General features: G+C 31.6%; 5 protein-coding genes and 1 long non-coding RNA gene across 7 annotated transcripts; 5 read left to right on the top strand and 1 right to left on the bottom strand.

Annotated features, from left to right (window-relative positions):
• Nucleotides 1-7,547: 7,547 nt before the first annotated feature.
• LOC122586871 (NAC domain-containing protein 2-like) lies at nucleotides 7,548-9,625 on the top strand. The gene is made up of 3 exons (XM_043758884.1): nucleotides 7,548-7,804; nucleotides 8,218-8,495; nucleotides 8,872-9,625. The coding sequence occupies exons 1-3, from the start codon at nucleotides 7,651-7,653 to the stop codon at nucleotides 9,295-9,297; spliced, it is 858 nt and encodes a 285-aa protein (XP_043614819.1). The 5' UTR covers nucleotides 7,548-7,650; the 3' UTR covers nucleotides 9,298-9,625.
• A 13,274-nt stretch (nucleotides 9,626-22,899) lies between these two features.
• LOC122586976 (hypersensitive-induced response protein 1-like) lies at nucleotides 22,900-25,177 on the top strand. Its single transcript, XM_043759026.1, has 6 exons — nucleotides 22,900-23,019; nucleotides 23,526-23,723; nucleotides 23,831-23,951; nucleotides 24,033-24,124; nucleotides 24,244-24,340; nucleotides 24,666-25,177. Exons 2-6 carry the CDS (start codon nucleotides 23,535-23,537, stop codon nucleotides 25,025-25,027), a joined length of 861 nt encoding a protein of 286 aa, XP_043614961.1. The 5' UTR covers nucleotides 22,900-23,019; nucleotides 23,526-23,534; the 3' UTR covers nucleotides 25,028-25,177.
• A 732-nt stretch (nucleotides 25,178-25,909) lies between these two features.
• Nucleotides 25,910-29,854, bottom strand: LOC122588813 (mitochondrial outer membrane protein porin of 34 kDa). The gene is made up of 6 exons (XM_043761020.1): nucleotides 29,705-29,854; nucleotides 29,495-29,562; nucleotides 28,327-28,437; nucleotides 27,061-27,147; nucleotides 26,710-26,918; nucleotides 25,910-26,436 (listed from the first exon to the last, which is right to left on the bottom strand). Exons 1-6 carry the CDS (start codon nucleotides 29,751-29,753, stop codon nucleotides 26,130-26,132), a joined length of 831 nt encoding a protein of 276 aa, XP_043616955.1. The 5' UTR covers nucleotides 29,754-29,854; the 3' UTR covers nucleotides 25,910-26,129.
• A 10,299-nt stretch (nucleotides 29,855-40,153) lies between these two features.
• Nucleotides 40,154-47,637, top strand: LOC122590166. The gene is made up of 4 exons (XR_006322411.1): nucleotides 40,154-40,277; nucleotides 40,373-40,425; nucleotides 40,520-40,653; nucleotides 47,595-47,637. It is a non-coding gene; the product is annotated as an uncharacterized LOC122590166 (long non-coding RNA).
• A 1,105-nt stretch (nucleotides 47,638-48,742) lies between these two features.
• LOC122590165 (cyclin-K-like) lies at nucleotides 48,743-51,181 on the top strand. 2 transcript variants are annotated; one of them, XR_006322410.1, is made up of 2 exons: nucleotides 48,743-48,815; nucleotides 49,518-49,537. XR_006322410.1 is itself a non-coding variant. In XM_043762499.1 (2 exons), exon 2 carries the CDS (start codon nucleotides 50,448-50,450, stop codon nucleotides 50,952-50,954), a length of 507 nt encoding a protein of 168 aa, XP_043618434.1. In that variant the 5' UTR covers nucleotides 48,744-48,815; nucleotides 50,440-50,447; the 3' UTR covers nucleotides 50,955-51,181. The 2 variants fall into 2 exon arrangements, 1 of the variants encoding a protein (XP_043618434.1); XM_043762499.1 differs by lacking the exon at nucleotides 49,518-49,537 and adding an exon at nucleotides 50,440-51,181 and having other exon boundaries at nucleotides 48,744-48,815.
• Nucleotides 51,182-57,930: 6,749 nt separating this feature from the next.
• On the top strand, nucleotides 57,931-59,130 carry LOC122590071 (leucine-rich repeat extensin-like protein 3). The gene is made up of 2 exons (XM_043762404.1): nucleotides 57,931-58,058; nucleotides 58,808-59,130. The coding sequence occupies exons 1-2, from the start codon at nucleotides 57,944-57,946 to the stop codon at nucleotides 59,014-59,016; spliced, it is 324 nt and encodes a 107-aa protein (XP_043618339.1). The 5' UTR covers nucleotides 57,931-57,943; the 3' UTR covers nucleotides 59,017-59,130.
• Nucleotides 59,131-72,089: the final 12,959 nt, after the last annotated feature.

Below are 72,089 nucleotides of genomic sequence, written 5' to 3'. Positions count from 1 at the left end.
TTGCTATTCCCCACCCCCAAAACCCCCCAGACACCCCATTAGTGGTGTAATTCTTTTACTTTTTACCACGATCATGGTTTATAAGACCATTTCTAATCATATCTTTATCCTTAAAAATAGAAGAGAAAGAATATGTCTACTTGCTACTATTTTTTGCCATAAATAAATAATTGAAAAGTAGTTTTGTAATGAGATAACAATTAGACCCATTGAAGTTTGTCGTCCTATATATTTGTGTTTAGAGGTTAATACAATTGGTAGAGGCTTGGGTTGAACTGAATCTTTGAATTAAAAATGAGAATTACCTAAATTACTTGGACCATTGTATTGATGTTTTGGGCCAACAGTTTAATGTTACTTGAAAATCAACAACATGCTATCTTAAATATTTTGCGTCAGGACTCAAGGTATTTATATTTGTAGTAAAAAGCAGAGGATTTGGAAATCTTATGGTCATAATATTTTTGTTACGTTATACATTTTTCCTTAATAGATAATGGTTAGGCGTGCTTCTTAGAAGTTGAATTTGGAGATGCAATAAAATAATTATTGCATATGAACTAAATGATAAGATGACTATATGAAATATGATTCAATATTTTATGGCACTTGACCAGAATAGCTGAAAATTTGATTCGTATGTACTAATACATGTTGATCGGTTGTGTACCTTTCACCTCACCTCGACGGCCAAGACCGATAAATAGTTGATTTGTCAGGATGAGCTCCTCACTATAAAAAGGATGATCATTCAATCCAAGTTCTATTCTCACATCCAAAGTACCCTCTAATCCACAACTCCACAAATCACCACTGACCCCTTTCATTGATTTTTATCTATTCTTGTGGGTTTGCTTTCTAACTTAAGGAGACAATAAGTTGATTTGAATCTAACCCTTGACAAAGTAAATTCTTTGCATAAACTAAAGTCAAATAATATTAACATTCAATTTCTTTTAAAGTGCATTTTGACCATAAATCAATGCAGAACATATAAGTCTAGAACAGTAGTTTGGTAAATATGAAGTCTTGTGAAAATAATTTCAGTATTTGGGCTTGATCTTGTTTCAAAAGGTGCGGTCTATGTTCTCTTTTGCAATTCTCTTAATCTTTATTACGATACTAACATGAGGACCACAATGTTTTAGTCATTCAAAGCAATCATGTTTTATATGGTTGTATAATATAGGTGTTCGGTTGCGTAGAATATAATGAAAATGTGAGAAAATGGATGAGGCGGACTTCTTTCGTTATGTTAGCACTTGATAATGGAAATAGGAAAAAAGTTATGTGATTGATTTTCAATCTCTCTGCTCTCTATAAATTGTATTCTTATTATTACATTTTTGCATAGGGTTTTATATATTAATTTTAATTATTTATTTTAGGATAAAGTAAAATTTTGTTTACTTTCTGCATTTCTTTTATGATTTGTCTGTATCAAAACAACGAACATATCCTCTTAACTAAATGTTTTTCCCCCACTATTTTCATTTTTAGTTATGTTTTTATTATTTATGCTCCCTCCTACCAAATACCCCTAAAAGATTCAAATTATAGAAATCCGGATTTTACCTTAATAATAAACAAAATAACCAACATGCCATTGATTTTCCTACTTAATAAACAAACAAAAAAAGTATATATAGAAAACTAAAGTTGTTCCATAAAAAATATTTAAATAAATTTTGATAATCAATAAATCAAATACACGTGAACACGTTTTACTTTTACTTTTGAAAATAAATTTATACGAAACAAAATTGTTCGCGACTGTTAACATATACATTGTTAACGGTAAAAAAACTTATCATCTTTAAAATTTTAAATAGAATAAATTAAACATAAATTGTTTAATAGTTTTTGAACAAAACTTTCATCTGAAAATATAACATACATTAAAAAGTGTTTTCATGTTATTAGTTTAAACTCGTGTGTCACAAATTTTAGTCTAGTATTTTAATAGTCTAAATTTATTTATTTGGGTCATACTTGGGTGATCAAAGATTTGGTAGTTGGTCCCTTTCAACCTTTGTTCTGAACCAGTTCGAAACTTTGACATTATTCTAGATATGCCAGCTTGAATCATTCTATGTAAAAAGGTATTCTATTCGAGTGATACTGATGGCAGGTAAAACGTTTAGTGCATCAAGAGTGAGCAAGTGAGCCTTATGGCGTTGACACCATTTTCAATTTCAATTAATACCTCAAGTGAGCACATAAAATTGGCATGAGTCTCCCGATAATAGTTTGAGCTTTGAGTAGACATAAGTTCAATTCTGAAATAACACCAAATTTTACTATTAAATGTGTCGTCGTGGTTATTGGTTGACAAATTGATGGAGTTTTTTTCTGAGTCGTGAGACTAAGAGGCATAAATCCAAAAGCGGATCTACTCTTTCTAAAAATTGTACGAATATAAAATAAAAATAAGAAGATATGTTTTTTCACATGTGTGATTTCATCCATAACTTACTAATTTAAAAGACATTTGATGGTTATTTAGTCATAATTTATCTTTTTCCAACGTTAAAAGATGCAAAAATAGTTGGCATATCGAAAGAATGTCATTCATTGTGTTGTAGATCCATAAACGACAAAAAGGGAACAACTTGTGGTAGAGTTAAGTTTATTTTTCAATGAACATGTTCACATGTCATTCAAAGGACAACATAAATGCACTAAATAATAACTTTGAACAATCGGAAAGTCACATGACGATGATAAAAATATTATTGATATCTAATAACTTTGTCTTGAAGCATCGTGATATTTGAATATTATATTGTTGAAGAGGTAGACAATAAAAATAATAAGCTAAAATCAAATAATCAATAGAAAAAACCAATCGTAGTGGTTTGGCGTCTAGGAAGCTTCGGTGGCGATGATTTATGTGTCATGTTAAGACACATATTTAAGTAGAGTCTTATGAGCAGTCACAGTACGAAGCGATAAGACAAATTTGAAAAATCGTGAAGTGAAACGAAAATTAAGAGGAAAACAAAAGAATAAAATTTTTGGAAATTTAATTTGTTTGATTAATTTATCCCCACAAAAAAAATATATTATCAAAATGTCATTTTCTTAAGTTATATCAAAATGGTATGTAATTTTATGGCTTCACTTAATATGCATAAAAAATTTATACGTTTTTATATCAAAAAGTTCACCCCTGAATATTATGGTAAATACAAATATACAATTATTTAATGCACCTTAACAACAGCCTTTAGGGCTTCATTTAACAAAACCCTAAAAAAACGGTTTTTTTTTAATCGGGAACCACGATATCCGGGGACCCATCATATGTATTTTTTTTATTTTAAAAAAAAGGTGAATTTCGTTTGAAACTTCATGTCGCGATTTGAGAGCAAGAGTTCTAGCATATGTTGTCTTAACCGGGTCCGCGTTAGAAAGCTCTCTCGATGTAACCCCTACTAATGCGCATGAAGGCACGACGATTAATAAGGGTAATCCTATCACTCAGATTTGAAACTGATTATACCCATGTCAAGCTCTTATCAAATAAACTTTCTATATTCACCCTAAGGCAACTTTTTGAATGAAAAAATGTCCTTTCAACCAAAAAAAACAATAAACTAATGCTCATAAATCATATTTATAACACTATTCTACAAAATTAATATATACGCAAAAGCTATAATTTGAATTATGACAAATATTTCAATATCCAAAATCATTTGATTAGTTGTTTTTGACTGTGATCATTCATGAGTCGTGACAAAACTGAAAATGATGGCTAGTCTGTATCATGTACCTGATACATGGGATGATATTGTAATGTATGTAATTAGGGCGGCTAAGACTAAAAGGTATTCTGCATTTTGGGACGAGGGATTTACGTCATATGATACTTCAAGTTATATCATCATAATAAAGGTATGGTGCATCTAACATCCTTAATGGTGTAGGAACTTTGACATATGACGACCGATTTATTAATTTTAACTAATTAAGTTATTAAATGACAAAATAAAATGCTACATTATTTTATCTTAAAATAATATGGTTTTATATAACATTTCATATATGGATACCTTAAATAAATTAAAAAAGAAAAAAAAAAAAAAGTTTTACAAAGATACACAACGAATTGCCACCCCCCTCCTTACCCCACCCCACTCACCCGGCAACCCTACTTACCGAACGTTGGTTGGCGGATGGATGGTGTTGCCAACTCTATGACTGTGTTTTAGGCTCAATCCACCTCCTTAACTGTTTCACTATCTTATAAAAACCTAAACTCGATCAAAGAAGTAGTCAATATGAAATGACGACTGTCCAAATCCTAATTATCAAACTCAATGAGTCAAAACAAATAAAGTGAAAATGAAGCGACTTGATAGATGCCTCAACTTTCCGAGTCAATGCAAGTCACGTTTCGAGTCGGTGCGAGTCACATTTTGAGTCGCAATTAAAAAAGATTAAAATTTTTTATAAATTTTTTTTATACAATATGCTTCTAAATTTGATTTTATTTCAATATTAGTTTTTTGCTTTTAGCTTAATATATAAATATCATTTTATGTTGATATATTATTTGACATTCTGATTCTTACAATTTTATTTACGTTTCAAATTAAGATTAAAAATTTACCGATTTTCCTTTTCGGCTACATACTTATGCTGATTTTGCATTGCCAATGTCGCATCCCAATCTTTCCCAACATATAAAGAAAAGGTTTTTTGATATATCAAAAATCGATATTGAAGAATATGCCGCACACCTTCTTCACGTTACAAGTAAAAAGATTCCAGCACTTATTCCAAAGATTCTACCGCTTGATAATTGCAATGTCGACCAAATGACTAATTAACGTTTCCATGAAGCTATTAATGTGAACGGATCTCGCCATGTACACTAAAGTTACGATTATTTAATGAATATATTTTACTGTACTAAATAAAAAAAGCAGCCTAGTCAAATGGATTGAATCGGCTTAAAATAATAAGTTGATTACATCAATGGTCCTTGACTTCTTGTGTTTATCTATATTTCTCCGATCCAATCTATGAGTTGTTCTTTTCACATTTTTTGATTTTATGAGCCATTTTTTTGTTTACAAAAATTTTATGAGCCACATAAACAATTTTCAGTTCATATAATTTCTGGTGTGAAAATACTTACTAGCTTTATCCATATTTATTGTAAATTTTAATACATATATACATTGAAAAGGCAAAAGAAAATTACTCTATAGGTACGCTATAAAATTTAATGAGATTGGGCTTTTGGTAATAAGCTTACGAAGTTTTTACTTTTAACATGTGATTTTTTTTTTTAATTAAATTTTTTTTTTTATTAATATTTTTTTTTTGAGTAACATCATTTTGATGCATTAAAAGTCTATAAAACTAACATAGTGCATAACTATATTTAATTATTTAAGTGTTTAACAACACATTGGCCTGTCAAAATCAAGAAAATCATGTTTTTTGTTTTGTGCATCCATCTTGGATGCATATTTTTCAAAACGATGCATCCACCAAAAAATGTGTTTTTTTCGATTTTGACGGATCAATGTGTTGTTAAACACTTAAATAATGAAAATTAGTTATGCACTACGTTAGTTTTATGGACTTTTAATGCATCAAAATGATGTTTTTTAAGTGTTCTCACCGTTCTTATTTTAAAATTGTTCTTATTTGATTGTTCCCCTATATATATATATATATATATATCCCCTATATATATATATATCCCCTATATATATATATATATATATTGGTAATCAAATGAGAACCAACTTAAAATGAGAACAAATGAGAACACTTAAAAACTACATTTTGATGCATTAAAAATCCATAAAACAAACATAGTACATAACTAATTACCATTATTTAAGTGTTTAACAACACATGAATCACTCAAAATCGAAAAAAGTCACCTTTTTTGTTGGATGCATCATTTTGATAATATGCATCTAAGATGGATGCACAAAACAAAAAAGTTATTTTTTCGATTTTGAATGATCAATGTGTTGTTAAACACTTAAATAATGATAATTAGTTATGCACTATGTTAGTTTTATGGACTTTTAATGCATCAAAATGATATTTTTAAGTGTTCTCATCGTTCTCATTTTACCATTATATGCTCCAAGTCACATTTAATCAAACATATTAACACAAATATATATATATATATATATATATATATATATATATATAGGGTGACAATAAAATGAGAACCAACTTAAAATGAGAACAAATAAGAACAGTTAAAAACTACATTTTAAAAGTCCATAAAACTGACATAGTGCATAACTAATTATCATTATTTAAGTGTTTAACAACACATGGATCCGTCAAAATCGGAAAAAATATTGTTTTTTGTTGGATGCATCATTTTGATAATATGCATCCAAGATGGATACACAAAACAAAAAATGTGATTTTTTTAATTTTGAAGAATCAATGTGTTGTTAAACACTTAAATAATGATAATTAGTTATGCACTATGTTAGTTTTATGGACTTTTAATGCATCAAAATGATGTTTTTAAGTGTTTTCACCGTTCTTATATTAAAAGTGTTCTCACCAGAGTGTTATCATATATATATATATATATATATATATATATATATTACCTAAAGGATTTGATATTTGAGATGCATCATGAACTAACACGTTATGGATTTTAGCTTAATGATGAATTATCTAAAGATTTCATGTGAATGAGTAAAATACTCGTCTTTTTTAAAGTATTAAATAGAGAAGTTAGTACTACATTTTTTTTTATATATTACTAGTTACGGTAGTTTAACATAGGTATTTCTAATTTGTGCACTTCAGTGTATAACTTAGTTTGCCATCAACGAACACATTGTTTCTCAAAAGTACTCAATTAAAGTATTTTTAACATATATTGATACGGGTTCTAAAAATTAATAAATTTACATACCAATCCTGGCCTATATAGTATTTTTCGGTGTTTGTGGAATTTTCACGATATTATATCCGAAAATTAAATAAAGTAGGTATCGGTCCCGATCCATGAAAGATTAGATAACACTTGGTTTTGTATCAAAATCAAAATGATATCGAGATGACGGATCAAAATTTAACTTAACATACGCTAACTATTCTTATTATCACACTGATCTTAAGTTCATTCACACACTAGACAGAGAAGAAAAAAAAAAAAAAAAAAGGAAAAGTGAAAACTTGGGCCGCAAATCCCACCAGTCGACTTAACACAAGAAGACATGAGTCAATGAGCCGACTTTTCTTTTACTACAGTCCAAACCAAATGACGTATTCCATGACACAATACTAATCTACCCCGCACGTGGGGTCAACCCAACCACACGTGTCATACTCTCATTCATCAGTCGACTCTCTTTACTTCCCCTAACCTTTTTTATTTGATATCAAAAAAAAAATGAAAGGCTGCGTCAATAACAACAACCCTTCTTAGCCAAGCAAATATCAACATTTTTCCGCTATTTCCTGGAAGCATCTCACGTTTTCATCCAGATTCAACCCCCCACGTGCCATATCGACCTCTATATATACTCTTCTTAATTCCCATTTTCTTAGTGTCGAAAACACAAATTCACAAACACAACAAGTATTTGATCCTGAGATATATATTTACATATATTTGAAGGAAGGAAAGAAAGAAAGATGAGTTTGGAGATGCCACCAGGGTTTAGGTTTCACCCAACCGATGAGGAATTGGTGATGCATTATCTTTGTAGGAAATGTGCTTCTCAAACCATTTCTGTTCCTATTATTGCTGAGATCGATTTGTACAAATTTGATCCATGGCAGCTTCCTGGTATGTCCTATATATATGATTTGTATATATCTAAGTTTCTAACAAAATAATATAGTTCTGTTTAGATTAGATCAATATAAGTCTTAGATCTTGTTGTTCTGTTTTACTGTTGCCAATTTTTTATCCGATCATCTTGAATTTTCGAGTTATGTTTAATTTTCCTAATTCCTATATTGTAACTTTTTTCCCCAAGAATTTGTCCGGTTAATCAATTATTCACATTTTTACTACTCTAGGGTAAAAAACAAAATTAACTTTTTACTTGTTATTAGCTTCACTTAATCTTAATTTGTAACTTTTTTTTTTTGGTCCGTGGGCAATCTTTTCGGGACAGGGTCCTGGACAATTGATGTACATATAAATTTATCAAAAGTTGAGATATTGATTTTCTTTTTGATTTGATATTGATATAGATATGGCTTTATATGGGGAAAAAGAGTGGTACTTTTTTTCACCAAGAGATAGAAAGTATCCGAATGGGTCAAGGCCGAACAGGGCAGCTGGAACAGGGTATTGGAAGGCTACAGGGGCAGATAAGCCCATAGGAAAGCCCAAAGCAGTTGGAATAAAAAAGGCTTTGGTGTTTTATGCCGGTAAAGCTCCAAGAGGGGTGAAAACCAACTGGATTATGCACGAATATCGGCTCGCTAACGTCGATAGATCCGCCGGAAAACGTAACAATAATCTTAGGGTAAATTTCCCTATCTTTCATTTGGTTTTTCACTTATACTTAATGAAGTTCCTAAATTAGTAAATTTATATAACAAAGCGCACTTTTATTTGCATTATATAGTTGTACACTTTATCATAAAATTCAGAATTTGTTCAGAATTGGTTTGATATGAAAAGTATAAATTTTTTATACACGTTATTGTGACACATTGCATATGTTGTAAAACAAATTTTCTAACACATTGCATATGTTGTAAAACAAATTTTCTTTATATAATACAACTATATCGTTAAATGTGAAAAATAAAGAGTGAAGTCTAAGAATAGATTAATTTTATTACTTATTTTATTTTATGAGCTTAATGGCTAATTTTTTTTTGTTGTATTTTATGCAGTTAGATGACTGGGTATTATGTCGAATATACAACAAGAAAGGTGTACTCGAGAAACACTTGAACTGCGATACAAAATCGACACCATTTTCTGAGATGGAAATCGATACAAAACCAAATATCACATCATATGCTCCAATGAGTCAAAAACCGTCTCTAAATCCACCATCATCGATACCACATCACGTAATCAACGATATATTCACATCGGACACATCAGATTCAGTACCAACGTTACACACGGATTCAAGTTCAGAACACGAAAAAGAAGTCCAAAGTAAAGTTACGAAAGACGAGTACCAGTTCAATTACATGGACCCTTTCCCGGACGACGCTTTTACGCCTCAAAGCGGCCAATACTACAATGACTTCCAACTCTCGCCATTACAAGATATATTTATGTTCATGCCAAAATCATTTCAAATGTAATACATTTCTTGTTGCAAACAAATGTGTACATGAAATGGGGTTTTTGTCCGAAGTACCATAAATGAAGCATGGCGTACAAGCTTGAAGTGCCGCATAAGTTGAAAGGAGTTTTAGGTTGGCCCATAAGCAAGTGGGCTTTACTGACTTTGAGCCGCCCATTAAGAAAAAAAAATGAGAAAGAAACTGATGGCTGCAAATAGATAGTGGACAAAATTGACAAAAACAATTTTGTATCCTAGGTTCATCCCATGTTAATATATCCATTTGGTCCCATGTAGCATCAATTCTTTTAGTAAAAGCATATTTATTACACATTCTTTTTCTCTCATTTGTTGTTATTCTATTCTCAAAAAAAATTACTAGTTGTGGTATCTTGGTTTACATAATCCATGAATATATGCTCTTAAAAAAGTGTCAAAATTGGTAGTATTATATTATGCCAAGAATAACAAAGAATAAATATATATGGAGCGTTTAGTTCGAAAAAATGTTTTTTCAGAAAATGAAAAAGTTTTTCATTTTTAAAAAACCCTTAGAAAATTTTAGAAACGCATTCAAAATAAAAGATGAAGTTTTTATTTTTTTCATTTTAAAAAACTAGAAAACATGTTTAAATTCACTTGTTTTCTAATTTTAGGTGTATAAAAGGTTTGGAAAATAGAAAAGTGAAAACAAAAACTGAAAAAAAAGTTTTCTAATTTTAGTGCAAAAGTTGGAAAAGGGATTTTTATTTTCTAGGAAAACTTTTCTAAAAAAATATAATTTGAACGCGTTTTTTGTTTTCCATGTTTTCTTGAAAAATGAAAATGGAAAACATGAGAGTTTTCTTGAACTAAACGCACCCATAGTTTTTCACTCGTGGTGGTTGCTTGATTATGTTTATCTTTTACCACTTTTATGCGGAGTTGAATACTCATAGGAATCAATAAAACAATATAAGTCTCTTGTTACCAAAAAATGTACTTTTGATATTAAGATTTTCTAAAAGCTATCTTGGTTTACATAATCCATGAATATATATGAATATGAATATATATATATATATATATATATATATATATATGCGGGTGGCTATCAAATGAGAACCAAAATGAGAACAAATGAGAACACTTAAAACCTACATTTTGATGCGTTAAAAGTCCATAAAACTGACATAGTGCATAACTAATTAACATTAAGTGTTTAACAACACACTGATGCGTCAAAATCGAAAAAATCACGTTTTTTGTTGGATGTATAATTTTGATGAATATGCATCCAAGATGGATGCACAAAACAAAAAACATAATTTTTTCGATTTTGACAAATCAATGTGTTGTTAAACACTTAAATAATGATAATTAGTTATGCACTATGTTAGTTTTATAGACTTTTAATACAACAAAATGATGTTTTTAAGTGTTCTCACCGTTCTTATTTTAAAAGTGTTTTAATTGGAGTGTTACCCTATGCACTAAAATGTGTCAAAAATGATAGTGTTATATTATGCCAAGCAATAAAAAAATATATATATATCACTCTTGGTGGTTGCTTGATTATGTTTATGTTTGTCATAAGTTCAAAATTATAAGTTTTATTTAATAAAATAGCTTTTACCACTTTTATGTGGAGTTGAATACCCATAGGAATCAATAAAACAATATAAATCTTTTAATACTAAAAAACATACTTTTGATATTAAGATTTTCTAAAAGCCATCTTTTCTACTCTCGATTAAAAATGTCTATATATCACCTCTTTTATATCCAAACCCTTATGAAATTGGATGCTATTGTTGTTTATTATGTACTCTTGATATATAATAGAGTATCAAACTTACCACATCGTTTTCAAAAGATAGTTGTACAATACTACAATGAATTGTGACATTGTGATATTGTGATGGGCTTTCATCCTTATCTCCTTTATGGCACTTGTTTTTCTCCATATATAAAAGTTGATGTTATGTTTATCTCATTATCCATAGTCGTCAACGATACTTAATTTAGATGTAGATTATTTGCCCTGAATTGCTAAATTTATGTATCAACTTTTTCTGCGTCAGCTAATAAATAAAATGGGTGTTATGCTAGAGAATTTTAGCATATGACAATATACCAGGATTTATCATTATCTTTTTGCAATATATTATCAAAAAATGAGATCGATGGTTCTAGCAACAAAGTAAACGTTAATTTCATGGTTTAGTTATAGACTGGTTATATATTTTATATATTTTCCAATTATAAACTTTTAAAATTACCAATTATTGTAATTTACCTTCTGAATTTGTTACAATTTTGTCAACAAAAAATGCTTATGTAGACTAATTATTTACCATTATGTCACGACTCACGAGTATTGTGTGTTGATATTGAAATTTTTTTGAAAATATGTTACGATATTATTGGTTTGTTATAAGAATTTACAAAATATATGTTACGGTATATATTTGTGTTTGTTAATCCTGCTACTCGATGCAAAAAAAATTATAACAACAAACATAAATAGAGTTTTGAATTCTTTACGGGTTTCAACCTCTAGCTATTGTCCGTTTAGATGTCAATGTTAGGGTTCAAATCACTGACAAACATGCCGTTTTTATAAAAAAAAAATAATAAAAATAGAGTTTTAATTTGTAATGTTAGACAAAAAAAAAAAAAAAAAGAGTTTTTTAATGACTTACATGGAGATAACTTTGTTTGAAAGATGAAAATCAAAACATGTTTCTTATGATAATGGAAAATGTTTTTAAATAATGGGAACGCTATATAGATCATGCTTATCAAACAATGCTTTTTTTTTTTTTACCAAACAAGGGCAAAATTGAAAACTAAATTAGTTTCACAAATTGATAATAAGAGTAATATGTGTCTTGAAGTTATCTGAAGTCTGCTTTCATTTTTTTGTTCAAAGGATTTCATTTAGTCTACTTCGATGCTGACTTTTAGTTTAAGAAAGTTTCACATATAGCAATAGTGTGATTCAAATTAGTGGTTTGGTCAAGACCATTTGGTTTCACTTTCTTTTTTATTGTTGATTTGATCCAACCATTGGTAAGCATGTCAAGGATGGTACCATCTTGCCCGATCTTACACTAGCGGTTTGAAGGTTTAAACCAATCCAGTGGATAATAGGACCGTCTCCAGTTGCATGTTGCGGTCGATAGTTATAAAAATTTTCATTTTCCAAGGGTTAGGGTTTTTGTCGGAGTTTTTGAGCATTAGGGCATTGGCATCAGTTGGAAAGTGGATGTGTGGTGGGTGCGGCACCACGACGGAACACCGTTGCCAACCCCAGACCACGCGTGGTGAGGTGAAACTGCATGGTCAGACCACACATTTGATAATCCACTTTGCGTATGAGTCGAGGTGCCAACGGTTACTTTTTGTGCCGTTTGAAATTTACTTCTTTTTTATTTTTTATTTTTATCTTTTCACCTTCCCTATATATACTACACACAACACATATCTCATTTTACACAAACAAACCTCAAATTTTATACATTTTACCTTCAAATACAAAAATATTTCTTATATTTTATACACTTTTTCACCATGGATGTGAACCTTTGGGATTGTAAAATGGCAATGCAAGTCCACCTAAATAACAATTCCATACACCGTTCTGAAGTAAACAACGTCATTCAGAGTGTAGCTGACAACAAGGCGGCTTACCAAGCCGAAATCAACCGAATTGAAGCTCCCAACGAGGTTCGTAGCGCCGCAGAAAATGAGTATGTGGTATATCTTTGACGGGAAGATCGATTGGCTGAATCGACTTATTTTCCAGCTTACCAGCGCCTCCTCGACATTGACAGCCACGCTATACCACAGGTTGTTCTGGCAAGGCAATGTCAGTGGTGTTCGCTATGTAGATTACCGTACTAACCCAGGGGAGGAGTACGTATCTCCTCCACCGGGAGACGTTGTCGGGTCTCCTGAACCATACTGATACATTCATCGAAACGACGACGACAGTACTGTGGACTCGGAATATTCCAAGTTTTAGTATTTATGTATTTTAATATCATTATGTGTGTTTTAGTTTTCTTTATTATGTAATGTTTTAGTATTATGTGTTTTTTAATTATTATGCATGTTTTTTATTTATATATTACGTAATGTTTTAATTTAATGAAGTTTTAATGTTTAAATAAAATGAAAATTGAAGTGAGTGGTGAAGTGAATGACCGGATGCCAACAAAAATTTGGATGAATGGTGAGTGAGTGGTAAGTGAGTGATGAAGTTGAGGTGACATAAGGTTTTAAAAAAGGTTGTGAAACATGGGATGTCATGTCTCTTAGATTGTTTTAGGTCAAATGGTCCAATTTATTTTGTTTGTAATTTTTTTTTATATGACATTTTATTCCGTTATTACTTTTAAACATCTGAGTTGATATAACATTGTCAAAAGTTTTTTTATTTATTCAAAATAATAAAAATTTGATCATTATTTTCCCTAATAAGAGAATAGGATGTGAATAATGTTTTTTTGTCTTTTTGTGCCACCAATCAACACATACCATATATATTTAATGAACAGAAAAATAAAATAAAACTTTAGATAGATTGAGTGGTAAGCATCCTTCCCATAGTCACCTGATTTGCGAATCGTTCCGGTTCGGGTTCATGCTTCGGGATCGCAATTCGATAAATAAAAAAAAACAAGATTTTTTTTTTACAGTATATACCCACTGCGCCGCAGTGGGAGCAAAACACAATTCTGATCTGAGGATACCCATTCCACCCTCAAAACCAAACTTCAAAATCATCATTTCTAAGATATCATCTAGTATTGACACATTTCCAACCATGGTTACAACATCCGTTTGACTTAACGTTCATGTGCACAACCATATGGGTCGTTTACCCAATTTGACACTTTTTAAACCAAAATACAAACTTTGCTAAACCAAAAGACCTACACCTGATCATTTACAGAAATGTACCAAAAGCATGACCATCAAAAATCTAAACATGTACCAAGAGCCATATCTTGGAGGGATATCGAAGTCTCTAATCACTGGAATACCATTCTTCCGTGAATGGCCAAATACCTTCAAAATCAACTAGCAACTCTAAATCAACGCTTCAAATCAACCAAACTTAGTTCCTTCTTCCGGAACTACCTATAAAATGGTGAACAACAGGAAGGTAAGCGAATGCTTAGTGAATATGCTTGCATATAATCATATAAACGAAGGAGGGCAATACACAAAGGACTGTCGCATATAGACTATGACACCGTCGTGTCATATCTATAATACTCACATTTGTGTCAACGCATTACATGGATCCATATAAGCAAATGATTACAATCACAAAACAATGCTCCACATGAGCTATGACCACCAATTAGGCCTGTAATCAAAGAAAGCCACTACTTAGGCTTAACGCCAAATCAATCACCACACATGGAAACTGCTCACCATCGTATGGTAATTGACCCGACGAATGTACAAAGATATGAAAGTATAATCACCTTTTTCGCAACACAACAAACAAATCAAGATAACCGCAATAGCAACAAATCAAGATTTCAACCTATCAAGATATCATAATATGCATATAAGGCGATATTCACATTCCTAGCTATTTCAACATAGCCAAACTAGCCATTCACTAGCATTCCTAACCTCTAATCACCCCATCAAGTCATTGAGTTGCTTACTTACAAAAATTCTCATATTAATTCAAGAAATCATCATCATTATCAACATTACTTCACTTAACTAGCAAAATCACCATTGTCATAGTTGGAATTTCACCTCCATTATTCTCATTATTATAAATTTCAATAAGCAACTCAATAACTAACTCATAATATGGGAAATATCATATAAAAACCCATTACTAGCAAAATCCCCTAAATTCCACCTTTCAAGAACCCTAATTCTTAGAAAGGAGAAGAAATTAGGTTAAGAATCAATACCTCAAAGGATTCAAGAACTTAATTTAAGACTTTAGGTCATAAATTTCTCTTCCCCTCTTTTTCCTCTTGGATTTTCGGCCACCACCACCACTCCAACTCAAACCCTAACTTTTAATTTCTTAACTTCAAGAGAATGATTATTATTATGCTTGATAGATGAATCTTTAATTTGATATTAGAAGTCTCAATTGCATGGATTAAAGTTGGATTGGATAATTAAGAAAGATGAAGAATGTAATGGAAGAAGTTGAGTATAGGAAATAAGGTGGGAATGTGACTGGCAGCTCATACATATGCCACGACCCCCTTTTAAATTTTTAATGGGTATAATATCCGCTATCCGCTAAGGTTCCAACTAAATTAACCCCATATTCAAAAATAAAATACTAGGAACTTATTTTAATGTCAAAAATATAAAAATGGTTGATTTATTACCTTAAAATTATTGGGGTGTTACATTTAGTTAGGAGGGGTAGACTCATTTCGATTCGTTTTAGTTTATTCCGGTTCGGTGAACCCGAATTTAAAAATACATTAGTATATTCAGATATTTTAATACTCCAAAGTTCAAACATTTTCAATACTTCAAAAGTTCTTAAACTTAAAATTTTAAAATCAACTACATAAAATAAAACAAATACTTAAAAACTACTCAACCTTTTGTTTTAATAATTAATCATTTCTTTGGATTTACATTTAATGTATTTATTTTGATAATTGCAAAGTTCAACTACTAGTTAATCCAAAACTTTTTGACCTAAAACACAATTAACCGAACCTAATTCATCACCCTCTACCAATTCGGTGTTTTTTGTTTTTGGTTTGTGAATCGGTACACGAATCATATCACGAATTGGATCGCCGAACCAAAAATGAAATTCGCGGGGTCTTTAGTGAATCTGGTTACTATGATCCTTCCCTTCCCCTTGATTCAAAAGGTCCTTGGTTCAAATCTTTGCTGCACCCACTTTATATTTTTTCTCTTCTTGCTTTTTGAGATATAAAGCCCCTGGAATTTTGAGGGTTGTTTACTTCAACCCCTTATTTAATTTTTTTCTTTTTCCTTTATAGACCTTTAAAGTTTGTATTTCATGAAATGACATATGTTTGTAACTTTTTCGTTTTTATATAAATTTTTGTAAATTTTTCACCTTAAATTTTATACTTTATAAAAATGACATATGAGTTGTTTTTTTTAAACATTTTTCTTTATGCATTTAGGGTTTTTTTTTTACACTTTTGTTTAATTTATTGCTTTTTGGCTTTGTATTTTGTAAAAAAAAAAAATTTATACTTTGTAATATCATAATTTTTGTAGCATTTTTTTACAACATTATGTTTTATTTAATATCTCATTTGTAGTTTTAAAATTTTTTGGTTTTCTATAATGTTTTTTAAAAAAACTTTAGCTATTTATTGTAAAATTTTGTTTTATATATATGTTATTCGATTTTTTTTGTTGTAATTTTTTTGTTCTCTCTTGACTTTTGAGTTTTTTTTGTAAAGTTATTTACAAATGAATAGTATTTTATATGTGACAACTTGTTTTTAAAAAAAATAAAAATAAACACGCTTCTAAAAGCCAATGCTGCCCATCGGACGCCCGAGCTACCTAGTTATATATATATACTCAAAAGCAATATGCATTGTACAAGTTCATTAGCAAAAAGTACAACACTTACTTACTTTTACTATTTTTTTTTTTACTTTTACCCCTTAAAATGTTTATGTTTTAGCTTTTAACCCCTAGTAATCTTGGATTTTCGTTTTACCCTCTCAAGTTTTTATGTTTTTACTTTTGTCTTCATCTTTTGAGTGTCTTTTTTTAACCCTTTTAAAGTTTTTATCTATTCACTTTTACATCCTATCAAAAATTTAACTTCTATTTTTTTGACACCAAAGTTTTTGGCTCTCAAGTTTCTATTAAACAACTTTTATACGTTAGCATTTTTTAAGTAATTTTTGCATAGGTTTTCACACATCATGCACAAAGGATATGAAACGGTATAATATATATACAAACAAAAATGATATTTTGACGCAACGGGCGGGTGATAATACTAGTTTTAAACTAAATTGTGATACAATCATACAAATTAATTGTCACATGCGTTTCAGACTTAGTGATTTAGTTGGTCAAAAGTTAAACCATGATTATCTTAATGACCGAACTTAAAATGGTTGGTTTAAGCCAACTTATTTTGGAATTAGAGTACCAATTTTATTTAACGAAAATTTAACCATAACTTTTGGATTGAAGTCAAAGTAAAATAATCAACGTTGACGCGTTAATATTTGATTGAAATCAACCCTTCATTGGAAATTAATAGAATGGTTACTAGCAAAAGACTCTCGTAGATAAGAAAAGTTAGATATTAATGGTATGGTAATCGCTCAATGTGATAATCAGTAGTAGACGAAGTTAACTATCAGACCCTACCCTCAGCGCCAAATTTCTCTTTGATTTTTTCTTTTTTGTGTTAAGCTTCAACCCAAAATACTAGTCCCAACGGTCACCATCGAGTCTATAAACGGTAACCATATCATATTTCATGTTGTAGATTACAAGCAAAAGAAAGACCCAATTATCGTGCTACATCAGGGTAAGAAAATGAATCGTCATACTTGGTAATCCTTAATTACGGAAAAACTCTTTTAAAAATCTATAGGATGGATTATTGAGAAGGTTTCGAGTGTCTAGAATTTTCATCTCAGACATACGTGTAATTTAGCAGAAGAATTAAGACATGATGACGTTTTAAAACAGATAATTTGGTCAAACAATATTTGCAAACCAAAAGGAAAAATATATATCATGATAGTTAACCGATGATTTATGAAGTTCTTTTAGTATAATAAAACCTATTAAAAAAATTGGTGCCCTGAAAAAAATAAACGTAGAGATTTTCTTTTTCTAAAAACATCTATGCATTTTGCCTATAATTTCTTATATATGAATTAGATAAAGTTTTTTTTTATAGTCAATATTCTAAGCATGATTCGTTATATATAATATATATATATATATATATATATATATATATATATTCAATTAACCCCTTGATGCGTTTCCAAATACGACTCTTTTACTCTTGTCTTTCTCTGGCCGTATGTTCATTGACTCACATTGTTTTATCCACCTTATAGGCATAAAACATTTAAAAGAATATCTATATACATGTTTGTTCTATGTATACGAGACATAATAATGTAAAAGAAAAGAATTTATATATTATATGGATATATTAGTTTTAATACCCGTACGATGTACGGATGATTTATATTGTGTAATCGTGAGTATTATTCTTTTTAATTTGATTTAGTTTATAGTGTTACATATAATAAAAAGTTTATATTATAATTATGTTACCTCTTCATTTCCTATTAGTGGGCAATATATATTTTGGTGTTTGTTGCTCAAAGAAGCACCAAGTAAATAAATATAATAATGCTATATTATTAGATTAATGTAATAAATAAAAAGTTGGATAATTTTCATGCATGTCTCGTTTATAACCATGTTTTTAAGATTACAGTAATAGAATAGATATAGAACTAGATTTTAGACCCGTGTTCAACACTGGACACGAGGCTTACGATATTATCAATATTAGATATTCATACATTTAAGTCATAAAAGCTTATAATTTTGAATATATACGGCTCCAAGTGTTATACTTTGCAAGTTGTAGGACGATAACCACGTGTTCGTCACTATAATTATTAGCTGAGACATATTGAAGATATTGTTTGTCGTAGTCATTCCACAAGGAACATGCTACAATACTTCATCCATTATATATATATATTTTTTAAACCAGTTATACTTATAATGGTTATATTATTATGAAAGATAACTAAGAACTAATATATAAACATACTTGTTATATGTACTTGACATTCAAATAAAGTCTTTGATCATGATGCGGACCCATTACACGAATAGGTTTATTTTAATCACCTGTCCCTTGATAATTAGATAAAAATTAGGATTGTTTTATATTTTCTGATAACAATTAGGATTCTTGATTTGAGTGATAATTATAACTTTAAACATTAATACGCAAAACTAATATATAAAAAAGAAGAAAATTTTGTACCCTTTCGAGTGAGATAAAGTATGAATCTTGAATAGAGTTTATATTGTACACGGATTGTTTATAAAATTTTTAAGGATAAGATATAGTATTAAATATAAAAATTTTAATGTAAAAAATGTATGTAAAAATAAATTTAAAAGGATCTATGAATATCAGTTAATTTTATAGTCATGTTCGTAGGGAATTGACTTTAATGGGTTTATACATTCATGACATGCAATAGGAACAACTTTATTTTATTGTTTTTGTTTGTTGTACTTGAAAAAAATTCGTTAAGCGTTAAATATAGTTATATTAAAAGTTTCCTCTCTTCAATTCTGTTTATGTTAAGTTGCAATTGAGCCGAAAATTGTAGCTTTATGTATATAGATTTTACTAGATTTTAGACCCGTGTCCAACACTGGACACGAGGTTTACGATATTATCAATATTAGATGTTCATACATTTAAGTCATAAAAGCTTATAATTTTGAAAAATACGGTTCTAAGTGTTATATTTTGCAAGTGGTAGTACAATAATCATATGTTTGTCACTGTCATTATTAGCCTCGACATATTCATGGAATTATTTGTCGTAGTCATTACACAAGCCACATGCTATGTATAATAAATTCTCCATTATAGAATATTTTGAAACCAGTTGTACTCATAATGTGATATTATTATGAAAGATAATTAAGAATAAAAGATATAAACATATTTGTGATCCTGTACTTGACATTCACGTATATGTATTTAATCATGTTGCGCGTCTATAACACGCATAGGTTTATTTTCAATCACTTATTCTATGATAATATGATAACAATTAGGATTGTTTTTATATTATTTGATAACAATTAGGATTCTTGATTTGAATGACAACTATAACTTTAAAGATTAATATGCAAAACTAATATATAAAAAAGGAGAAAATTATGCACCTTTTTGATTGAGGGATAGAATGAATCTTGAATGGAGTTTATATTGATTTGGATTTAGGATTTAAGTAACCCGTTGTTGTAAATCGTGTTTGGGATATGTATATAGAGCTCACATTGTATTTATATCAAATAATAAACTAAATATTAATATTTATTATTATAAAAATCTAATCTAATATTTGTTAATAAGTTATTAGGTTTTTGAAATAATTTTTTGTAGAAAATATTTCATATGTTGAAAAACATTTTATTTAATTAAATGATTGTAAGTTTTAAAAAAAATTCTCAAGTTGATGGTTAAAAATAAATATAAATTAAGTATTCAGGGCTAAAAAATGTAAATAATTGATGAAAACAAAAATGTGTAAATTAATGAGACTTTTTTTACATATTAATATAAATAATAATAAAATAATATATTTGGATAATGATTATTAGGATTTTTTATTTGTAGTTTATCTAAATGATGACATCATCAAAAGTCAATTTGATGAAATCGAGCAATGTGATTGGTTAATAAGTCATTAGTTCAACTGTCTTATAGTATATATTAAGATTTGGAAAGAAAAGTTCAAAAACTTTTTAGGTTAGGTACATCTTGAGCCATTTTAATTATATTATCCTCATTTATTATCCGTTAGATATTTTACATTCATTCATGTATCTATATTTTTTTTTTCATGAACTTATTTAAGTTTTATTTACCTTAAGAACTTTTATATACTCCCGTATATTTATACGAGTCTAAAATTTAGTATACTTCTATAACATTGAATACATATATTGGAAATAATATTTTATCTTTACATGAAAGATATATCTATATGATAGAACATATTATTGGATATATATTAGTTATTATTCTGTTTGATTTTTATTAGATAAATATTAGTTATTATTCTATCGGATATATATTAGCTATTATTATTATTTATATTTATTTATTATATTAAAACTATTCGGTTAAATGTGTAAATTTGTGATGAAAAACAAAAAAATGTAAATTAAAATCAAAATTGAAAACAAAAGTCAATTTTGAAAATCGAGAGTTATGATTGGTTGATAAGTTATTAGAGCAACTGTATTTAAGTATAATAAAAAAATAATAAAAGATATAAATATGTTTCCCAAGATTTAGATAACCCTCTTTGATAGCTATAAGAAAACAAATATTACGAATTATAATAAATATTATAATTTACTTATCTACCAATATTACGAATATGGATATGTTGTGAGTTTATGCCATTCTTTTTAATCCAAATTTTATAAAAATCATCAACATATTTAGAAATAAATTTATAGATAAATAACAAAAAGAAATATACATTAGATGAAAATCCATAAAATATAATGTCAAAAACATTATCTATAACTATATTATAAAGCAAAAAGTCCATGTCTAAATTTTAAGTTTCAACATTTACTTTTCTAAAATGTCTTCTTATCAAGTCTATATATACCTAAAATAACTATATTACTATTTTTTTCTCCTTAAATCTAACCAATTATTTTTTTTCCATCTCCTTCGTAAATCATTTATTCTTCCAATTCATTCAAAATCTTTTATCTTAAAAACCGTACATCGATAAATTATAAAAATTATATGGGTATTCTTAAAATTTCATGCTCTTTCATTAGAGATGTCATTCGATATACTTTCGACGAATTTTTAAATCCGAGGGTGGATGGTTAAGGCATATGGCTATCACATTCTATGACCAATCACACTCTATGACCTATCACCCCACCATCTCACCGCCACTCGACAGCCGCCGCAACACACGAGTACCATTTTTGTTAAATTAAACGTATGTCTTATATGAAACTTTTCAAAAATTTTATTAAAAATAGAGGACGTCGATAGTTATAATTAGTGTTAACATTATCCAACTATTTTATGGAAACAAATACAATTATGATTGTATAACAACATCAATAACATAGATAAATATATGACATATTTATAAAATTTAAAGATTAGTATTTGATAACTATTAGGTTATTTTTAAATTAATTTTTTTTAAAAAACTGGACTAAAAGTGATACGTGTTATGTAAAAAATGTGACAAGTGTTGGTTAGAAAAAGCCTTAATCTTGTTTTAGTATATTAGTAGATTATTACATTAAGTAAAACTATTTGTTGATATTATCAAACTAATCTTCACTTAAAAATACATCGATAGTTTGATATTTGGATAGACTTTGAACTTAAAAAGTTTGGACTCAAATCATAATGTAAACAAGTTGTTGGTTTTTGGCGATGCTATTGTGATCAAAATTTCTTGTTAAAAAAAAGTAACTAATATTACTAATTTTTTCACGACTAAATTATGAAGAAGAAAAAAAAAACTATTTGGTATTACAAATTTTTTACCCTTAAAAATATATAAATAATGAAGAAAAATAATAAATCCTTTTAAAAATTCTTCTAAAACTATAAGAATGTGATATGTGATGTTGATTATCTCTCTTTTTTAGATCATTTTCTTTTTAGAAGGATTATTAATCGTTTCCAAATAAAAGAATTAACATGTTTCTAAACACTCGAGACTTGAGAGGCTAGTTTAGTCATTCAATAGAAAACGTGAAGTCATGGTGCACGCGAAAACGATTCCAAGTTTCCAACCAAAACAAAAACAAAAACAAAACAAAAGAGTACTGTATTTATCTTTTTGATATGAAAGAAAGACCTACTAAAGCAAGTCTACACTACACAAAAATATAATCCCTCTTATTATTTCCTACTTTCATCTCCAAACTCCCCCTTTTGATTTATTCAAAGGTAAATCTTAATTTTAATTTCTTTAAATATATATTAATATTAATATTGTTTCGTTCTTGAATCATTATTATTATTATTATTCAATTTTTAATATCTAGGGTTTTTATTTTCCTGTTTATACTATTGTTATTATAGATACAATATTCCCTATATATTATTTCATTCAGTATAAAAGAAGATGCAACAAATATTATGATAACGATAGGTTGGTATATTAATTAGCCCTTTTTTTATGTTTATAATTTTAAGGTTATGAAATTTTAATGAAATATGTATAGAAAATAATATGTGAATTTTGTTTCTAGCTACGCCTATACGAATGCTCTTGAAATACGCCCAGAGGCAGGATATGTGTTTTTAATATTTATGTGCATTACGTTGCGGATCTTGTATGAAGTTGCGACTCTACGACGCTTCATACGTGCAATGTGTGTTTGTGTGATATAATGTAGCTTAATTAAGTCAATCGTTTTATTATTTAATGATCCTGACGATATCTTTTCTAGATTTGAACCATGGGTCAGTCACTCGGGTGTGTTCAAGTGGAACAGTCTAGTGTAGCCGTGAAAGAACATTTTGGCAAGTTTGATAAAGTACTTCAGCCTGGTTGTCATTGTTTGCCTTGGTGCTTGGGGTATAGGTTGGCTGGTAAATTGTCGTTACGTGTCAATCAGCTTGATGTTCGTTGTGAGACTAAGACAAAGGTCTTTTTCTCTTTTTTTTAAACCTTTTCTTGACACAACTTTGATATTATGTTTATCTAGTGCTTAGTTTTTTGAAGCTTGATCCAATTGTTATTGTTTCGTTTTAGGATAATGTGTTTGTGACCATGGTCGCGTCTGTCCAATACCGTGCCTTATCTGAAAAGGCTTCTGATGCTTTTTATAAACTCTCAAATACAAAGCAACAAATTCAAGCTTATGTTTTCGATGGTGAGTTGCAGATATCTTATGCTCTTTTCTTATTTTTGTCTTATCTGTTCTGAAAGCCTGATTGTTCGTTAATGTGTTTAGTGATTAGGGCTAGTGTGCCGAAGTTGCTATTGGATGATGTTTTTCTGCAGAAAAATGAGATAGCTAGAGGTGTGGAAGAAGAGCTTGAGAAGGTAATATTTTGTTTCCTATGATAGTTAGTTATATTTCCGCCTTTAAAGAATACAAACATAACTTGTGGTCTTGTAACTGTGTGATGCCTCTTGACCTTATTGTTCTTATTATGCTTTAGGCCATGTCTGGTTATGGTTTCGAGATTGTACAGACTTTGATCGTTGATATAGAACCCGATCAACATGTGAAGAGATCCATGAATGAGATAAATGCAGGTAAATAAAATGTTATCTCTGTTACATTAGTAGAGGTGGTTAGTTCTTCCCATTTTTAGGAGAATGTGTTAATCCGGCTTACTATTGTTAACGGGTCAAATATGTAACAATAAAATTGTTGGCCAGAGAGTAGCCATGTCAAATGGGTTAAACAGTTTAAAAACCCCTCAAAGGAAAATATGTGCTAAAAAATGGATATAACAAGCTTTTGTCATAATCTCTTATATATCAGCTTTTTATAAACTTGACACTATCTTTGTGGTATTATGGTTTTTTATACACCTTTAAATTTATTTCTTTTCAATAATACAAATAATCGTAACAGCTGCTAGAATGAGAGTTGCTGCAAATGAAAAGGCAGAAGCTGAAAAGATTCTGCAAATCAAGCGAGCAGAAGGGGAAGCAGAATCCAAATACCTATCTGGGCTTGGTATCGCCAGACAACGCCAAGCTATAGTGGACGGTCTTAGGGACAGTGTGCTTGCGTTTTCTGAAAACGTGCCAGGAACATCAGCCAAGGAGGTCATGGACATGGTGTTGATCACTCAATACTTTGATACTATGAAAGATATAGGGGCTTCAACAAAGTCAAATGCTGTATTTCTTCCCCATGGACCTGGTGCAGTCAAAGATATCGCGTCACAAATCCGCGATGGTCTCCTTCAAGCTGAAAATGGCAAAGCTTAGTTTACATGTTGGTCATTGAAATGCCTGAATACATGACGACTCAAGTTCTCTATGAACATATAGGACTTTTTACGATTAAAGATGCATATATTGGTATGATATGGGTGTGTATATAACTGTTACTATTGTCTATGGATATCTGTTTGCTCATTTTGATTTGAGTTGGTAAGCGTATCTCTAGGTACGGCTAGTGTGTATGTAATTGTTTTTTCATATTATTTTATGTTGGTTAATGAAAACTTAGAGGTTCCGAGTTTAAAATTACATTTACGTTAAGTTACCAAGGTACACAGATAGGTCTACTCTTTACAAGAACCGTGAGAAACAAAAGAAGGATATGTGCAGTTTTGCTTGCTTGGCATAAAATAATCTTCTCATGGAAAAGTATAATTGACTAACACCATATACAAAATAACCTTCTCAAGGAAATATATATTTAGAAACTAATTAGCCCCAATGGCACGTTACAATAATTGTTTCATGAAATAAAAAACTAAAAGCATCAACCTCGACCACGACACCTGAAAGTCGTTACATTGCCAGCCAATTGGATAAGTGATACCTTTGAATCGGATTAGAAATTTCCTAAACTGGTATTTCAGTTCAAGATATAATAATTGGTCAGGGTTATATTTTGATGGTTGGGTCCACTAATCAATTTATGTATGTGAAATAATTGCTCAACTCTACTTTGATAACCTGAAAATGTTCATAAGCACAAGATTTGAAAACAGCGTCCAAGCTTCAATTAGGTCAAGACGTCAAGTAGCTTTGACACCCAAACAGGCAAATATGCAAACGTTTAAGCATCAACCATCAACGAACAGGACAGATTAAAACAAAAGCAATCTAACTGGTAAATGCATCCGCACCACATCGATATAAGCAAAAAACACTTTTTTGCATGAACAGTACTCAATATTCGATCAAAAGAAAATTCCAAAATTAACTTCCGCAAATATATCTACTACCCATGGATAAGTAGAGAAACTAAGGCTCCTTAAAACTGTTAAGAAATTATTTCTACGTCCAAGAGAACCGACAAAAGTTTGAACAGAGAAAACCTTTCGGTTTCAGAGCCGGTTAAAAAAAACAAAACATCTCATGGCTTAAGGGCCAAAGCAAGACCAAACTTGGCACTCTTGTCAATGGCTCTGGTATCAACTTCTCCTGAAATGGTAAATAGAGATTTGGGGCGCCACTCATGCTGGATAAGAGCATTAACTTTGCCTTGGTTGTTGATGCGAGCCTTGACTGTGGTCAATGGGTCCAAAGCATGTTGAGTCCCAACTGTGATTGTGTTTTCATTGCTTGAGAAGCAGTGGTTCACTTCTGCACCCACTGCTGTGTTGGTCAAAGGCTTCACGGTATGGTAATATGATGCATTGAGAGAATCACCCTTGTCATTCCTGTATTATATAATTATGCGTAAATAACAAATGCTAATGAAGCAAATCCATTAAGTTTAGCTAGAGTTGATACAGTTCAAACTCAAAAGGTTCAATGCAAAAGTTAACAAAACTAAAAAATGGACTCCAAAAGTCAAAGTGCCAACCAAATGACTGCAATGTTTTGTATTCACGATAAAAGAATTGGAAGGTAGTGGATTTGATTTTGTTATAAGATTCACAATAATCGTTGATATAAAACATAGTCATTAAGAACGAATTAGAATTACTCACAGGGTCAAAGCAGCAATAAGGTCAGCATTGGTGAAGCTAATCCCAGCATTGTACTTGGTAAAGTTTCCAGTTTTGGTGTCGAAAGATACATCAGTTCCGATAGCAGTAGCATTTGTTCCCACCACACCAGAGAAGTTGACAATAGGGTTGGCAGTCAACCCAATACTTGTGGAGATTCCAGCATAGTCGTGCAAATATTGAAGTTCCAACTACCAGTAGACAATCAGATATTCTAAGTATTACCATTTAACTCCCGTGAAATAAAGAATGCAATTTAAAATGTGCATTTATTCCTGCATTCGGGTTGATTCAAAAATAACAGTCTTCAAACCAGAATAAGTCACAACATACCTTTCCAGATCTTTGATCGGGAACTTTGAAGCTAAGGATCGCCTTCAACCCAGGAGCAGGTTCATCGACCGCAATGGTTGTAGAGAGCTACAAAGTAATGTTGCAATGAATCAGCAGATTTATAAATGATAGTCAAACAAGCTATCCAAGAACCAAAGGATAACCACAAAGATAAGATTCAGATAACTTGCTGAAAGCAATACAACATGGAGCAATAAAAATTAATAGCACCAAGGAAAACAAACAATAAACATCATCAGCTGGGAGGGCTAATCCATCTCAGAGAGCTTCCTGCGCACTTAATGCTGAATGTAAAATACATTAGCTAAAAGTTTAAAACATAGAACCCAAGAGTAGATACCATGATGCTTAACCTCAGGTAAAGTACACATATAAAGGTAATCATGGACAATGTGGTATACATGAAGCCAAATTTTCATCCAAAGAAAAAAAAAACTGACACGGTCCAGACACTAGGCGATCAATAAAACAGTTTCATTCTTCCAACTTTATTTTTCAAATTTTTTGAACATAGCTCCTTTCATATAAACTTGCCACATGTCCAAAAGAAGAGATAAGAGAAGCTAACACTTACAAAAAATTTTTCCTATTTAGTCATAAGTTTCTTACTACCTATAATGATTAGTAAGAATTGATAGTAGCCGATTAAAATATGCCAAGTATAGCTCTACATACAAAAGAGATAGCGTGTTACTCCGTGTAAGTAAAATGTACAGCTCGATCGTAAATTGCTTATGTAACAATACTATAGACCAACAATTATTTCTTTGAGATAAATCCAATGAGTATGAAAGACCACTATTATGAATCCAATATCTATAAAAAAGAAAACAGTATTTTTCAAAAAAATTTTAAAAAAAAACTGATAAACATGTGAGGCCATATAAGTTTTGTCACATACAATTTGGAGAAGAGCATCAAGCAACCCAGGTATCTTTGCTAATAATGATATTGTCAATGGAGCATCCAATTATTATTCCAATCTTTGGGATTCTCGCATCCCCTTAGTTTACACATAACATATTCAACTTGATAAATTCAAAAGTTTCAATAACATAATACTTCGAATAGAGTCAAAACAACCTTGATATCAAAAACATATCAATACCTAAAACAATATCACTAAAGCATTAAGACTATGATATATACATAATATATAATATAATAAGATATAAACAAGAATTAAGAAAGATTATAAAGCAAAAAGAAAATTATAACTAACGAGCAGTAGATTGATTGTCATACGTTAGAGTTTGTGTCCACTTTGATATCAGTAGTGACATTGTTCCTCTTCAATTGGGTGTTGACATCTGCAAGAAACAATTCTCCTTTCTTTGTCCCAGATGATGTGATTGCCTGCATATTGTGAAATAAGTAAAGTTATTCTAGTGGAATAATAAGCTCTGACAAAATCAAAAAACAATTGTACATAGCTTAAACATGACTTCAGAATGCGTATTCCATGACACTATATAAAGAGATATGCACGATATCCAAAGCTAAAAGACACAAATGCAGCAATCGAACTGAGAACATATGGGGAAAATCTATAGATCAAATACTCCCAAATATGACTACATCCATACATACGAAAGGATAGTTCAATTTAATCGAAATTTCAGCAAATATGTTATTCAGATTTCCACATTGAAATTTTAATTTCATCATACATGTCAACAAAAATACAGTAACACACACTTGAAAATGCAGACAGCGAATATAGTCAAATCTTTAAATCATTACATTAAAGCCTTGAGATTAATATATCCACTCTAAACATCAACCATAACCCAAAAAGGAACACTAAAAAAACGATATTAAACCACGAATACCCATTGAAGAGAGTGGGGACTAACACCAACTTTTCAACAGACATCTTTAACTTTATTTGTCAAAAGAATCAGATACTCCAACTAGATATATAGAATATATATATAAATAAAGCAACTACACAATTTAACAATTTCTCATGTCTAGCTTATGTGATGCACACACTTCTTATTAAAAATCAGGCCCAAAAAAACAAAACAAAAAAAATATTATAAATCTATAGAGTTAAACTTAAATAATAACTATTTTAACACATTCAGTTACACCATAAAAATATCTTTTATCAAAGTTATTAGTACAAAATCTACATTTACCTATTCCACAATGCATGTCAAGCTATTCTATTCTAATAATTTTTATCTAACTCTTGATATATACAACAAATATATGTGTGTGTACATATAGAGAATATAAAAGCATAATCAATGACACAGTAAAATGCTAATATAAATCTAAAATTATCAAAATCACAGCTAATCAAACAGATCAACAAATACAATATTATATATGTATTTATGTATATATACACACATATAGACACATATAGAATAATAAATAAAAAAAATAAAAAATAAGCACTTACAACACCAGTAGGTGAGAAAGTGGTGATGGTGAACTTATGGTCAGCCTGATAATCCCTGTTTAGAAGATCTTCATTCACAAATTCAAAAAAAAATCATCAATAAATATAGATCTATTTAATTAATTATAGATACATCAATCTATATATATATATATATAAATATATACATATTATAAATTATTATAGAGATAAAAATGAAAGAAAAATAACCTCTGGTTTTTTTGCCAATGTCAGTGTATAGACCTGGACCTTTAACCATTTTTGAAAAAAATTAAGAGATTTTAAAAGAAAATTAAAAGAGATTTTGTGTGTGTGTGTGAATGTTGAGAGCTAATGATGAAAGAATGAGATATTTAGTAAGATTTATAGGTGGGATGGGTTAAATAAAATAAAAATGGATGAAAGAATTGGGGAAAAAGAAAGAATGAAGCCCTAACTTTCTGGATCGTTGGATTGAGATGAAGCGGTAGTTTGTTGGATTTCTGGCCGTTAGATTTTAAGGACTTAGGTTTTGGGTGTGGAACTGATTTTTCTATTCTAATGTTTTCTTGAAGAAAAAGATAGGATTGGTATTTTTTTTTTTAATTATCATGTGTGTGATTTCAAGATTGTTTGTTTATCTATATACTTTTTGATTGACTAGCACGTTACCCGCGCAATGTGACGGTGGTCGTGACAATGCCGTTGTAGTGGGGGGCCGGGTGTTGGTGGTGGAGACGGCGTCAAGTGATGTGGATAATTGATGTAAATGGTTAATGAAAATATATTAAAGAATAAAGGATTGGTAGTGTAAATTAATCATTAATGTTATAGGGTAGTGTATGTTGAAATATTTTAAGGGGTGCTAAGTGAAAATATTACATATTTTCAACACTTTCATAAATAAAATGGGCTATTTCTTTTATAATATAGTATAGATTAATACTAGTTTAATACCAGTGTTATTACTTGTGTAGCAAAAGTATAAATCTACCCATAAACTAAAACATGATTGATATGTTCTTAAAACAATACGTGTTATAATTTGTGATCGACATGTGTCGTTTTATTTTATTTATTTAATTAAATTAGTTTTTTTAGTTGTATATAAATTCAATTTTCTTATTATACTCAAATTTAAACTCTAACTATTGGCTTGACATGTGTCGTTTTAATTTATTTATTTAATTGAATTAGCTTTTTTAGTTGTATATAGATTCAATTTCCTTATTAGACTTATAATTAAACTTTAACTCTTGACTTATGGATACAAAACACATTATAACCTTGTTTTATTGATCGTTTTCTCGTTAATAAAAATATTTCTTTTTTTTTTCTCAATTCTTCAACTCCTATTGTTTATATTATTTATAATAGTATGTTATTAACATGAAGACCTAACAAATTTGACTTTACGGTTCGAAATCACCAGACTATTTACCGTCATTCAGTATGCTTACAAGATCCGATTTTGATGTGATTATAAAAATTTAAGGTAAATCCAAAACTCTAACTAAACATATATTATATCTATCATTACTATTTATTATTATTTTGTTTCGATGATCGGTTTACTTTAACCGCAATTTATTTCATACCCACAAATCATATATGTGACATATTCGAATTTCTTTGTGATATAATCAATATAACTACCGTACATAATACAGGTATTAGGAATAGTATAATACGTTTAGCGATTATTCGAATGACATAATTTTGTGATTGTTACACAATATTTTGAATTAAAAGAGATATCATGGATTCTTATATTATCTTTAAAAAGACTAAATTTAAGCTTTAATTTTTCAAGATAGATTAACATATAATTAGTTGATAACTAGATTTCAGACCCGTGTCAAATACACGATTTTTACAACTTTATCAAGTATCAATATAAGAATTTGTATATTGAATAAAAAAATTATTTATATGTTAAATATAAAAATATACTTAAAAATATTAAAATGTTCAAATCTTAATACTGAATGCTAAATCATATCAATGCTAAAGTCTAGAGGTGTGGTAGAGTTTCTTTTGTTCAAACCCTTCCAGATAAACAATATCTTAACTTTGATTACATAATTGACCGAGTTCTCATTAATATTTTGCTAAAAAGTAATTTTGTTTTCGTTAGCCATGACTGTTAAGAAAAATAATATTAGCAGCTGGTTCATGGGGTTTTTAATGATTTTGTATGTTGTTATGTTATTTGTAGGGTTCAGTTTATATAAGAAGATTATGTATCCTACATATAGTTTAATTCCAATTACTGATAACAACAATGATTATCCTAATTATAATCTGATTTCATTTACTAATAATTAACAATAATTATCCTAAATATAGTCTGATTATAATTACTAATCCAAATGTGCTATATTTTACTATTTAGATAAACATTATGCAATAAAGTATTAATTTTTAAATAAAGGGTTGAAAGTGTAAATTGGTGATAAAAACCAAAAAGTCTAAATTAATTTAGACATGTGTTGAATTAATCAATTTGAATAAATTGAGAGCTGTGATTGATCAATTGATGTTAGATCAGTTGCCTTTTAGTATATATTGATGTTATCAGTTGCCTTTTAGTATACATTAAGATAAGATATTATATTATGTAACGCTGGATTAAACCCGGACGTTGTCCGGGCCTAACTAAAAACGTATATAAAAAAATATATAAAAACACTTACAACATTATTCATAGTTTATGGTATTATAAAAACTATCAGCTTACAACTTATGTAAATAATAAGATTATGATCTATGAATAATAAATAATCACTTTCTCTGTCTCATGTTAAGTTTCTTAGTTTGACTTTTTGAGTATTTTCTCTAAACTTTTACCGTAATTATTTTTCTTTGTGTTATATAACACTTGATATAACATATATGAATTTTTTTTGAACGACGTGCTTGTTGGTTAGTGGTTCGAGCCCCTAGTAGTGACATCTAAGTGGACAGTATGCTAGCGGTTGGAGCCCAAAGACACCCTTGGAGACCACGGGTGTGATAACATGACCAACACGCGTCTGAAGAGGTAAATGCCAAAAACCATGGAGAATTGAGATTCGATTTCTGGTCTTCAAGCCAACATCTCTTCCCCCAGAACCCCAAAGAGGGCCCAGGTGGCCACTTGATCTAAGCCCAAGTAATCTATAACCTATGATAACATATTGAGTTTTAAATATATTTTTCATTGATATAACTTTCATTAACAAATATATAATTTACAATTAAAGCCTGAAGAAAAAGACTTGACTAGTTAAAATAGGACAATTAAAATGAAACAAAAGGAATATTATTATTATAAAAATAATTATAAACATTACTTGAAATACACACTATGACATAAGTAGTATATTATCTTAAATTAATTATGTATATTAGTACTTTTTGGTTTAATTTTATTTTTTCTTTCTTGAAAAATAGCAAATGTATGAGATCGGGAAAGTTGAATATAAAAGTGACAAGTTTTGAAAAAATAATAATAAAGACGAAAAGTTCTAAAAAACAATTATATAGACAATATAGATTTGGATGACATTTACTTGACAATAACTAAATCAAAATAATATGTAGAAGTGACAAGTAAGTAAAAGCATTAGTCGTCAAATAAAAAGTTATGTCACATAAGTAAAAATTATCATCTCTTAGTTATATAGAGATGCTTGAGATTTTGATAATTAATATTAATAAATATAATTAAAAATAAACCATATTATTTAATTATAGAAGCAAAAAAGTTTGATTAAAGTGTTAATTAATTATTAAGTAAAGTTAAGAAAGGGGATTCGCAGCATGTGACCGTAGTTCTCGAGCGAACAACCGAAAAGATTCTGGAGCATTCTCAGGAGTCGGTATTCTTCGTCCAAAGATTATAGTACCAAGTACCTCTTGGCCACATTCCAAGTTAAAATGGAGGAGGGGAGCAACTTATACGGATGGAGGACTTCTAAAAGGTAGCAATAATTAGTTAAAAATTTAAAATGGGGAAAGGTGAGGGAAAAAAAATAAAATAAAAGTGGCTGGTTACTTGTACTAAACGCCCAAAGCAAAAATGAACCCTAGCAGAAAACCCCCTAAGTCGCCTATGGGGTCCGGCGTTGGTAGTAACCCGGTAGCAACTTAGATGTGGTTCGCTTCATTCGACTTTATCTATATCTATACTCACTTAATAAACAAACTACATCACCCCTCTTTTAACACCTCTACCTTTAAAATGTCTTTTATGCCCTCCTAATTTACACTACCCTATTTTTTCTCCATCACGCTCATTACACACACATACGTTCATCCGATTTTCGATTTTCTCTCCCTCCCCCCTTCTCTGATTTTCTCCCCCATAAACACCATCCACCACCGCCCCAAATACCACCATCCACCGCCGCAATCGACCTTCTATGTACGCTATCCCCCCATAAACACCATCCACCACCGCCCCAAAAACCACCATCAAACCACCATCCACCGCCGCCGACTTATTTTTTTTTCTTTTTCATCGCCGTCGCCCCACAAACCACCATCAAACCACCGACGTTTTTTTTTTATTCCACGCTTCATCGTGCGGGTACAACGCTAGTCTAAAGATGTATATTTAAAATTTATGTGTTTCAACAAATATTTATGAGGGGTATAGATTAAACTACAAACTCATTTTGTAGTTGCGGAACCATTTATAAGCAAAAGGAAAAATTACTTAAATGGTTCAATATAGAAGTATTTATCTAGATTTAGAAATCTATAAAAAAATTTTAGTTAGTCAATTGTTTCTTACCACCTAAAAATAAAATCAAATAAATAAATTATAAAAATATCAATTGTTGGTTCATAAAGTTGTACTTGTTATTTTTATGTTGATTTCATTTTTTTCTCCAAAACTACAATTGCAGTAAAAACATATGTTATCCCTTCTTGATTTGGGTATCTCGTTTGCTGATCGTGGTGGTAATGTGAGTTAGAAACTTAGAATGTAGGAAATATGCAGTGATTTCATTGCTAGTCGGTGCAAGTTAGACACATCATACTCTCAATAATTACCATTACATTGTTTCTTTTAAATTTAAGTGTTCAAATATTATTGTTTTCTAGACTGCGATAGTTATCATGTAAATGTTGTCTTAAGATTCTTTGATCGTCTCTATTCTCTACTATACTAGTTTTTCGGTTGTATAATGTAGACCCATTTACGAATGAATGGGTTGCACATATGGGTAAATCTATCAAACATGTAATTTAAAAAGTAACGTCAAATGGACCAACAAGTCGATATTTCAACCGAGGTGCATTTAATCATTTATAGTATTAAAAACTCTCCAAGTCATCTTCATCTTACTAATAAAGAGTATGATTATTGTAATAATGTTAGTTATATAAAGAAATTCGAAGAACTATATAATTAGGTGTTTTGGGGACGCTCAACATGGCATTTGCAATTCAAGAAGATTTATACATGTAGTTTTTACAAAGTTTAAGTCAATATTTTAATATTGACATTATTTAATTGGATGATTTTTTACTTACTAAAAAAGTTATTAAAAAAGTTAATGTGGTAAGAATCAACTAACCAAATGGATAAAAATAACTTTTAGTGTCTAAATATAAACATAATGCATGATGAAAAAGATTTGCATTTATAATCGTGTTTGTTAGACATGGGTTTAACAAGGTGGCATATTTATCTTGGGTAGGCATTCAAACTTCAAAGTCGATTGTTTATGTATTCTACATGTTGATAGACGACGTGGTTTGTAAAAAGTGAATAAAGGAGGACAGAGAAAAGACTTAGAATTTGTCAAACCCAAGTACCCAACTATGTAAAAAACAAGTCTAAGTAAAAGTTATTTGGAAAAAATCATTGCTCAGCAAAAACAAGTCAAGTAAAAAACTCAAAAGCCAACTTATCATGACTTCTTGAAAAATGCTTTTTAAAAAGACTATTAAGCATAACATTTTTGGATAAAAAAAGGCTTAATAGCCTTAACTAAGCACAATAAACTAGAAACCAAAACATGGATGAGCAAAATTTCTCATGTTCCGGTCCCATTCCGATAACATCCTAATACTGGTACCGAAAAGTGGTACCGAATTTTAGGTGGAACTGGGACCAATATCCATTTTTTATGATTTCCGGACATAAGACCATGTTTTGATGATTTTTGGGATTGGTATTTATTGCCGGTAACCTAAACCGGTACGGGACGATACCTATCTCATGACCATCCTTAAGCAAATGAAAAAGCTATGCCAAACATCCCTCAAATAAATTTGTACATTTATAATCGTTAGCCTATTATGTACAAGTATTAATTTCTGATGAACTTGCAAGAAAATCAATTGCTAAACTATTTTAAAGTTCAATGCTCGCCCATAAGCATATGTTTGAAGACACTACTACACTACATGATCATATATCAAGATGTGAAACAGAAACTTTTCATATATAACTGAACAGTATCTATTTTCAGATAATAATGGCCTATTAAGTAAACCCCAAACCCAAAATCTGAAAACAAGAATGCTTAATGGATTTAATGAACGTCTTCAGTCTTCACATTAGAGTTCCATACCTTCAAAGTATAAGCAGTATATATAGTTACATAAAGTTTGCTAATATACTAGACTGTTATCAATGTATAAAGAAGCAAGCTAGAAATAAATATGTAGATTTCTACTTCTGATGCTGCTTCAAATGCTTCTAATAATTAAATACTTATGTTAAATGAGTAACACTTAATTACTTTCTAAGAATGTAGAAAATGCACCTGCCCGAAATCACACTCAGAACAACCCATTACAAACACTCTTTGAAGAATAGAAGAATAACATTCTGTTATATGTCAATTATATTCGAGACAATCGTTCCTATGGAAGAAATACCTCTCAGATGGGACTGTTAGAAAATTCTTGCTGGGAAACTGTTTGGGCACTTTTGATGTACATAAATATTGCATAATGCACGTGCGCCAGGCCAATTCAACATAAAAAACTCGTCCATGTTGTAGGACTTCATGATTGCGAATGAAGATCAATGGGTGGTACCATAAAGATATCCAAGAGGGGGCACAACTAAATAAATCCATGGATAAAAAAAGTATTCAGCTGGGGCAAAATTTAATGATCCATAAAAATAATCTAAAGGGCACATTGTCCCCCTCCCCCCTTCTTTCTTTGGTACCGCCTCTGAAGATCATGGTTCCCTTTTGTTCTTGAAGTTGAAGATATACGTGCTTCTGACACAAATAGAGAAGGCAATGTTGTAGCTGAAGGGGGGGGGGGGGGGGGGGGGGGGCGCTAAAAGCCGCATGTTGGATGCCAAAGTGAAGATACAAGTTCTCAAAAGAATTGGCAAAGGGGCATGATGGGTGAGGGCAAAAACACGTGCCACGGACACATTCTTTATCATGTTCACTCTTGCTGTAAGACATCAGGCATGGTCAGTTCGCAACCATTCTTGGCATTTTTGCATAATATCATCTTGACTGATTCGGTGACCTTCTCAAAACCTCGGCAATGGCTAATAGCTATAACCACAACAACAACATATACTTCAGCTTAGAGCAACAAGAGGAGCAACCTAGATGGCCATTCTCACACTGCAACATCGTAAATCAAAAATCAACTTTCCATAGCTGACACCACATCACACAGTAACAAATTATTCCTAGCATAATACAATGACCAGTTAATCAATTACTCGTACTATCTAATTATACACTTGTAGGTTGTGATGGAAAACAGAATACGCTTTGTAGTGTGTTGGATAAAGGTCGAAAGATCTATCTTGCCTAGAAATGGCTAACTAGGGGTTGTAATAAGGATTGCCTTTGTAAGAAGCGATGTTGAAATAAATAGGAAGAATCATAGTACCAATAAGGGAGTATACTGAATCGTCAAACCCGGCCAAACAGGGCAAGCAGGCCGCAACTACTTGACAGAATGATAAAGAACCAAAAGTTCACATATAAGAATAACATTTGTGGTGCACTTTAAGTTGGACGCAATGTTGAGTTACCAAATGCGAAAAGTATCATATGTTTCGTTTGTGTACAGGAGTTGGTGAACAAAGGAATTCAAACTCAATTGTTAAATATATTTGAAGTACTTTTTAGTAATGAAATAATCCAACTCCTTATTTCTTCTTAACTAAAAAAATGATGTTAAACCGACAAACGGGCCAAACAGGACCAGCTTGCACGGTTTGACCCAGTCCAGCCAACACATTGCACGCTTCATTGGTTTTAGTTATAACTTTCTAAACCCAGAATATACAGTAACACAGAAACACATTAAAACAAGACATAATACCTGGAAGATGGGGTGCCACAATAGCTCGAGACAAATCGAGCAAGCCAACATGAAAGGATCACTAAGCACCACCTTTAGACAACCATATGAACTTTCATCGTGGTCCCAATTCAATTTTTCCTCTGTCTCAATGGGTAAGACACGTGTACGTATGCAGACAGATAGAGACAGAATTCCACTGTCATCCGCAAACTCAGATGAAACTGTTAGGTAATTCTTTATGGGGGCATCTTTCATCGAATTCTTGTAGTATATCATTGGAACAGACTTTAATGAAAGAGATGTATCCATGCTTTCAGCAGTGAGTTCATATGCAAAGTTGTTTTTTAATGTGCTATGACCGATACACACAAGATAAAAAGTCCGTCCATGTTTTTGAACATCCTGATTGAGAATGAACAACGGACTTCCTGATTGTTCTTGAAGAAACAATTGCTTTTGATCCATATCTATGGAAACAGTGAAAGGGGCGTTGTAGGTGAAGCGGGTGATGCATTCTCTGTGGTCGCTAGTGAAGTGGAGGTACAGATGCAAGCTAGAACTACCATAGGAACACGACGGGTGAGGGCAAAAGTATGTGACCTAGCAACACATTTCTTCATGATCGCTTTTTTTAAGTGTAAAGTGTTGTCTTATCGCAACCATTATCAGCATATTTGCATATTATAGAGATTAATTCTAGCAGCTTCTCAAGACCTCGGCAACAGCTACTAATTAGCATGCAGCAACAAGAGCATTTGCTCTTAACCTTGGAGCAGCAGGAGGAGCATACTATATCGAATTCACAACTTATAAAACAAAGCAAAAACATCATAAATTTTTTTATCAAACGGCAATAAAACCAGAAATTCGAATTCACAAGCTTAAAAACAAAACAAAAACATCAAAAAGACAATTATCAAGCCCATAATTTACGGTTCATTAGATTTTTTTTTTTTTTTGAACAAATCTATTAATTACTACACTACTCCAAACACAACTATTACCCGATGCTAAGGATTGAACCTTGGTCTACCCCAACAGACACAAGCCTCTACCATGTGGGCTAACCCCACGTTGGCTCATAAGATGACACGTTACAACAAGGGGTAGAGAAACAACTCTAGTTGAAGAAAAGTTTAGAGGACATTTTTTAAGGACGAAAAACATAAGAATGTCCACTTATTAATGCAGCCATATGTGCAGCACCAAATGTGGTTCAACACGTATGACAACCAATAGAAGACAAGTCATTACATAGAAATAGAAGGCAAGCAGACAACAAGCTACACACCTACATACTCCTTATCATATAGCAAAAGTAAGACGTTACAAACTACATTCTTACATCGTGACGTCATAACATTACTCTGCATGACCCGTTGTGTCTTTCTAAGTAGCTCAACGGCCTCATTGAGTTCTTGTACCATATAAGGCAGTTTTCAAGAAAGTTTCTTAACTTATCAAAGATTTGCAAATTTTCTTAAAAAACTTGAAATAAGTTATAAACTATTGCCTAGTGTCAGAAGTCCTGTTTCTTCTCTTAATCTTTTCGAGTAGACATCTTGTTAAGAAATGACTAGGCTATGTGATGCAGGCCCAAGTCCAACCATTGAAGACTAGGCCTTTTGTTTTTAGAAAAGCAAGACAAAAAGAGGCCACCACAAAAATGGGCATAACTTTTGCTAGAAGGGTCCGTTTTGGGCGTGTGACCAGTCAAAACGACCGCAGAAATGAGACGCATCAAGTTGCAAACTGCCAAAGGTGGTTTGGTCGACCTTCGAGCCCCGAAACGGCCTTTTTTTATGAGTTTTGGACCATTTTGTATGTTTTTTCGTTTTTTTTGGACTTTCTTTTGGTTATAACTTTCGGCCCATTTGTATTTTAGGGCCCATTAGAATTTTGCAGCTTTATTTATATGTATTTAGACATGGGGAAATGATCATTTCATGTTAAATCAAAAATTCATTTTTTTCCCCTTACACATGTGCGTGTTTGTGTGAAAATCCCTAAATTTCGGTATTCTTTTTAGAATCAACGAATTTTAGAATAATTGTTTCTGGGTATTCGTTGAATCAACATAATCAATTATTTATCTTTATTCCGTCTGCGTCACCATGGTATATTTTATTCTTTTAACTGCTAGTTAGTTGTTAATTAGTACATGTTTGATCCATGCACAGGGACCTTGATAGCCAACCCATAAGGTAATGTTAGTTAACAAAAAATTGAAATTAGCGTGGGAAAACGGTAAAAGTGTGACCTGGAAGATAGGAGTGAGCAACTAATACAAAAGGCCCAACCTTTGATTAAATTTAAAGGAAAGAAAATAATCGGCCCAACCTTTTATTAAATTTGAAAGGAAAGAAAATAATCGGCCCACCAACAGCATTAGGCGTTTAGGGTTTTATCAGTTGATAGTTCAGTCATTCATTCACTTGACTTCACTTTTCACTCCCCTCTCTGTTTTACACTGTCTTTCAACAATAAATAAGATATCCGACTGTTTTCAAAGGTAGTTGCTCAGATTTGTATCTACAAGAAATTTTGTTTGAGTTTATGTTGTTCTTATTCATTTATAAAATCAATTAATTATATAGTTATTTTCAGCCTGTAATTTTGTCGCGCCAGATGCATTACACAACGTGTTGAAGAATAAATTGGTATTAGAGATCTCTTGTACTTTGATTTTGAAATACATTTATATATGTATATTTAAGTTTTAATCAAAATAAATACTTATATAGTTTGTTACAGGAGCATTCTTATTAGGAAAGATGAGGTTTGTCAAGATCTCTAAAGCAAACCTTCAATGGCGGCTAATTCCACATCATTGGGTTTTAATGAGTCGTTTATAGACATGTTTTTAAGTTTCAGAGTTTAATCCCGAGGTATAATACAAAATTTCCTCTTACTTTAATCTTAGTTTCATATTTTGTATTACAATTCAAGACTAGAAACATTTATATATTTTTTTTAAAATATTCCTTTTTTTTTTTTGTAATGTGAACTAGGAAAATACAAAATAATGCAAAAAATATAATTAGCTTTTACAAGATAAAAAATATCCTTTATATATTACTAGTCCTAATACCCGTATGATGTACGGTAGCTAAATTATAATAAATAGTAATAATATATATAATATGTAACAACCTTACTTTTTAAATATAATATATGTACTAGTTATGTTGTCTATGATCCCGCAAGACATAGTTATACTTAAAACTATTGGATAATGCCCTAAATTAGCAATCCAAAGCTATTGGTTAGTTCTAAATTAAATTTATAAAATACCATTGAACAAAAATTTTATTAACGGTTAATCAAATTATAAATAATAACGAAAGTCTCACAAGTTGAGATAACAACCAAAATTTTTCTTAAATGTCCAACAATTTAATCATCAAGCCAACTAAATATTATTTGGACATGGAAATACCATGAGCAATCCCAAAAATAATTATAACTCTTAAAGTACATAAAAGTGGTTAAATAATAATAAGTATATGTTTATGTGCCTAATATAAATATAAAAATACAACCAATGAGCCATGTAACAAATTAAAACACCAAAAATATATACACATATATATACATACACGGCACATGTACATATATGCATACTCTTGGACACAACCAATTATTTATATTTACTTATACATACATTATACTTATAATACAATTATCCATCTAAATACATACATACACATACATACTTACACTATATTTAACTAAAAAAAGAAGAAAACCCCTTCATTTTCCCCCTTTTGGCCGCCCCCCCTATACACTCACGCACATCCATTTCAAAAATTTCATTTTCACTAAATCTCTCTTGAAACTTTCATTTCTCACACACTCTTCACACACTAGCATTTCTCTTCTCAAGAAAACTCTCTCTTCTCTCTTTTTCTCCCTCTTGGTCACGGCACAAGGAAGAACAAGAAAAGGGAAGGAAAAATCAATATTAACTTATATTAATAATAGGGGTTAGATTAGATTAAACAAGGCTTATAGTAAGCTAAGGATTTAAGGTTGTTTTAAGGTTAAAATAAGGGTTGTTGGAGCCTCACAAGCCACGAAAAATCTGCCATATTTTCATCATCCAAACCAAGTTCAAGAGGGTATAATCTTCATCCTTTTTACTAGATTTAATCTTGTTCTTGTTTATGTTAAAAGGTTTTATCAAAAGTTCATGTTTTCTTCATGTTTCTTTTAAATATACACTTGATGAGGGCAAAGTTGATAGGATCTTTCTTTCCATGCTCATGCATGTTGAATCTGTGAAAAAAGATCCAAAGATTTAACTAGTTTAAGACCTAAAAGTGTAGTTATAGATTAAATAGCTTTTAAAGTGATTTTCCCCTTGAAAGAAGGTTATATTTTCACATATTTTGAAGATATATTTTTTGGAAATTTTATTAAAAAGTAGACTTTTTATTGTTGGATATTGCATCAAAAAGTGTTGTAATATGTTGATAATTTGTAAAGTGACTTTTTGCATGGGAGATGAATATGCTTTGTATAATTTTTATGCACATATTTTTTGGAAATTTTCATAAAAATATGTTTTTATGTTGATGGATTATAGATGGATAAAGATTTGTTGTTAAAATGTGGAGATAATTTCATGAATGCTAGATTTAAGAAGGTTGGATTTGTTGTTGGATTATGAGATGGATATGTACTTTTCATAAGTGAAAAATATGTTAATCTTGATGATAATATTCTGGAAAAATTCATAAAATAACAAGGATATTAAGCTTGGATCAAAACATGTTAAAATGAGCTAGAAATTATAAACCGAAAACATGCAAAAAAATGCATCTTAAGCACACACATGCACCATATTCAAATGATCTTCAAAATATCACAAAGTTACTGTGAAAAAGTGATATAATATTATAGAAACTCAACTTGTATGGTTCATGACACTAAAAAACTCAAAAATCACCTTTTCAGGTCAAATAATCACTAACCGAAAGCACAAAATTGCACATATCACACCACCACCACTATCACGGCTTGAACCACCAAAATATGATGGACTTACTGTGGATAATGAAATAAGAATGAAAATCCATTTTGAAGTACCTTAATAGCTTAAGAAATAAGGTTAAAATCACTATTTCAGTAAACGATTTTTAATCTTAAAGTCCTCAAATTGAGCTATACACAAGAGAGATTGAATTGATATAAAATTATCTTGATAAAAGTTGCTTAAATGGGCTGAGATTTTTGATCAACGCATTACATGGTGATTTCTAAGTATTTTTATGATTTAATGAATTTAAATGGTAAATAAAAGATATATAAATTAATAAATAAATTATGTAAATCATGAACTTGATTAAATTTACATAACCAATGGTGAAAGTAGTTTAAACTTACTGTAGCAAAATAATTAAAAGCCAAGAAACACGTGTTATATAATTTAAAAGCAAATGATTAAGTAAAAATCACTAATTAATCACTATTATTGAATTAATTAAAAATAATGCACAAATAAATGTACAAATCATAATATTATAAATTAAAAAGCATAAAAATCAGTATATAATCACAAAATAATTATCCATAAATTTTAAAGGCAATTTAAGAACTTAAAAGTAATTATAAGGAATTATTTAATTAATAAATCAATAAAATGAATAAATAATTAATTAAATAATATTAAATTGAATAAATAAATATAAATCAGAAATATTCATTAATATTCTTATTATAAGATCACAAATGTCAAATATTATTATTAAGCAAAGTATGCAATGGAAATTATATAAATCAAAGCCAAACTACCGAAATTTCAATAAACGAACAAAAACGTATAATGAGAAATGACCTTCACCACCAAATGTCTTCTAACCAAATAATGTGAGCACTATAATATACTTGAACTCCATAATCTAATAATAATCAAAGATGGGCAAGTCCACTAGCATACATCTCATGATCTAGCTTACTAGTTCATGCTACATACACTTACGTTGTGTGTACTTAATTTTAGTTGATATTCGATTAAATTATAAATAATAATATAAGTCTCACAGGTTGAGCTAGCTATCAAAATTACTTATAAATGCCCAACAATTTAACCATCAAGTCAACTAAATAATATTTGATCATGGAAATAGTATGAAAACCTTGAAATAATTGTAAGTTCTTTATGTACATAAAATGCTTGAATAATAATAAGTATATGTATATATGTTTAATATAAATACAAGATTTACAACCAATGAGCCATGTAACAAATTAAAACACCAAAAATATATATACATACATATATATATATACACGGTACATACATATATACATACCTATGCTAGATTAAGTAAATCACCTACACTACAAATCTATACAAATTAGTATTTTTACAAAATATATACATACACCTTATACAAATATCCTTACAACTTTTATAAAAAAAATAAATAAATGAGAAACCCCTTCAATACACCCCATTTGGCCGTCCCCCCCCCCCCCCCCCCCCCCCCCCACACACACACACCACATTTTGAATTCTTAATCCTTCCAAGATCACCCTTGAAACTCAACACACTCTTCACTTTCTACACACACCAACTTTATTTTCTCTTTAGAAAACTCTTCTCCCCTCCCTTTCTTCTTCTTGAATTCGGCCAACCAAAGAACAAAGGAAAGACAAAGCAAAACTCATCTAAACACTTGTTAATAATAAGGGTTTAGGCTAGATTAAGCAAGGGTTATTGTAAGCATAGTTTAAGGGTTGTATTAAGGCTTGAATAAGGGTTGTTGGAGGCTTCATAGGTCACAAATTTTCTGCACTTTTTCATCAACAAAAACGTGGTCATCAAGGGTATATATATCTTCATCTCTTTACTAGATTAATCTTGTTCTTGTTTATATTAAAAAGGTTTTATCAAAAGGTTATGTTTTCTTTTGAATGTACACTTGATGAAGGCAAAGTTGATATGATCTTTTTTTCCATGCTCATGCATGTTGAATTCATGAAGAAAGATCCAAGGATTCAACTAGTTTAAGACCCAAAAGTGTAGATATAAATTATATAACTTTTAAAATGATTGTTCCTTTGAAAGATGGTCATATTTATATATATATTGAAGTTATATTTTCTGAAAAATTTCATGAAAAGATGTATTTGATGTTGTCTTGATAGATCCATAAAAGTTTGCATCAAAAAGTGTGGTTATATAATGATAGTTTGTAAAGAGACTTTTTGCATGAAAAGATGAATATGTTTCTATATGATTTTTATACATATTTTTTCTGGAAATGTTCATAAAAAGAATATTTTTATATTGTTGAATGAAAGTATGATGAAGATTTATTGTCAAAATATTGAGATAATTGCATGTTTGTTAGATTTAAGAAAGTTGGATCTTTTGTTGGATTATGAGATGAAGCTAGGCTTGTCATAAGTGAAAAATATGTTAATCTTGATGTTAAATATTCTGGAAAAATTTACAAAATGTCAAGGATATAAAGCTTCAATCAAAACTTGTTAAAATATGCTTGAAATCGTAAACTGAAAGCTTGCAAAAATGCATTTTGAGCACACACATGCACCATAATCTTATGGCCAAGAAAATATGAAGAACCTACTGGAAATAATGTGTTTCAAAAGTATAAAAGTCAAGTCATTTGATGCATGGCAAGATTAAGCTCAAAAATCACCTTTTCGGGTCAAATAATCACTAACCGAAAGCACAAAATTACATATATCACACCACCACCACTCTCACGACTTGAACCATCAAAATATGATGCACTTTCTGGACAAAATGAAACAAGAGAAAAAATCCTTTTTGAAGTACCTAAATTGCTTAAGAAATGAGGCTTAAAACGTTATTTCGGTAAACGATTTTTATGCTTAAAAGTCCTCAAATTACAAAGACACAAGTGTAACAACCGCCTTAGAAATAATTTGAATAAATCCATGATATGTTCTAGTTTCGAATATGTGCTCACATGAAGGTCTATTCACTCTTAAATCTTAAATTATAAGACGCGTCTATGGTCTATTATGATAAGAATGTTAGGTTTCAAGACGTAAGCGATTGTATTCAAGAAATTCTAGTCCAAAAATGTTTTATTTAGACCCTACAATTATTAGAAACATTAATTAAGGGAAAACTATAAAAGGGTTAGAAAACCCCATTTTCTCTACTTCTTCACCATTTTTCCTTCCATCTCACCTCTCTCTCTCTCTAAAAACACACACATACATTCACCATCTTCACCCACAAAAATTCATCATTTGATTTTGAGTTGTTAAACCAAGATTTCTTGCATTTTTAGCTTCCTTGTGATGATCAAAACATATTTCTAGTATCTATTTTCAGGTAATGACAGCAAATTTTGAGATTTTTATCAAAATAAAAGTTTACTTTTCAAGTGTATGTTCTTGATGATTTGGTCCATTTTTGGTGTAAAAATCGTGTTAAAAGTTAGTGGGTTTGTGTCTAAAAGTGTTTAGTAACCTTTTCGTGATCAAATTTGGGTCGTAAACATGTTTTAATCTTCAAAACCCTCGTTTTTGTTAGAACAGTCCCAAATTCGTCCTAAAAACACTTAAAACGAATTTAGTATCCTAGAAACGAATTTAAGTCTTCCAAAACGAACTTAAGCTCCAAACAAACTTAAGTCCTCAAACGAATTTAAGGTTTATCTTCGTTCAGATACACCTAACGAATTTAAGGTTTATCTTCGTTCAGATACACCTAACGAATTTAAGGTTTATCTTCGTTCAGATACACCTAACGAATTTAAGGTTTATCTTCGTTCAGATACACCTAACGAATTTAAGGTTTATCTTCGTTCAGATACACCTAACGAATTTAAGGTCTATCTTCGTTAGTTGTAGAAATCAGATTTTATACTTAGTTGTAATCCAAGTCTATCATGTACAAGGAAACCCTAATTAAGGTATAATCAAGACATTCGATCTTGTTTATCAAAGTGCGAGTTTAAAGACGTTCATTACGAGTCTAGTGTATGAAAAACACTGTTGAGTCAAACGTTTAAGGATCTTTAGTGAACCAAATCATCAGTACATCAAGGACACTTAGTAAATAAATAATCACGAGAACTAATACATGTATCCATCTATGCTCAATGGTTTGTGATTAGGTTGACATCAAGACATACTTGGATTCGAGTAGATATATTTTACTATATCTGTGCTTATACCCTGTGCTTGTAGAACTACGCTTGTAGCAGATCACTGTGAGTCTTCGTAGCCCCTTTTTCTTTACTTATTTCGGGGTGAAAGGAATATTACTTAAGCTTTTATACATGCCGTAACTACTTTTACTACTCTCTGGCTTTTGACTACTTGTTACATATTAGCCGGTCCTATTAAGGATTGTGTGTGCTCTATTGATACTATTAGCCGGTCCTATTAAGGATTGTGTGTGCTCTATTGATACTATTAGCCGGTCCTATTTAGGATTGTGTGTGCTCTATTGATACTATTAGCCGGTCCTATTAAGGATTGTGCGTGCTCTATTGATACTATTAGCCGGTCCTATTAGGGATTGTGTGCTTTATTGATACTATTAGCCGGTCCTATTAAGGATTGTGTGTGCTCTATTGATACTATTAGCCGGTCCTATTAAGGATTGTGTGTGCTCTACTGGTACTATTAGCCGGTCCTATCGAGGATTGTGTGTGCTCGCTTACTTATGTGCAAGTTGGTCATTAGCCACTACATACTACTTTACACTTGAGATCTATTGACGGCAAAAAAAATGCTTTTATACTACTTGTTTATACTCAAACCTACGAACTCACCAACCTTTGTGTTGACTCTTTTAAGTATTCCTTTCAGGTAATCAGGCTAATCGTGGCTAGGTGTGGTAGCATGGGACTATTAGCAGACTTCAGGATTTAGGGTTGGAGTTTGCATGCTTGTAATTTGTAGTTGGTGGCAATATGCCCAATCGTATCCCCTGCGTGGGACTTTTCATACTTGAATTGATCATCTTTGTTGAACTTGTGTGTAATAACTACTACTATGCTTGTTTGGTTGTGAAATTGACTATTTATGTTTATTCTAAGCACTCATTTAGTATTCCTATGTAACATCCATGTGCGCGTATGCTTTATCTTACATCCCGAGTTTTCCGCCGCTGTCGGGGTGTTACAACAAGAGAGGTTGAATTGATATAAATTTTTATTGATATAAGTTGCCAAAAAGGCCTGGGATTTTTGGACAAAAGCTTTTGTGGTGATTTGTAAGAATTTCTATGATTTAATGAATTAAAATAGTAATTAAAAGATATATAAATTATTTATTAAATTGTATAAATTATGAATCTAATCAAAATTACATAACTAATGTTGAAAGTGACCAAAACCTACTGGGGAAAAATAATTATAAGTAAAGGAACAAGAACTATACAATTTAAAGGTAAATTATTAAGTAAAAATCACTAATTAATCACTATTATTAAATATTTAAATAGAAATGCATAAATATAAGTGTAAATCATAAAATTATAAATCAAGAAGCATAAAAATCAATAAATAATCCATATATAATTATTCATGAATTTTAAAGACAATTTAAGAGCCTAAAAATAGTTATAAGGAATTATGTAATTAATAAATCCATAAAATAAATAAATAATTAATTAAATAATATTAAATTAAATGAATAAAATAAATCAGTAAAATATATCCACATACCTATTATAAGAACACAAATGTCAAATATGATTATCAAACAAAGTATGCAATGGAAATTATATATAAAACCAAGTCAAACTACCGAAATTCCAATAAACGTATAAAATCGTACAAATGACCTTCACCACCAAACATCTTCCAACCAAATGATGTGAACAATATAATGCACTTGAAATCCATAATTAAACAACAACCAAAGATGGGCAAGTCTACTAACATCTCATTATCTAGTTTACTAGTTCATGCGACACACACTTACGTTGTGTATATATTTGAATATCATGGTTTAGGCTTGCTTAAGGGACTACACCACTAGGCGCTCTTCACGCATTTGAACAGCTCTATATCACCCTCGAAACAAGTGAGTCATAGACCCCTTTCAAACTATTTCATGTGTTTAACTACCGGGGTGAAAAACATGATATATAAATGAAATTGCTTTTATATACATATATATATATAAAAAATGATTTTTGATGATATGACTATGAATTGAAATTGTTTCGTATGTTCAATGTGATAAATGTTTTATGATGAGCTTGAGTTCTCTCAACCCGTTTTTTTTCGGTACACTACTATTTACTTCGAAAGTGGAGGCCTGTAGTTAGAGAGTTGCGCAACTAGGTTTCGTCCACCCACCCATAAGTGTAACGGTGGAAGGTTGGTTGCCTTCGTGACAACCTTCACTTCCAGTCCAACCATAGTGGTGCTCTAGCTACCTTCCATTTAAATGGTCGTCTCCATGGCACGACCCTATTACTATTAATACGACACTTAATTGACAGCTTGTGCTATGAAATGAATTATATATATATTGTTGGACTTGATAAATTGATAGTAGTAGTGGCTCAAACATTTACTCATCAAAGTTTACATGAATTATGCCAATGTGGCTAAATGATATTGATATTATTATGTTGGCTATTATAAGTTGAACATACGCTTTAGAAATGATTATTTGAAAGAATACTTGGAAGTTTTTATGATTCATTATCCTTGAACATGGTTGGTAAATATATATGTGTTGTTAGTTAAAACCTATGAACTCACTCAACTCTCGTAGTTGTCACTTTTTCTCCATGCTTTTCAGGTCTAGAGCAGTAAGTTAGCTTTTTGGACCGCCTCATGGATTATGTTGCTTGTTGGTCGTTGGACTTGTAATGCAAACGATTTGTCTTTTTATTCATGGATTATGGTTATGTAATGTTTCTTAAACGTCAACTTAAGCTTATTATCTTTTGAATTTGAATGACATTTGAAACTTTGTGTTGATGTTTTATCTTCAAATCTTTTGTACCATCTCGTTCTGTGGCACTTCGTGATTCTGCCTTAGTCGGGGTGTTACAGAAAAATGGTATCAAGAGCCAAGGTTATAGAGAATTTTTGCTATAACCTAAGTATTTTCAAAACGAGTCGAATATTTCTTAAACAATTGAGTCGATCATAAAGTATTCTTGTTTTACTTATGCATAGCCTGATCAACTATGCCTAATTAAAAATTTAATATGGAATGATTGAAATGGTTGTCTAAGGAATATTCAAAATGAGTCTTTTGAAAATGAAACTTTAAAACAATTCTTGGTGCAAAAGATACATAACCAAATCCAATGTTTGCATTACTTATTAGATACCTTAGTTAATACCCCCACTTGGCTAGTATTATCTTGTCTATGTAGATATAATACACAAGAGCTATGCACAAGTCGAATTCTAGTCATTTCGTTGATTCTAAATGATTATGTGAGTCGTGAGTGTCGAGTTGGTTGTTAGTAGTTTTGGTATACGTCGGTTGTGAATGGTCATGTCGTTGCTCGGTCGTCAAGCTTGTGAGTCGTTGGTTGAATGGGTTGGATGTCGTCGAATGGTTAAGGCCGTCTCGTGGTCCGTCAAGTCGTTTTGCCGTCCTTAAATGGTCAAGTCGGTCGTCAATGGTCATCTAAACGTCAAGTGGAGTCGTCATCTTATATTTTATTTAATTTGTGTAGGAAACGATATGTCGCAAAGAAGTGGAGCATCAAGATCTTCCAGACACGCAAGAGACATTTATGCGTTTGTGGACATGGTTCGTGAAAGACAAGAAAGACAAAAGAGCGAGGAGACGGAGCCCACGATGGACTCCCAACAACCCTTACAACGAGAGGAGTTCGAGCCGATGGAGGACCCGTCAAATGATGGTGATGCTAGGAGCGTTGCTTCTAGCCAACCGGTATGCTGCTCGACCTCACCTCCACCATCACCACCAGCCCCTAGAGCTCCTCCACCGCCGAGCAAAAATGCGGCTATGAATGTAAGTGATGGACGCTTCCCAACTCATGACCCATACTTCCATCCACGCCTCCCTCGCAATCATCCTTACCATTTCGGCCCAAGACAAGGAGAGATACCTCACCGTCCCGTTTATGGAATACCCCCTCCACCTCCCATGGGTATGACTCGGGAGGAAAGGGAACGAGTGTGGGATATAGCCGGTGGATTAAGGGATGCCCGAGTGAGGGTTTGACATCAAGAAGTCATGATGGAAAGAGCCTTGGGAGCAATGAGACGAATGGGAGACGATACGGGCATGGCAATAGATGGAGTGCTCCATTGTGGTAGTTCTTGTGCTTAGGAAATGACCCTAAGGATGTTTTATTCATGAACTTATTCGATAGACAAATGTTTGTACTTTGTTATGATTTTCTTGGACTTGTTTGTGGTTGTGTGACTATGATCACATGGTTGTTGGCATATGGCAACTTTGTAAACTGATATTGGATTATTCAAATGTGAGCTTGATGCCTTTTTATGATTATACGATGTGTTAATCTCTATGTGTTATAGTTATGCCTATTGCAAAGTGATAGTTACAGCAGGAAATTAGTTCTGACCACTTTTGGTAGAACGGCCATATCTGGAGTTCTGTTTGGTCTTTTGACCTGATTCCAGTTGGAGGTGAAACTTAACTCGTGGGGTACATTTTATATTTTATGAGTTTTGCCCAGATCGTCCATCTTGAGCCACGTTTTCGTGCTCCAAGTTCATACACAGATTCTGGAAAAATCTGTTTAGCAACCCAAAAACAAGATTGATATGTTTTAAGCTTACTCAACCATTTGTTATTCATAGTGATAAGTAGGTTGTGATTAAAGGAAGGAATATGAATTTAGAAATATATGTATACCTATGCATACAAACGAGACCTTATTACACTAAGTAACTTAAATGAACACGTGTGAGATCGAAAGTTGTGAGTCGGGTCTATGCCATATAATCCTATATACGAATGACTTAACTATGTTCTCCTTTGTAGAGACATGGCACCACGAAGGACCGGCGAAGAAACAAGTGCTGAGGCTAGGTGCTCTAGCTACCTTAAATTTAAATGGTCGTCTCCATGGCAAGACCCTATTACTATTAATACGGCACTTGATTGACAGCTTGTGCTATGAAATGAATTATATATATATTGTTGGACTTGATAAAATGGTAGTAGTAGTGGCTCAAACATTTAATCATCAAAGTTTACTTGAATGATGCCCATGTGGCTAAATGATATTGATATTATTATGTTGGTTATTATAAGTTGAACATACGCGTTAGAAATGATTATTTGAAAGAATACTTGGAAGTTTTTAGGGTTTAGTCACTGGATGACTAACGTACTTTCCCTCAGTTACATGGTTGCCCATCCAATTGGTTTATTGTAGAGGTTCACCCATATACTTTTCCAACTTTTGTGTGGTTGACCAAAAGATGACTTGTTTACTGGTTTCACTGTTTTTTGATGAGGTGGCAACGACGTGGATTTTTTTAAAAGCTCACTTGGATTACAACTCATAAAAAAAGTGTATAAAAAACGTGCCCTTTGACTCTGAAATCATTTTCCCCCAAATTCATTTCCCCCCAATTAAACCCTAATTTCTCACCATGTCATCTTCCTCATCTGACAACATTCCATCTCTTTGTGATTGTAATCAACCACTGAAATTACGCACTTCGTGGACATCAAACAACCCTGCAAGACGAAATCTAGTATGTCCTTACTCAATGGTATGTTTAATTCGATTTTTCAGTGATTAATTTAATTTGAATTAGCTCAATGATAAGTTTTAATCTTTTTCCTCATCAGAATCCAAGTTTGAGATGTGGGAAGTTCTTTTGGATCGATCCTCAAATCAAAAATGATAGGTATAAGGAAGTTATATATGACTTATATGGAAGGTTGAACAAGCAAGAAAAAGGTCAATTTGTTGAAAATTTGAAGAACAAGGATATGATTTTGACAATGGAAAATGAATTTGCTTTTTACAAGTCAAAAATGGAGGATGAAATATTGCTTCTGAAAAGGGAGAATGCACATCTTTCTTTGCAATTGGAATTGAAGAAAACGAAGGCAAAAAATGTTTTCTATAAAACATGTCTTGTAATCTTGATTTTGGTGTGTACTTTTGTCTTTATTTTTAGTCATTAACAACTTGTATCTTTGTTAATGTTGCTTGGAATGAATCAATTTATGTTTGTTTAATTAGCTGCCAAACATGCGTACACAAATTACATACAAAAGATATTTTGCTGCCAAAAGGTGTTGCTTTTCATACCATAATATATCCACAAAACTTGTGTCAACATTGGACACATAATTACATGCAAAAGATAATTCAGTTTTTAAATAAACAACTAGACAAGCAACAAAAGATATATCCACAAACAACTAGACAACCAACAAAAGATTACTCCATCACAATTGGCTTTGATGAGGTACCACTACCATCCTTAGCAACAACTACCTTTGCCATCTTCATTCTAGCAATCCTTTGTGATGGGTTTCTACGTTTGGGCTTCTTTTGTTGGAGGATTGTGACATATTCTTGTCTTCTTGTGTAGCAAAATCATCCAAATGCTCTTCCACATTGGTGTCCATTTCTGCATTTCTGTCCATTTCCTCTTCCATGTGTACATGCTCATCATGTTCTGCATTTCTGTCCATTTCCTGAGGTATAGGATCTGCACCCTCTTCCATATGTACATGCTCATCATGTTCTACATTTCTGTCCATTTCCTGAGGTATAGGATCTGCATCCTCTTCCATTTGTTGTGTCTCCTACATCATAATATAATCTTAAACCATAACAAAATATGCATTTAAACACTTCTAAAATTACAAATACTGCTTTCTTTTACCCGTGCAGCTGAACTGGATGATGGTTTCAGTTTGCATGTCCTCCTGGTATGACCTTTTTCATTGCATATCTTACAAGTCATTTGTCTGCCAACCCTTGACACTCTAATAGGATCTTCTGTTGCATGTCTTGCCCTTTTTTTCTTGGGCCTTCTTGGCATTTTCTTCTGGATAGGTGGTAAAGGTGGTTCATTTCCCACCTTTCTCCAATGTGTTGAGCCCCTCACTGGCCTAATTGAGTATGCATAAGCATCTTGCCACTTTGCCTTCTCAAACCATGGACTTACTCCCTCAGCTGGGTCCATTTTGATAAACATATATGCTGCAACAGCATGTACACATAGTAGCCCACTGAGTTCCCACAGTCTACAATCACACTTTTTTGTTTGCAAGTTCACACCAAGAGAATCATCTACTTTGTACACTTCATATTCCTGGTATCTACTAACCATAACCCTCCAATGTCTTGCAGATTGTGTTTTCATTAAATCTACGTGTTTCCTAATTGATGGACATATAGAGTCTTCTAAATCAACAGCTAGCTTACTCATGCTAACTAACCTTTGCATTACATACACCGTAATCTCTTCAAACATGGTAATAATTGGTTTATGTCTAGCATCAACTAACTTTGAATTAAAACTTTCAGCAATACCATTTTCAAATGCTGCACAGGATCTTTCCATTTAAAAGAATGCTCTGCACCATGTGTTGGGGTTCCTTTCAATCAAGTAGTCATAAGCCATCTGGTCCATGTTCTTGATCTCTTCCATCCTGTTGAGAAAGTGTTCCTCAATTGTTGCATAAGCAGCACCCCAAAACAGATTCCTGTAAAGTATTCCATTCCACTTTTTCTTAAAGTTGGCATATATGTGTCTCACACATTGCCTGTGTTCTGCATTGGGAAACCATGTACCAACTGCTTCCAACAATCCCTGTGGTAAATTGCATGCAATTATAGTCAAATTTTATGTCCCTGTGGTAAATTGCATGCATAATATATACAATTCTATATTATGTGGTTAATTGCATAAGTTATTACCTTATGTCCATCTGAAAATATAGTCAAATCTGTCCCCTCATTCAAGCTCAAATCATCATGCAATAAGGATAGGAACCAATTCCATGTATCCTTGTTTTCAACTCCAGCCACTGCCCATGCTATAGGATACATTTGGTTATTTGCATCCCTGCCCACAGCAGTTAGCAACATACCTGTGACGGTTGACTTTATAAAACATCCATCTATTCCAATTACCTTTCTACACCCACTCAACCATCCATCCTTCACACCTGCAATGAGATAATATTACTTAGTATATAAGTGGAATTTAAATACTACAATGACATAATATTATTCAGTGTATAAGTGGAATTAAAATACTGCAATGACATAAGATACCTTTGAAGCAAATATACATTCTATTAAAGTCATGAATCGAACGGGAGGTTATGCGGGGATGACAATAGCGGAAGTGCGTCGGATTAATGAGGTGATATTCATGATGGGTTGTGTGCTTGCAGCTGTATGCTCCATTGTGGTAGCTCTCATGCTTAGGAAATGAACCTAAGAATGTGAGCACTATAATATACTTGAACTCCATAATCTAATAACAATCAAAGATGGGCAAGTCTACTAGCATACATCTCATGATCTAGCTTACTAATTCATGCTACACACACTTACGTTGTGTTTACTTAAATACCATGGTTTAGGCTTGCTTGGGGAACAACACCACTAGCCGAAGGTCTCGCATTTGATCAGTCCTTTTTCTTACTCCAATCCAGTGAGTCATAGCCCCCTTTCAAACTCTTATATGTGTTTTACTTTCGGGGTGAAAAACATGATAACTAAAATCGCTTTCTATATATGAAATGATTCTTGAAAGAATCATTTTGATATGGGATATATTGTATGTTCAATGTGCTATAAGTTATATGATGAGCTTAAGTTCTGTCAAACTGTTTCACTTCGGTACACTACTATTAACTCCGAAAGGGGAGACCTATAGTTAGAGGGTTGCGCAACTAGGAGTCGTCCACTCACCCGGTTGATTTCAACAAAACAAAAGGGTTTTGGGTTTTGCTTATTTCGACTACAAGGGTATACACAAAGGGTTGTGAGTTCGTGATCGGGTACTAACATATATACGTAGTGGTGTCAAGTGTGCGATCGTAACTAGAGGGGTTTTACTTTAAACCCTAATAATTGTTATTATTATTATTTGATTATTGGAAGCAAAGCTAAAATGTACACATTCACTTTTCTTTGTTAATTATTACTCTATATTACATATATATTCCGCTACGTACTCGTGATTATTTGTATATGATAATTGTTATAAATTCTAACAGTGGTATGAGAGTCTACTATGTGATATATTAGTTACAAAGTCCTAAATTTGAGGGGGTTTTGAGGGTTTTGATGGGTTGGTTTGATTAAAGGAAAAGAAATAAATATGTATTTGTTTGTTTGTTTTTTTCTTTTGTTTTTATCGATTGACCGAAAAGAAAAAAAAAATTGTTTTATATTATTCATTATAACCTAAAGTTATTAGTTAAAGTAAGCCCTCTATACAAGTTTTGATTTTGTGAATTAACATGTTTATTTGATAAATTGCACTTTATTTGTAAAAACTTTTTTTTGATAAATATAAAAACCATATGGAATTCATTCAAACTTTTTCATGGTTATTACTTAAATATATTAATATATGTTGCTTAGTTTTTAGATCAACAATTAGGGGTTATTATTTGATAAATATAAGAACCATAGGAATTATAAGAACCAGTGAAAGACGATGAAAGACGATAGATGGATCATCTTTAGGTATAAAGGATTGAGTGTTACTAGTATGGTGAGTTTAAACTTTGTATTACGGGTTGATATTGAGTGTCCCTCTCAATCTTTTATGGTCCTCACCATCTTTGTACTTTTGTGTTCCAACTTTCAAGACAATTTGACACGTTCAAACTTGGAAAAACTATACTTTTTATAAGAAAAAATATAAACCCCGAGAAAAATAATGTGAACCACTGTCGCTAAACAAGGCCTGAAACCTCAAAAAGTGCCGCAAGAAACCGTTCTTATCTGCATTGACAGGGTGAGAACTACATCGGGGTCGAAATGCATTTTCTTTGTCTTTAATAAGTATTGCATGACCGAATAAATCAAGTAAGGGTACACGTCAGGGAGGGCCCTTTTGACAAAGAAAAATTAGGCCTATGGAAAGAAGAATACGCCCCTAAAATAAGATTTGATAGATTATATGAAAAAAAGTTAGAGAAATATATAACCTTTTTTGATCTTGATACCATATAATTTGTCAATATAAACTATAGGCTTTTTAGGCCCTATTGCATGTTTACTTAATAAATTTAATAGTTAATAACTTAATCATTCAGTCAAATTTCATTTTTTTTTTTTGCTTAATAAACAAAATAACCGGCGATTACTTATATTTTATTTAATACATACAGAAATTCTTAATGCATTCAACCACTTAATACACTCAGCACTTAATGATTAAAAAAGAAATGGGCCCGGTATTTAAAGTTTTGTAGTTTTAGGCTGTTAGAAAGATGTTAATTATGGCTCAATTTTAAATAAACTTGTGGACACTTTGGGACATAGGATTTGGGCTAACCCATATAAATAAGAAGTCATATAAATAACCTTGTGGACAATATCAAAAACAGAAAACAACATGGAAAAGACTGGATTTGCAACTTCGGTTGGTATTTCTCTCTTTTTGAACAATGCAAATATATGTATCAACCCGTATTTTGTTGATAATTGCAACTTCTATATTTGTAACTCAACCAGTTCATATTTCTAAATGGGTAACTGCACTTTCTAACTTTAGTATGCTAGGCCGCTAATAGACAAAAAGTTCTAGTCAAAATTGTCAACTTCATCACCAAAACAGTTCTACTTATTTTATAGGATTTCATCAGGAGAATAGTTACGCAAATTGCTAAACTTATCATACACTACATATTTTATAGCATGTAATTATACAGGTATGTAATGAACAATGGTGATAAATCTATCAATTTGTATGGTCCCAATATCGCATCTGGGTCTTATCTCTACCAAACGTGGACTTTGTGGACACTTGATAGCTAATTAATGTTTATTATCTTATAGTAACATAATTTTGACTTTGAATGTTTATGTACCAAATGAAATGATAGTAATTGCATTGAAATTTCCAGGGCCGTGTAGTAATAGTGTAGTACTGCCCCCACAAGAATTTAATTATCTTGTTATAAATGGACCATGCATTTTGAATAAATATTAGTACAAGGAACATGACCCAGCAATTCCCATGAAGATGACTTCTTTTGCAAAAAAAGAAACTATATTGCTTCTGCTTCTGATTCTTATTTTACATCATGTTTTTCAAGCAGCAGATTCAGCTTCATTTGAACTACACCCTGCAGGTAATCATATTGATCCATTTGCTTTTATAGATGATGTTTAGATTAATACGTAAAGGATCTAATTAAGATAATTGCTTTGTACATTGTTCAGATTTTGATAGTTTTGCACCTGTTCAGAGTATTCCGAGTCAATTGATTTACTTGATTCAACATGACTCAACGAAACAATATATATATATATATATATATATATATATATATATTTATAAAATATAAATGTATACTATATACTGTATATGATATGGCCCGGTGTATTGTGGCGGAAGATCAGTAGGACCGGAAGGTCCCTTCAGGATTTTGGATGTAAATTAGGGGTTATATAATATTTGAGGTTAAAAAGAAAAGAAATCATGTGTATTTACTTCCTCAAAAATTAAAGACCCAAATATCATATTTAAAAAACAGAATTTAAATTTTTTTTACCCCTTCAGTAATTATGTTCAACTTTCGCTGCCAATGATATATTGAACCCGTTAATTCATATATAGTATTAGTTTAGGTATCAACCTCGGTTAATATTTATGGCTATACATTCCTCTAGAGGTCTGTTATATTTTTATTCAATGGTTTTGGTTTGGTAGGAAAATAATTAAAATATTTTATTTCTTTAATTAAAACCATTATGAATCATGAAAATTTTCATACATCAGTGTATATATTTGTCCTCAATGGATTTTCGTGTATCATTTTTATCATGATCCAATAGTCAATGTCATTCTGTTAACTTTAAAAACAATATATATTTACAGAGACTTTATTTTCCGGTAAAGAAAGAATGCTAAGAAGGGTAGCACGCCGGCCACCGCCACCTAAGCCAAATGAGAATCCACATCCTAAGCCAAAACCACCATCTCGTCATCCGCCGCCGCCGCCGCCACCACCACCACCACGATCTACGACCACACGAGTGTATAAGCGACCTTCGAAGGGCAAGTATGCTCCTCCGCCGAGAATATGATATAATTTTTCCTCATTTGGATTACATTTCTTTAATGAAGAAACTAAACGCTATTATCAATGGACTTTATCTTTGTACGAACACAAGTTTAATAAGATATTATATTTTCTTCAATTTGTAAGTTTAGAAAGAGTTTTTCTAACTTGTACTCTCGGGCAAATGTTACTATGCGTTTCTAATTTACAAAGATGAAGAAAAATAAAAGAAAGAAAAAATCAAATCCATATGTATATATATAAATTTAAAAAATAAAAAATAAAAATATGTATATGTTAATTTAGATTTTGATGATGTATAGATTGGGAGTATTATTAAACTTAAGTAGATGGTGTTTCGGATTACGTTTTGAAGTAATTATTTTGATTATTACGTTTGCAAAATATAAATAATCTAAAAAAGTATTTAGATGAAAAAGTGATTATTTGTCTTGAAAAAGCACGTACATCTTTTTTCAAAACGCAAAATTTATTTTAAAATCGCAAAATCTGTTTTGTAAACGCAACATTAAACACCCCATTAAAAAATTTAATAACTTAATGTTGTTATTTAATCTACCGTGTATGATGTATATAAAATTTTATAACAAAACAAAAAAAAGTATGAAAATCAATTAAACATTAATAAAATTTGTGTGTATAATATTATTAAAAAAATTTCCTTTATTTTTCATTTTTAAACTATATTTTAATTTTTTTTAGTGAAAAACTCATTCCAAAAAATAATTTAAAAAAATTCTTGTAGAGAGAAACAAGGACCATTAGATTAGTTTAAACTTTTAATTATAACCTTTAGATCAAAATAATGATGTTATTTATAAATTTATTTTTGAAAAAATAACAAGATTAGTCCTTTTACTTTATACATTTAACATTTATTTAATAATTATAAGTTTAAATATAGAAGCTTTGTTAATAATACGTGTACCTTGAAAAAGAATAATAATAAGTAACTACTTAATTATAAACTTACTTCCTACGTGAATTATATATATTTGTCATTTAGTTTTACCATTTATATTATCTAAATTTTAATTTATTAAGTTTGTTATGTAAACACAACATCAGTTCTTTTACTTAATATAATATAACTTTATTTATTTAAATTATACACAATTGTCTTATATCATTTGAATACATTGCAATTTCATAACAATCTTCTATTCTATTTTATAGGATCATCTTAATAAATATAAATAAAAATAATGTTTTATATAATTTTTGTAACATATCAAATTTTTTTCCCACACAAATTTTTTCATTATTTGCATTATACAAACACAATAATCATTATTTTTAAGATGAAATCCCAAATACCTGTTTAATTTACCCAAATGAAACTTTTATAATAATATTATTAATTGCATTTTGTTTAAAGATCAGATAATAATTTTTTTACTAAATACTTTTTTAGAAGTGTTATGCAAACACTATAACCAAATAATCTTTTTAAGATACAATTCTAAAAACCTTTTTTGGTTTACTTAATATAACTTTTATAACAATATTATTAGATATTATCTTCATGGATATTAAAATTAAATAATCAGATAAAAAAAATAAGGTTTAATTTTTGATATATATATCTATAAATCTAAAAGTTTATTAGTATGGTTTAAACTCAAGTTTAAAACTTGATGTCTATGCATCTAAAAGTTGTATATTTTAAAAATAAAATCTTTGATAATAATTTGATATGTTACAAAAATTAAAGTATAGTTTAAACTCAAGTTTAAACTCATAATTCGTTCACACCAACATTCAACCCCAAATTTATCACTTAGAACGATCACTTGTGCCGGCAACAAAGGCATGAGCAATTGCTTCATCCCGAGATTTTTATACCGGCAATCCAAATGGATTAATGGTTTTTCCTCATAAAAATGCTCTGTGTTCATTGTCTTCATCTTTTATTTGCCTTATTTTGCATTTATAAAACGTTTTTAGTAGTTAATTAACGTTTTTTGCAAATTTTTTAACTTGTGCATGTATTCAATTGTTTGTGAAAAGTTTATCTTAAACTTACTGATTTGTTGACAATAAAACACTTTTTTTATTTCCACTTTATGCATTAAAATCATTTTCACAAGTGTTATTGCTATAAAATCGTTTATTTAGGGATCATAGTCTAGATCTTTAGTCTTTTTTGCTTTAATCTTCGTTGCTTTTGTCATATCTTCTTTAAAACGTCTTTTTAAGGTCTTTGTTAAAGGTTTCCTCATCAAAACTCTTTTTTCATACTATTTTCATTAGTAAAAACCTTTTTTTATTTTAAGATCCTAAACACCTGACTTCACTTACAAATCTTTGGTCAAAAAATTATCTTGAATCTTTTTACAAAATTATCTTAGGTAATTTTTTTGCAAAAAGTATGGTAGACTATTTATAGTTCTTAATTGGGCGACTTAAAACGAGTTAAGTGGTAAGACCTTGACCCGTGGCATAAGATGGGACAAGACATGATTACAAATCACTTGATGCCCCTATTCAAGTGTCTTTTGTAAGTCCCATAAAATCTACGAATTGTACTACTTGTAATGTAATTACTGATGGTCACTTACCTTTTGAGTACATCATTTCTAGCAGATCAACTTAATGAAATGATGGTATGCCAATTGGATCCTAGGCTTAATGAAAGTAAATGTTAAATGATTTAACATTGGGTAATTATATTTCTTAAAGGATTTACCAACGAAAGTACTGATTTTTGAACTTAAATTTGTTTTGTAGATGGCAACAAATCCTTCACAAAACATACACCAATCAACTTTCAGGTCGATGCTAGAAAGAGAAAAGCTTTCTGGAACTAACTTCAATTAATGGTATCGTCAGCTGAGGATCGTCCTAAGAGTTGAGAAGAAAACCGTTGTTCTAGAAAATCAGATGGTCGCTCTTCCAGATGCTGCTACTGCCACTGTAGCACAATTGGAAGCATACAATGCTCAGTACGATAGACATAATGAGGTTGCTTGTTTGATGCTAGGTAGCATGACTCTCGAGCTTCAAAAGCAATTTGAATTGTACAATACGTATGATATGATCAGAGAACTCAAGTCTATGTATGAAAAACAAGTTGGAATTGAATTATTTGAGCTAATTGAGTCACTCCATGATTGCAAGCATGAGTATGAGAAATCGCTAGCGCTCATGTACTCAAAATGAAGAGTTACTTTGAGCACTTAGAAAGGTTAAACTATTCGTATCCTATACCTATTGCTGTAGGCATGATCCTTAAGTCCCTTGCAAAGGACTTTGAGGGTTTTGTGCGCAACTACAATATGCACAGCCTGAGCAAAACGATAGCTAAACTTCATGCCATGTTAGTTGAGTATGAGAAAAGCCTTACCAAGAAATCTGTGACACCCCAAGTTCTTATGATCAAAGGGGGAAAGGTTCAGTAAAAAAACAACCGAAAGCTAAAGACAAAAATGTTGGTAAGGGTAAGCAAATTGCTTATGTTCCCAAACCTAAAAAGACCACTCCGGCGAAAAAGAAGCATCCGACCAAGGACCAGACTTGTCATCACTGTGCTAAAGTGGGACACTGGAAGAAGAATTGTCCTAAGCATCTAGCTGAGTTGAACGAGAAGAAGAAGCAAGCTGGTTTAGCCAAATCTTCAGGCATCTTCACAATTGAATTATATTCATTTTCTAAGCATAATTCATGGGTTTATGACACTAACTGTGAAACTCATATCTGTAATACATTACAGGGACTTAGATAAAAGAAGAAATTGAAGCCATGAGCTTTGTAGGAATTAAATTCCCAACTCATCAAGTCCAATATAAGCCCAATGGGGTTCCACTCTAAAACCATATGGTGATAGAGGGAGTAGCCCACAACCTTATATACATGTAGAGGTGGGCATTAGATCGGAACCGGAACCGGTTCCAGTCAGCGTTCGACCATGTTTTTTTGGTTTTTCCCGTTTTTTTTCAGTTGGGAACCGATTGGAACCGGTAAGGAACCGATTTTTGGATCCAAAAGTGGAACCGGTCCCGAACCGGCGGTTCTTGAGGAACCGGAACCGGTTGCGGTTGTGGAACCGGTTCCGGTATACTTAGAGTTTATTCTTTTTCAATGTGGGACTATTGTTGAAGGATTTGATTAATTAGGATAAACACACTTGAAAACAATCATAATCACACTTATATTCTTCCTTTCTTCCTCTAGAATTTCGGCCACCACACCAAACCCACCAACCCTAACTTTTCAATTCTTGAATGAAGATTATTTGATGGTGATGATTATTGTGATTTCTATTCTTTAATTTGAAGGAATTAAGCTTTGATTTTTGAAGAATTAGGAAGAAAATTGTTAGAGATTCAAAATAGTGCTTAGTTGTAATTTAGTTTATGAACATTTGTGTAACAATTATAAGGTTGAGGGGGAGCTTTTGTAAGTTTTCCATGTGGTATAAATACCCCTCAATCCTTTATTACTTGTAATCTTTGAATACCTTTAATAACTTTTCAGTAACAGATTAACATTTCAAGGATTGAATCAAAACACACACACATCCTTCTCTTTCAAGAACACACACAAACACACACTAACCTCCATTGATGAACACCTAACTTCCGCACCGTAACACAAACTTTTCTACATTTATCATTTGGTATCAGAGCAAAACAACAATCTGTTGAAGATCCAGATCAAATACTACACAGAATCGTGTTGATTTTGTTCAATTATTCAAATTTCGTGTTCAAAACTTTCATCTCTGTGTTTCATCAATTCTACACCAATTTCCACTCAATTCTTCTGTTTTTGTTTACAATTCCATTCTAAATCACCTCAGAAAACATCCTGTTAAATTTCATAATCTAATTCAACATATTCATCAAATTCCGAAATTGTGGAAAAACCGTCAAAAGTTTGGGTTTGAATTTGAGTTGATTTGAGCTATAAATTTGTTTCTAGGGTTGTGCGCGATTAGATTATGAGCATTTTCGCTTTTGAATCAAGTTCTAACTCTCACAAACAAGAGTGAAATTGGAATTTTAGTGATTCTGCACGACTATTTTGTCGTTTTCTGTGTTCCTGAGAAAAATACCTTGAAACGATCTTAATTTAGATCGTTTTGATTCATTGTGTCTAAGACGATCTTCTTTGGCTTGAGGTGTTAAGACGATCTCATCAAGATCGTCCTAGCATCTGTTGGTTCTGTGTGAACTGTGTGTTGTGATTTGTTGTTTCGAAGTTGTTGTGATTGGGAATCACACACTTCCTGGGTAACTGATCTCTTTGAGATTGGTTTTGCTCAACTTTCCTGAATCCTAACCAAATTCTGTCCAAAATTCCAAAATTTTTGATACTTAGAATATTTTTACTCAAAGTGTTCTAAGATGATCTCTTTAAGACCGTCTTATTTTCTTGTCTAAGACGATCTCTTTCAAGACCATCTTACGTTCCTGCCTTCCATACTTAGAATTTTTTTTCAAGTCTTTTTCTAGGACGATCTCTTTCAAGATCCTCCTAGCTTCCTTTCATCAAGACGATCTCTTTTAGATCGTTTTGTCTTCCAAAATCCAAAACCAACAAATTCTAACTCCAATTCATTGTTCATTCATTTCAATGACAACAACCAACATTGATCCATTAATGTCAACAATCAGACCTCCAATTCTTCACAAAACTTCATTTGTTCAATGGCAAAATGAATTCATGGATTTTCTAGACACAAAATCAAATGGTGTCTTTATTAAACAATCAATTCTTGATGGTCCAGTTCAGTTCAAACATCCCCTTGGAATTCTCCTTACCAATGACCAACTCACTGATGCTCAAAAAGCAAGAAGTCAAGCTGACAAGCAAGCCAAATCCTATCTCTATCAATCTCTTTCTGATGAAATTTTTTCTTTTATCAATCATGATCATAATGCCAAAGAGATATGGGATGAATTACCAAAGTTTGTTGCTTCTGAAGATGTCAACTGCTTGATGACTTCAACATCCAGTTCTTCACAAACTACCTCACAAGCAAAACCAAGTGTGGTAGATTTCATTTCTAAAGATGATTTCTTGTCTGTCCAAACAACTGCTGATACTTTGACAAAGCAAAACCTTACTTTGAAAAATAATTTGAAATTGGCTAAACAAGAGTTTGATAAAATGAATGAAAATTTTTCTGAACTCTCAATAGCTCATGAAGCTCTCAAAGTGAATTATGATTCTCTGAAAGAAATGCATTTGTCAAGTACCAGTTCTCAAGTTGTTTCCCCCAATGCTCACTTAACTAATAAATGTCAAGACCTTGAAGAGACAGTCCATTCACTCAAGCAAACCATTGAGACTTTAAAGCTTGAGAAAACCAATGAGTGGATAAGAGCAAATGCAAGACAAGCTGATGTTGAGTTTCTCACAAATAAAATGAAAGATTTTAAACCCAACTGTGAAAAACATGAACGACAAATTTCTGATCTAAACAGTACTTGTTTTCTCAAAGGAGTTGAAATTGAAACTCTTAAAAAGCAAATTGAGGATTTGAAAGCAAATATCTTGTTTTACCAAGAGAAAATCTATAAAATTGAACGGAATCCTCTTCTAGATTTCACTGCTTTTTACAACAAGTCAAAGATAGATAGATCAGAACTTCTGCTTGGGTTGGGATATGAGAATCCAGCACACTTGGCAAAAGCTCAAACAGAAGACCTTGGTCCTTTGTATGATGAAAACCTTCTGAGACTTGGCATGATTCAAACTTTTGTTAGACCATCTGAGAATGATTTTGAGTCAGATGATGTTGAAAGACCACAAACAAATCAAATTAGTATTGATTATGTTGCTCTAAATGATACATATAAGAAAACTCATAAAAGAACCATCTATGAGTTAGAAGAAATAGACAACATTTCAATTCCTGAAAATGATTCTCAAAAAGATTGTCTAAAACCAGTTTCAACAAGGACTTATATTCCAACTACCATATTGGAAAAAGAAATTGAAGGTTTAAAACAAAAAATTGAGTCTCAACAAAAGGTCATTGAACATTTGAAAACTCAAGATCATACTCCAAAGGTAAGTGAGACCACCCCTGTTCAAATGCTGCATGTTTTTAATTCTCCTGATTGCTCCACTCAGTCCAAAGAGTGTGAGATTTCTAACAAAGCTGTGCAGGGTGAAAGAATCTCTTCTTAAAAGATTCAAGATATGTCTTCTTCAATGTTCTCATCATTTCTCCAAATTGAAGAAAGAATTCAAGCTTTGAAAGCCAAGAATAATTCATCTGTGAAAAAGATACTTTCTTTTGATTCTCCTGTGATCACCCCAACTGACCAAAATAAAGTGAATCTAGAGCACAAGGTTGAGATTCCTAGAGATCTTATGGCTAAAGCAAAAGTATTGATTGAAAAGATAACAAACAAAACTGTTTCCAAACCCAAAGTTCAACAAAAAGTTTCACCATTTTCTTTTCCAGATTTTTTTGTTAAAGAACTTGATAAGTTTTTGGAAACTGAACATGTTTTTGCACCTGAAGTAGAGAAAGAACTTGCAAAACTTTCACCAAAAAGGCCTAAAATTGAAACAAAGAAGGAATCTAAGTCTAAGATTGCTCCAACTTCATTTTATTCACCCAAAGGTCAGCATGCACCAGCTGTCAAAAGTAAGAAGCCCATTTCAAATACCTCAAAGAACAAGGTTAATTCTTCATCTATATCTAGAACCATTGATCCTAAAGCTGAATCACAATCTAGTTCTTTACCTAAGATGTCAAAGTCTAGCAAAGATTTTCTAATCACAGATACATCTAATGGTAAAACCAGATATAGAGATCAGTATGGTTGGTTCACTGTTGGAAACCCAAAGAAACAGAACATCAAATCTTCCGAGAAAACCAACAATCAAAATGCTAAAACACAAGTGTCTGCTAAATCACCAGTTAGGAGAAGTTGGACAGCTAACCCATGGTCTGTAATAAATTCTAAATCTTCTGCTGTGATTTCCAAACCATTGATTGTTGATTTTAAGGGGATTGTGATGAATTTTAAGAATAAACAGCTTGTTCAAAAACCCCATTTGTATACCTTGAATGTTTCCTCTAACCCAAAAGGACCCATTCAAAAGTGGGTACCTAAAAAGACTTAATTTCTAATTTGTAGGTAATAAAGGTCTGTGGTTAGCATTCTAATCATGGATGCTTCTCAACACATGATCCTGGAATGAGTTTCTTTTCAAAGAAACAATATCGAATAAGTGCTCATTACCAATGCACTTTCTTGCCTCTGAATGTTCTGTACAAATCCTTCATCTCTTTCCTCTTCATTCATTATCTGTCAAACATTCATGATATGTTTATGTGCAATGTGCTTAAATACCATGCAATGTTTGAGGGAGAGAAAAAAGATAATTCATGAATCTAGGGTAAGTTTGTGTATTTGCACTATTTGATAAGAAACTCATTATTAATTAGAAAAACATTTAAAAATTGAAAAATGCAAAATCCATAAAAATTAGTTAGAGTTAGTTTGGTTAACTGTTTGTGTATTTGTTATGTTATTTGTGGTATTGTGTTTAAGTCTTTTAGCCCAAAATTTTCAGAAAAATCAAAAGAGCCCGGTTTAATACCAAAACCAAGCCCAATAACTTTTCAAACCGGGTCAAACCCAGTCAAACTACACCCGATCCATTTCCTATACAAGTTGGAGGGAGAATCTAATGATTTTCTTTTATCCTCCATTTTCCTTTTTCCCGTAAAACTTCCACTCGATTACTCTCTCTCACTCACAAATCATTCAAAACCATTTCGAAGTAATAATAAGATCAAAACCAGGGTTGTGTACCATTTTTCAACTAGATCATTTCATTCAATAGAATCATCGTCTGAAAGTTTCATCTTCAAGTAAGATTTCGAACCTTTTTAGTAGATCTTATTTATTCAATTTGCTCGAAATTCTTGCAACTGGTGATGTTTCTGTGAATATAATATGATTTAGAAGCATGATTAGGCTATATGTATATGATTTTTACATATTAAAATGCTTGAAATTGTGTTTTTGAAAATTCAAAAATAACCCTCCCTGTTCCATTGTTGAAGATGACCTAGAACGATCTTAATTCGTTCTAGGTTGTTTTTGTTAATTTTTTGTGTTTTGTGGTGGTGAAATGTTTTTGTAGTATATTTGCTGTTAATAAAAATCATTTTGTGGTATTTGTGTATGTGTTTGAACTGCTTGGAATTAAAACGATCTAGGCAAAATCCTCCTATTTTGAGTAAGGGTTGGTTCTAAGACGATCTTGATCTCGATAAGATCGTCTTGGTTCCAAAACGACTTGGAAATGAGACGATCTTGTCAAGACCGTCTTACTTCCTCTTACATGTTTTACTTGTTAAACCCCTGAGACCAAGACCAAGACGATCTTGTCAGGATCGTCTTAGGGTCTGATACGCTGTGTGGTTGTTGATTTGGTTGAAAATCAAATGAATGGGTAACAGATTTCTTGTGAAATCGGTTTTGCTCAAAACTAATTCTTTCAAATATAAGGGGAAACTATGCTCAATTTTTCCCAGAAATTGACATAATTTCAACTTATATTTCTAAGTGTTAGAAATTTTCCAAAATGAAGTGAAGTGTTTCTTTTTGACACTTGTTTTCCAAAAACGATCTCAACAAGATCGTCTTATCTTCCTTCACTTCAAAAAGGGATTTTCAATAAAGGTTTCCAAGACGATCTCATTAAGATCGTCCCATTTTTCCTTTTTCCATACTTAACCATTTTCCAAAGCATAAAAATGAGACGATCTCCTCAAGATCGTCTCATCTCTTCTTTCAAGACTTAAATCTTTTTCACCTCATAAACCTTGAGACGATCTTAACTAGATCGTCCCACTGATCTTTCCATTCTTAACATTCTCTTCAAATTGTTAAGACGATCTCATTCAAGATCGTCCCATCTGTCTGTGTACTACTTAATCATTTCTGCAAAAGAGTCAGATGATCTGTTCAAAACCATTTGGTTATCAAATCTGAGTCAAATCTCAGGATGATCTCGTACCTATTTCACATTTTCCATACTTAGAAAAATTTTCAAGTTTTTAATCATTTTTTCCTTGAAACCCTAATTTTTTTTCAAAAACCCTATTTTTTTTTCTACACCCTAATTTGTCTTGTGTGGTATGACAAAGTGTTTTGTATAGTCATATAATTGCAAAATATGTGAAATATGAGGAATTGAACGCCTTTGTGTACTTCCTTGCTATTTTCTTATAAATTGTACTTATATGATTATATCTTATTTTCAAAGTTATATCTATATTTCCATATTTGAAAGTATAAGGAATTGAACGCCTTTGTGTACTTCCTTACTATGATTATCTATGAAAATATATATCTGACTATTCTATGTTTATTTTTTCATATCAAATTATTTGTATAAAGCACACTGAGTTGATCGCCTTTGTGAACCTCTTTGAATTTTATATAAATAATTTGTATGAATCTTGTTATTTGCTTTTCAAACATTGATTTCTGTGTGTGTTAACATTTTATGTCATAAATCAGAAAATCAAAAATATAAATGGATCACCAAGAAGAAATCCATCAAGATGAAGAGATTGCTCTAAATGAAACAATTGAAGAAACCCTTGTTGTCGGCAACTCATCTAATATGAGAAACAACAGAGCTCTCTCAGATCCATTCAATGCTCCAGGATTTCCCATTGTCCCACGAATTCTTCACAACCATCCTCTATCTTATGCTCTTAGTGTTGAAAGAAAGTTAGCTAAAACATATTTGTTTCAAATGTGGAGAACCATCAGATTTGTTCAACCACAAGATCCTTCAAGTTCGAGAACAAAGCCAAAGCATAAATCTCCTGAACTTCGCCGACAAGGTTTCTTTCAGTATGAACTTACTTCTGGAGATAGAGTATATGAATTTGAGTTCAACCTAGATGATTTCAGAAGTCGTCTGAGATTTCCAGAAGCTGATTCTAATGGTCATAATAACTTTGATGAGTTTGAGTCAAATGATATCATGTTCGCTGCTTTGATATCACTTGGGTATGAAGGTCCTCTTACCAAGACCAAAGACTTCCAATTGAAGAATCTACCCAAGATTTGGTATTATGTTTACTCCATCCTAAGCAATTGTTTTACACCATACAACCGAGGGATGGACGACTTGACTCAACACATGTTGTACATTTTCTATGGAGTCGTCTTTGATCGACATTACGATGTTGCTCAACTTCTATGGGACCAGCTTATAATAGTTGTCAATGGTAAGGTATCCGCTCCCAAGAAGTATATATCTTTCATAAGGTTTTTGACAGTTATTGTTCAAGGAGCAGTCAGAAAAGAGAAAAGCATCCCAAGACTTCTCAATGCAACAAAAGTACAGCTTCAACAATATAAGTATGTCAGAGATTCCGGCCTGGCAAACTACACTTATCTAATTCCATCACACTTGTTGGATTTAGTTTCTGAGAACCATGCTAATTATCAGGCTTATATAGACTGGATTAGAACAACTCTGGGACCGGAAAGCCTCCCGGTTCCTGCCCAAGTTGTGCATAGGACACCAAGTGAGGGGTCTAAGAGAAAAAGAAAAGAGAGTGAGGGTGTATCCAGTTCTATTGAGCCAAAGAAAAGAAAATTGATGAAAAAGCAAAAGTTTGAGTTGAAGTTAAGCAATAAAGTACTTCAAAAGAAGAAGAAGGGGAGTTCGTTAAAGAAAAGAAAAGAAAAAGTTCCTATTGAACCTTCTTCACATGCATCTTCTGAGGAGACAGTGTCAATTGTTGGGTCTCTGAAACCAATTAGATCTCCACCTCCGAAAACATCTTCTTTGAGATCTTCTGCTTCACCAAAAACACCGTCACCTCAACATTCATCAACTTCATCATCATCACCATCAACACCAAAATCACCTCAAATGCCTATTCATCAATCCTCACCACTTCCTGAATTCAATTCTCCAATTCCACCAACCATGGAACCATCGCAATCTCAAACTATCATCTCACAAATTCCTTCATCTTCTTCACTTCCATTATCACCAACACCAACATATTTTCAAAATCGAAGAAAATCAATTCCTGTCAATATTCGAAAAAACCTTAAGAGATCAAGAATTGAAGATGCACATGACTCAAATGAAACTGACTCTGATGATGAAACTGTAAATAAATTTGCTGATGATGTAATGGATATTCCGGAGGGACAAGGAGGAAATGAGGGAGGAGTTGAAAATACCTGAGAGGTTGAGAGGTCCGGGCTAGGAGAAAGGAAAAAGAAAACGTTGGCCTCCGCTTAGTGCAAAATATTTATAAACGCCGGGTTCGACCTAGGTTAGAAGACGAGAGCTCCCAACTCTTGCAAAGTCAAACCTCCGCACGCCATTCGGAAGTCTCTCAACAGACTGACGTCTCATCATTGCACGAGCAAAATCCACGTACTCCATTCCATTCTCCTTCTGAGATTGTGAATGTTAAACAACAAGAGACACATGCTCCTCTCTTGAACTTCATTTCTGCACTCTCGTCTAGAACCCAAATTAGGACACATATTGCACCTTTTGTGATCCCATACGCACATCTAGGTGATGTTGCCGGAACAAACATAGAGAGATCGGCTATTGTGCCCTTTCGAGGATTGTTTGGAAGTCCTTCCATTGCTAACATCACGCCAGCTTTGAACGAAGGTGCCTTAGTGGCTAGATCAGTTGTGCGACAGTCTGAGTTCCTTCGAGCTCAATCTGTTGTGTCAGCTCTTCATGCCTTAGGCATAACGGCAAGTCTAAGTGACTCCGGAGTTATTCACCTTCATTTCCCAAAGGATTCTGGTTGTGAAGCCGAATCATCAACTGTTGATCATACTTTTGAACCAACAGGAAATCCTGAGATAGTAATGATGTCTTCAGGTCACTCGGTAGACTCACTTGAGGCTACTGAAGTGCCAGATTCTGTTCTTCCTCTTCTTATTGAAGCCCAAAAGTTGATATCTCAGTTTGTTGAAGGGATTGAGGAGGGTCAAAGAAGTGAACTCCTCGTGGCTAGAAATGTTATAACTGGAAAGCTCCCAGCCACCGAATCAAGACCTTTACCGAGATTGCGTACTGGAGGTGCTCTTGTAA

This window comes from Erigeron canadensis, chromosome 2, assembly GCF_010389155.1.
Source record: "Erigeron canadensis isolate Cc75 chromosome 2, C_canadensis_v1, whole genome shotgun sequence".
Taxonomy (NCBI): Eukaryota; Viridiplantae; Streptophyta; class Magnoliopsida; order Asterales; family Asteraceae; genus Erigeron; species Erigeron canadensis.
The sequence above is the reverse complement of the archived record's forward strand: the minus strand, read 5'-3'. Positions and strand labels throughout refer to the sequence as shown.

Bases quoted from the DNA above. Each gene is read 5' to 3' on its own strand.
- LOC122588813 (XM_043761020.1), bottom strand. From the start codon at position 29,753: ATGGTTAAAGGTCCAGGTCTATACACTGACATTGGCAAAAAAACCAGA. The intron at 28,438-29,494 runs GTAAGTGCTTAT...CACAATATGCAG, and splicing joins CTTTCTCACCTACTGGTGTT to GCAATCACATCATCTGGGAC. The intron at 27,148-28,326 runs GTATGACAATCA...ATTACTTTGTAG, and splicing joins AAGTGGACACAAACTCTAAC to CTCTCTACAACCATTGCGGT.
- LOC122590165 (XM_043762499.1), top strand. From the start codon at position 50,448: ATGTCGCAAAGAAGTGGAGCATCAAGATCTTCCAGACACGCAAGAGAC.
- LOC122586976 (XM_043759026.1), top strand. From the start codon at position 23,535: ATGGGTCAGTCACTCGGGTGTGTTCAAGTGGAACAGTCTAGTGTAGCC. The intron at 23,952-24,032 runs GTGAGTTGCAGA...TAATGTGTTTAG, and splicing joins TCAAGCTTATGTTTTCGATG to TGATTAGGGCTAGTGTGCCG. The intron at 24,125-24,243 runs GTAATATTTTGT...ATTATGCTTTAG, and splicing joins TGGAAGAAGAGCTTGAGAAG to GCCATGTCTGGTTATGGTTT.
- LOC122590071 (XM_043762404.1), top strand. From the start codon at position 57,944: ATGAAGATGACTTCTTTTGCAAAAAAAGAAACTATATTGCTTCTGCTT. The intron at 58,059-58,807 runs GTAATCATATTG...ATATATTTACAG, and splicing joins ATTTGAACTACACCCTGCAG to AGACTTTATTTTCCGGTAAA.
- LOC122586871 (XM_043758884.1), top strand. From the start codon at position 7,651: ATGAGTTTGGAGATGCCACCAGGGTTTAGGTTTCACCCAACCGATGAG. The intron at 7,805-8,217 runs GTATGTCCTATA...ATATTGATATAG, and splicing joins TGATCCATGGCAGCTTCCTG to ATATGGCTTTATATGGGGAA. The intron at 8,496-8,871 runs GTAAATTTCCCT...TATTTTATGCAG, and splicing joins AACGTAACAATAATCTTAGG to TTAGATGACTGGGTATTATG.